This window comes from Aegilops tauschii, chromosome 7, assembly GCF_002575655.3.
Source record: "Aegilops tauschii subsp. strangulata cultivar AL8/78 chromosome 7, Aet v6.0, whole genome shotgun sequence".
Classification (NCBI taxonomy): domain Eukaryota; kingdom Viridiplantae; phylum Streptophyta; class Magnoliopsida; order Poales; family Poaceae; genus Aegilops; species Aegilops tauschii.
Window position 1 is genome coordinate 300,408,625 of NC_053041.3, and position 72,089 is coordinate 300,480,713.

A 72,089-nucleotide genomic window follows, 5' to 3' on the forward strand; every position below is an offset into this window, starting at 1 on the left:
CTCAAGAAGGTAGTGGGGTTATTGCAGCAAGCCAGCTTTGACTGTTGGCTAAGCTATCCTACGATACACCACTTGTGAAATAGTTTTCGCACACGAGTCCACTAATCACCAATTCAATACTCCACCGTGGATCCTCCCTCGTCATCCGCGAGAGGGCCATCCGCGGTACTCACACTTATCTTGAGGCTTTTAGTAGTATCCATTTACTTGTTTATGAACTGCATAAGCGACCAAGTAGTACTTTACCGCGGACGCGGCTATTCGAATAGTTTCATACCCTGCAGGGGTGTACTTCGTCACACACGCTCTCACCACTTATCGTCGCTACACGACGTGTACTCGGCAACCTTCAAGCGGAAGCCCAACGTGGGTGTCGGCCACAGCCTACCTAAACACTCGAGTCTCTAGTCCAGGTTTATCGCCTATTCAGGTTCCATCCGCAGGGAGTCCGGCCGAGGTTTCCACATAGGGCCCCGAACGATGTGTGCAGGGTTCCCGGTCACCAAACAGGCGACTCGGTACACCGGGCCACGAGCCTACCGCATCACAGCCCACCCCTTGGTCAGCGCTGTCCACGGCCTCCAGCTTACTACAAACACCAGAAACTACGTGCAACTCCTGGACAGAGGACAAGGGTGAATAAGAAGCCGAGGGGGTCCATTGGTTTCGGGCCCAATGTGTGGTAGTAGCTGAATCTTAAATCACGCATACAGATCTCAGTTCTTAGGGACGGTCTCAATGAAACAACCCACCATGTACTCCTACATGGCCTCCCATCGATACCTTTACCAAATCGTATTCAACACTTTACTCCCTTTACCGACACACACACTTTCACTCTAGTTCATCACCCTGATGAGCCAGACCTGACACAACTCTAAGCATAGCAAGCATAGCATTGTAGGAACACACAACATGGCTCAATCAACTCCTACACATGCTAGTGGGTTTCATCTAGTTACTGTGGCAATGACAGGTCATGCAAAGGAAAGTGGGTTCAACTACCGCAACACACAGCAGTTTGAATCGCGTTGTCTTAATGCAGTAAACGAGAGCAGAAGCGAGAAGATGGGTTTGTATCGAAATGATCAATGGGTTGCTTGCCTGACGGAGTGGTGGTGGGATACTGCCCTTCAGTTGGATACTCGTGAATATCCTCGGAGGCAGGACCTACCACGATGAGCATACCGAAGCACAATCAACACCAAGCAAGTGCAACAATATGATGCATGCATGAGACATGGCAAGATGGATGTGTTGGGCTAATGCAACTAAGACCAGATGGGTTTGGACTAATTTGAATCAAAGATTCAAATTCCAAGTTCATAAATGGCCCATATTAATGCTTTATCTTGTTCTGTATAAAACAGTAGGTTAACTTGCTTAATCATGCATGAAACCAGTACAGATGGATAGAATGGATTTTTCTGATCATTTTTCATATATAAATCTTTTCATTCTGAGCTATAGATTATTTTCTATGATTTTTTGAAGTTTGTGATAATTTCTGGAATTTCCAATATAAGAATAATTCCAGTAAATGCTTTACTGCGTCAGCCTGACGTCAGTGTGACGTTAGCAGGTCAACGGGGTCGTCCAGGTCAAACCTGACGTATGGGTCCCCTGTGTCAGTGTCACTGTTAGATAATTAGTTATTTAGGATTAGTTTTAATCTCTAACTTAGGTTAATCAGCAGGCGGGCCCCACTTGTCAGTGACCCTGGGGGGTCAAACCGTGGTCTAACCACGTTGACTCGCCGGCGTTTAGCCGCCGGCGACGTCCAGACGCGGCGGTGGTGTGCGGGATTGCTCCCCCGGCGACCAAAAGGACGGCGGACAGTACCTACGTGTAGCTGGGGGCGAACCGCGTCGACTGGTGGTGGTAGTGGAGCTCGGGGTCGCCGGAATCGACGCCGGCGACGAGCCGGGCGGCTGCCGGGGTACGGGCGTGGTTGAAACCGTAGCTAGAGAGCACAGCGAGGAACGTGTGAGGGTGCTACGGGTTCCTGGCGTTGCGGTGAAGCTAATGGCTACGGTGATGCGGCCGTTGGATGGCCGGAGCCTCGTCGGCGACGAGCTCGTGCGGCGGCGCGTACAGGTGAGCTTCTTGCGGTGGCTACAGAGCTCGAGAGAGAGAGGAGAGGATGGGAAGGTGGCCATGCTCACGGCGGTTGCGACGGAGCAGGCGGCGAGGTCGGAGACGAGCTGTAGCAGTGGCGACGGCGGAGGGGATCTCCGACGGTGAGCGGCGAAGGCGAGGTCGGTGGCGAAGCTTCGGGGCAACCGAGCGCTCGGGGCTCGGCTTGCTCGAAGGAGTGGGCGACGGCGGTGCTGTAGGACACGGTGGAGTGGCGCGAGGTCGACGGTGGGCGCGGTTACTCCGGTGAGGTGTCTGCGGCGGCGTCGGCCATGGTGGGGAGAAGGCAAGGGAGAGGCAACGGGGGAGAATGACGGTGTCCAGAGGCTCGGGGCGCGTCGAGGGAGGTCGGCCAGCGCATCCGCGGCGAGGGCGGCAAGCAGCTGGCGCCGTGGCGAGCTCACGCTCGCCGGCGTCACCTCTCTCCTGCTCTAGCGAGAGCAGGCAGCTGACTGGCGCGGGCCAGCACAGTGCTGGGCCGCCAGGTGGGCTGCCAGGTGAGTTTCTTTGCCTTCTATTTTTTTCTCTTTTTATTTATTTCTGTACTGTGTTTTGAAATAGTAAAAATACTATTTCATTTGGAAAAATCCTGAAAATATTCTGGGGCACCTTTGAGATTATTCCCAACAGCCTAAAAATACCTTCAAGATTATTTGGGCATTTGAAAATATTTATAGCATTTAAAATGCCCAATGCAAATACTTATGGCTTGTGCAAAAATCCAAGATGGCCTCCAAAAATATGAAACCATTTTTGGCAGAGGTTTTAGCCAAGACCAAAAGGTGGTGAACATTTATGGAGGGCATTTCAGGTTCATTGAAAGGAATTTTAGTAAACCCTAGTTGTTCCAGGGGGGTGTTGGGGGTTTCTGGCATCCCCATTTCAGGTTTCTGTGAAATATAGACATGATGCAACACTCCAATGCATGAACTAACTAGGATGTGACACCAACACCATATAAAATTGCTGTAAACATGGCATGAATACTTCACACTACAAAAAAAAGACACATCTGTGACATTTCGGGCCGAACGAAAAAATTTCATGTCATACTTATGACACGTCTATGACGATAATTGTGACAAAACCCGGTATCATCATATATGTGGTGGGGTCCTACCTCTATGACATAAAATCATGACAGAAAATGGGCTTTTCGTCCTGGGCGGGCCGGAGACGCAGCTGCATGACATTCTTTGGGCCGTCCATGACGGAAAAAACCGTGGTAGAAGCGAGCGCGAGGAAAATATCGGGGAGTTCCCGGTTACGGTGGGTGGTCGGGGGCCGAGCGATGCACATTTCTCTCGTACGTATGCGTGTGTGTGCGGGGCGTTAGGCTCTAACTGAATCTGAGCGAGGCATTGGGCTCTAATTGAACCCGAGATATTGCACTGCAGGCTACGCGTTACTGAACCCGAGCGATCGATCGATCCCTTGCTGTTAACTGAACCCGAGTGATTCCTTCGCTACTGCTGCTAACTGAAGCCGATCGATGCTGCCTCTGGATGAAGAGTTAGCGTTGTTGGGGGGGTTCGGATGAACAGTTCCCGGTGGGGGTTGGATGAACAGGACCCCGTGGTAGTAGAGGCCGTTGCCGCTGGATGAACAGTACCATGATCGATCGAGCCGGTGGATGAACAGGACCCGATGGAGGGCTGGATGAACAGGACCCCGTGGAGGGCTGGATGAACAGGACCCCGTGGAGGGCTGGATGAACAGGACGACCCCGTGGAGGGCTGGATGAACAGTAGCCGGTGGAGGGCTGGATGTATAGTAGTTCGTGGAGGGGTGGTTGAACAGGACCCTGTAGAAAGGGTTGGTTGAACAGTAGCCTGTGGAGGAGCGCGCGGTGGAGGCTGGATGAACAGGAGCCCGTGGATGAACAGTCGCAGGTGGAGGCTGGAGGAGGTCGACGGTGGATGAACAGTAGCCCGTGGAGGCTGGAGGAGGTCGACGGTGGAGATGAACAGTATCCCGTGGAGTCCCATTTGCGGTACGCCACACCCCTCCCGATGAACAGGACCCCCGTTTCGACCGTAGCGCTCCGACACAAGTCCGTTTCCTCCGTTTTGCGGTACGCCACACCCCTCCCAATGAACAGGATCCCGTTTCGACCATGGCCGGTCGAACACAAGGCTGTTTCCTCCGTTCTGCGGTACGCCAGGCCTCGTTTCCACCGCCTGTTCCGTCCAAGCCAGCTGGCACCCGATGAACACGACGATGCATTCCGTTCCGACTCAGCCGGTTGCCTCCCCATGATCACGACAATTGCGCAACTTCTCTGTTCTGACCCAGCTATGTACACGAGCCCTGGCCGTACGTATGCGCGAGTAGGCGTTCGAGACCCCGCCCGTATGTACATACATGGCCGTATTTTCTTTCTTGCACCCTGGCCGCCGTACGTACATGTACATGCTACGTGCGCACCTCTACTACGACATGTGCCCTTCCTTACTCGGCGACGGTTCATCGCTGCAGCCTGCAGACAGACCGATCGACCAGTATGTACATACACGTTCGCCACCAGATTGACAACGCTACGTACGCTTTGACAAGGTGGGTCCCGACTGTCAGGCACTTCCTTGCGTGCGAAGATATAGCTGGTGGATCCCAGCAGTCAGGGGGAAACTTTTTTTTCACGAAATACGGTGGCCCGTCCGGTGGGTCCCTGCTGTCAGGTGGAGGAATAATTATTTTGCACGTAATAAGGAGGCACTTCCTTGCTGCGGCCGTGGACCCAGCTGTCAGCCTCTCCACGTACAGTACTCTTCCGATGGAAGTCGGTCGTTGATCACATTGATCACGCCGCGCCGAGAGCACCAGGGCGGTGGACAACGGCGAGGCCTAGGAAGGGGACGATGCGGAGCCGGGGAAGACGCGGCACTACATGCCCATGTGGAGGGGAGTACATGGGTTGACTGCTTCGGCTGCGGTCTGAGGCTGCCGTCGTAGCAGGGCCTGGCCAGCGGTGGGAGTAGTAGGGGGCGGTGAGGCCTCCGCGGCAGCACAGCCGGCCACGGGAGGCAGGAGCAGGCGGCATGACCGGCGCTGCTTTGGGCAGCTGGAGCAAGAAGACCAGAGGTTGAAGAAGCACTATGGCCGTTGGATGGACATCGTACGGTCACTGGAGCTAGAATCGTTCATGGTGACTAAGTTGACAAAGCCCTCCGTCCCCGTCAACTTAGTAGGCCCACATGTCAGCCTCCCACTATGCTGGGTCCCAGCTAGCAGGGGGAGTATTCATTTTTTTATGCGTAATAAGGAGGCACTTCCTTGCGTGCGAAGATATAGCTGGTGGGTCCGACCTGTCAGCGGGGGGAACGTTTTTTTCATGAAATACAGAGGCCTTTCCGGTGGGTCCCAGATGTCAGGTGAAGGAATCATTATTTTGCGCGTAATAAGGAGGCATTTCCTTGTGTGCGGCCATGGACCCAGCTGTCAGCCTCTCCACGTACAATCCACGTCCGATGGATGTCGTTCTTTGACCATGTTGACCACGGCGCGCTGAGAGCACCAAGGCGGTGGACGACGGCGAGGCCTAGAAAGGGAATGACATGGAGCCGGGGAAGACTCGACAGTGGTTGCCCACGCGGTGGGGAGTACGAGGGTTTACTGGTCCGGCTGCCATCGCCGGAAAATAACAGGAGGTGTGGGTGAGTAGAGGAATGGCCTGGCCAGCAATTGAGTTGGGTGGGGCGGTGCGGCCTATGTGGCAGCACAGCCGGCCACGGGAGGCGGGAGCAGGCAGTCCCACCGGCGTTGGTTTGGGCGGCTGGAGCAAGAAGATCAGATATTGAAGAAGCAGCACGGCCGTTGGATGAACATCCAACGGTCACTGTTGCTAGAATCGTTTGTGGACTAAGTTGACAAAGCCTTTCGTACACGTCAACCTAGTAGACCCACAAGTCAGCCTCCAAATCTGTCCCAAACAGCATACAGCACAAAATTTCTAGCCAGATTCAAATTAATTTAAAAACTAAACATACCTTAATTTAAATCCAATGAAATTTTACCCGCACAAAAACAATGAAATTTGAAATATCAAAATCTGAAAGAAAAAAGTATTTTGGAACTAATTACTTGTTTGCTGTATTTTTCATTTTACAGCCCATTTAATATTACTTATACCCATTTCTTATTACTTATAGCCCATTTTCTGGGCAAAATTCATCCCTCCTCGTCTTGAAAGATTTCCGGCCCAGCGGGGCATAGAAAAACATGTAGGCCTATGTTGGTTATTCTGCAAAAAACAAAATAGCTGGGCTAGCCATTTTCAGAAAGGAAACAAACAAACTGGGCTGGTCAGGTGCTAGACGGGCCACAGGTCCCGAACAACCAAGTTGATACCCTTCTCCGTCCCAAAATAAATTACTGCGTGCGCTGCTGGGTCCCTACTCTTATCCTCACCATGTACAGTCATCCCCTTATTCCTCTCGGTTGTTGACCATGTTGACAACACCGAAGGGCGGCGCCGCAGCAAGCGAACCAAGATGGAGGACGATGGTGAGGCCTCGGACGGGAACGAACAGGAGCCGGGGAAGATGCGCAGAGTTTTAGGGTACGATGTGGCCACGATGCGTGCGTGGCAGCACAACCAGCCGTGGGAGGCGGGAGCAGGCGGTCCCGCCGACGCTGGTTTGGTTTTGGCGGCTAGAGGAAGAAGAGACTGAAGAAACACGACAGACGTTGAATGTCAATCCAACGGTCAAGGTTGGCACAATCGTTTGTTGACTAAGCTGAAACCAAGTAGCATACTTGTATATATAGGAAGAAAAGAAAAATTGGGCTCGTCCGCCTGATAAAATTCCCGAAACTGCGACCACTCGATCTTGCGTCGCAACTAAAACTGCGAGGAAAATGCTTTCGTCTGCCGTCCTCCCAGGGAACGTTCGCCACATAAGTGACTAGCACCCTTGGTTTTCAACCGAGAGGTCTTGGGTTCGAGTCCCAGGAACTCTCAATTTTGTCCTCCTTCCTTCCTCGCAAAAAAAGAAAGAAAATCAAAGACTTGAGAAGGCGTACAGAACAAGCTAGTGTACCAGTAAAGAGACGTTGCTGAGTTTTAGAAAAAAGAGAGACATGCTCCTGTAGCTGGTTCGAATCCAAACCTAGACTATGACTATATATGGTGCTATGCTACTCTGCAAGTAATGAAACTGACATATCCAACGTTCGCTTATGCTCTTCTCTACTTACTCTGCCTAGCATCAGAAGCTCTGGACGCAGCAACCATGTCCGCTAGCTGCTCGTCCACCTGCTCTTCAGCAGGCAACAACCAGATATGCGCCAAGTCGCCACCCGTACCATCGCCTGTGGGTCTCATCACACCCCCGCCAGCACACGCACCGTAGCCGGTTGCTCATCGCAACCCGCTGCCATTGGTGTGGTGTCACTGCTGCAAATCACGCAGAGTCATCCGTCGCATCTCAACCACAATCCTCAACCCTGGCCGAGTCTTCTACAAATGCCCGAATCATGGGGTAATAATATGTTTAAGTGTTGTTCTTCTGCTTTCAGTTGCTGATTTTTTTAATAGTTTGGTTGATGATCTTCCAATTTGATTCGTGCAAAAAAGGGAAGATTCGTGTGATTTGTATTTCTGGGAAGTTGCTGATGTGGGGGAACGCAACTATGCTGATTATTTGGTTAGCCGAGGAATCACAATACCAGCAGGTTGGGGTGTTGGACAAGTAACTGAAGGAACGGCAGAAGAGGAAGATGTATAGCACAAGGTTAAAGATGCAGTTCCTCTTATCATGGCCAAGAAACAACTGCTGAACGGCCTTGACAGAAATGAGGAGACGAAAGAGCTTGTGAAGATAATGGGCAAAATCAATGTGCTCTGTAGGATGATTGTCTCTTTATTTGTAGTGTATTTAGCACTCGTGATGTATTCAGTGGCTATGACATGAGCACTTTGCTGAAACTAGTAATGAATGAAACCTGTGTAGCAGGCTGGGCGTAGTGTTGTGAACATCTAATGATTTCTATTAACAGAAATCGGGGGGTATCCCCTTTTTCTCATAAATAAATAAATAGCATAGGCCCTTTTGGTAATAAATAAATAAATTAGCAGAGGCCCTGTTGGGTCAGCTTTGTTCCCATTCGAAGACGTCGAGCAAATTGCAGTCCAATAGCAAACTATGTCATCAAATTCAAGTTTCACAGCCAAATATGAGTACAACTAAACAACAATGTCATCATGTTTTAGTCGTCATACAATCACCAAACACAAATGAACATACATAATAAGTGATGTTCTCACAGCAAAATACTAAACAACACGTTCATCAGGTTTCAGTTGTCATAGCAAACAAAATTTCACATAGTAGATAAAAAATGTCTTCTGACAGGAAAATACGACAAAAGCAATCTAATCATCATCCGCAGCAGCAGCGTCAACATCTTTGCCATGTGTATCAGTCTAAATCGTAATTCCCCAGAGTGTCATCTTCTTCTTCATCCTTAATGTCCTCGAACGTTGGCTTCTTCTTGATCAACTCTTGTATGTCCACAACACGACAGGCAATCTTTTCGCCAGCGTCATTGACATGATGGTTCTCAAAGATATTAGGAACATCTGTGGAATCTTGTACATCAGGAGCAGTGTAAGCATCATCTTGTTGTGCAACTTCATTAAACGAATTCCTCTGCTCAAACCTTTGCAATACTATCCAGTCATCGCTACGTGCAAAGTGTCTTCCAAGAAAAATATCTGTGTTGCTTGATTTGCCAAAATAAAAGGCTCGTTGGTCTGGTACGCCGCCTTAACATTGATGGATTTGAAATAATCATCAGCTCTGGGTTTTGCGATCCTGGAAAGCAGGTTATACCAACGACAGCACAACAGAACCACACCGGTGATCCTCGAAACTGGAGATATACTGCAACTGAACAATGTCTGTTATGTTAGAATACATTTCAGTTGTCTCTCCGTCGTACGTATCCGTGCTCATGATGGCACTGTTTTGTGTCTTCCTGCCTTTGTCGCGTGCAAGGGTGTTGTAGCGCACATCTCCAACAACGCAAGATTCATAATGTCCTACCCGAGTATCAGGACCCATTGCTAGTGCGTAAAGGGCATCATCAATTGTCTGCCCATCCTCCCACATCTTCTTAACCTACGGTTAGAAAATAGACAAGCTGATCATCTTATGTACTCAATATATTAAAAAAACTGACAGTGCAATTCAAAAGCTTACATGGCTCTTGAACCATTCCGCAAATCCTGCCATAACCAGTTTGTCAATGTTTCTTGGATTTTGCGGCAGTAACTCCTTTTTGTAGATGCTGCACAACATAGTGATCGCGTCAAACATCTAAATATATAAGAATGTGCTGCAAGTTTAGTAGATTACGATGTATAAGCTGTAGTACTTAGCACTTACTTGATATAAGGTAGTATCTTAGGATAGTTATTCAACACATACCAAACCATTTTGTCCAAATCTTTAGGTTTGTCCTCTTGTCGACTCTTCCTTGTAACTCGAACAGAATAATCGAAAACATTAAGCCCGGGATTGTCTTCACCCACCTCTTTGCTACGCTGATCAGCCGTTTCAATGTATTTTGAGCAGAATGTCAACGCTTCTGTAGCAATGTAGGCCTCTGCAATGGAACCCTCGGGTCTAGCTCTATTCCTAACATAGCCCTTGAAAGTGCCTAGCCGCCTTTCAATAGGGTACATCCAGCCATACTATACTGGACCTCTAAGTAGTGCCTCATCAGGTAGATGAATAGCCAAATGCACCATGACATCAAAGAAGGCTGGAGGATATATCTTCTCAAGGTCGCATAGGATAGTTGGTATCTTGTCTCTAAGATGCTCCAAAGCATCTACCCTGATATTTCTACTGCAGAGTTCCCTGAAGAATTGTCCCAACTCTGCAACTGCTCTATATAAGTTAGGGCGGCCCAATCCTCTAAGGATCACAGGTAAAATCCTTTGAAGTAGGACGTGGCAGTCATGAGTTTTCAACCCTTGTACCTTGTTTCCATCTGCACTGACTCTCCTTTCAGGATTGGAAGCAAATCCATGTGGGAATCTCACACGTGACAGGACCTCGCAGAATTCTTTTCTTTTTACCTTGTCCAAGACATACACAGCTGGTGCCATATCCCGTGGTTTACCTTCATCTTCCACCTGCAAATCCTTTCTGATACGCAGCTGTGTCAAATCAATCCTAGATTTTAAGGTATCTTTCGTCTTGCCTTCAATATTAAGAAGTGTGCCGATAATGCGGTCACATATATTTTTCTTGATGTGCATCACATCAAGATTATGCCGCAGATCCAAATCTTTGCAATACTCCAAGTCCCACAAAGTGGACCTGCGGGTAAACAATAATCTTTCTTCTACCTTGCCACGCTTCCTTTTCCCGCTACCATTAAAAGGATGGTTTCCTCGTGTAATATGCCTGACCTTCTCTAATTCCACTTGCAACTCATCGGCGGTGAGCCTCTTTGGTGCATCGCGGTTTTCATGCTTTGCATTGAACACATGTCTTCGGTATTTTGTAGGACGCGGCTTGTCCTTGGCAAGGAAACGGCGGTGTCCAATGTAACAGATCTTGCTAAGTATTGCGTATGACAACGGATTCCTATCACAGTGAACACATGCATTGTAACCATGTGTCGTTCGCCCTGACATAGTGCCCAAAGCCGGATAATCATGGATACACCAAATTATAACAGCACGTAGAAAGAAATCAGCTGGTGGTTTGCTATATAGGTCTCGAGTGAGAACACCCCTCCATAGCTGTTGAAGTTCCTCCACAAGAGGCTCCATGAATAAATAAAATCCTTTCCCGGACTTTTTGGACCTGGGATGAGCAAGGCCATCATGTAGTTTGATTCTTTGGTGCAGACATTTGGAGGCATGTTGTAAGGGATAACAAGCACTGGCCACATGTTAATATGGCGCTCTGGTGGCCAAATGGGTTAAATCCATCTAAAGCTAAGCCAAGTCAAATGTTTCTCGGGTCAGCAGCAAACTTTTTGTGTTTCTAATTGAAGATTTTCCACTCACTACCATGTGATGGATGGCTCATTACATTCTGATCTCTGTACTCCTGGTTCCTAGAATGCCACAGTACATCCTCTCTTGTTTCAGCATCATGAAACAACCTCTGCAATCTTGGTGTAATTGGGAAATATCTCAGAACATTATGAGGAATCCTGTTCACAGCATCACCATCTTTCCATCTTGATGATTTGCATTTCGGGCATTCACTTAAGTGATGAGGACATCAATACCATCGTTACACCCACAGCCCCTACTACTACATATACTGGACCAAGTACTAGAGATCGCGCACGCCAATTAAATTATCAGGTACTTTCGCTTCTTGGTAATGATTCTAATGTTCATGAGAATATGATGCTGCCTAAATTGGATACATTTGTTTTGCTTACAAATGAAGGGCCTGGCATGGATAAGAGGGATGAACATTGGAGCAAGAACAAGCATGGAGTTGATGGCATGCGCAAGGGGAACAAGAACGGAGCTACAAGTGATGATTTCAGGACTTTGAAGCCACCATAATGAGTGCATGAAGCCTTGGACGAAATATACACGATGCCACTTCATAAACTTCGTCCAAAGGCTATTCTAGGTGCTGCGTCACCTTATTATTGGGCCACGCCCATGTAATTTCGAAATACATAAGTATAGGCTGTTTTTAGAGTCCGTATGTGTGGGGAAACAAGAGATAGGGTTGGTTTCGGACCCCTTCCCCAAGGGCCACGAAATCTCACCCCCCCTCTTCCTCCATATATACAGCCCTTAGGGCACCGTTTAGACTTTGGGTTTAGTTTAGATTAAAATTTTGCCATAGCTGCAACTTCGCGTACTTCGTTTGTGTTCAACGACCAGACCAAGGCGTCTCAGAACCCCACTTTCATTAATAAAGCTTTCCTCTTATATTCGCAATATCCAGATTGCAATCTTAGTTTCTTGCTTGTTCTTCATTTGCTCGCAGGAAACAGGCCCTCGTGGTCAGGTTGATCGTGCTCCGGCATGGTCAATAACCCTCGGATGTTGGTTTAGCGATTGCTAAGGCGCGACGTCTCACGCGTTCGTAGTCGGATCGTCAAGGTCGACTCCCACAGAAAACGATAGCCACCATCTCATCGAAACATCAGGACACCTTTGCCTCTATCAAGTGGTATCAGATTTCAAGGTTGCTCGGTGAGATTTTACAGTTTTTCGTAGTTTAGATCGAGTCTGTTCTTCATACCTATAGTCCACGAAAAAGCCAAAAAAATTAGGGTTAGTTCATCTTATCCTAACCAATCTGAGCCTTTCCATAATCTTTTCTGTATTTGCTTTGTTGAATTTGCGGTTGCATCGTCGTGTCAAGTTGTTGGTCCTAGCGTCTAGTACTTTAGAGTTTCGAGTTCTGTTCACAAGTTGTCACGCTGCCGCCGCACCATCGTCATCACCGCTGCCATATACCACCATCGTCATCGCCGCTACCATATACCACATATCCACCACCATCACGCTAATCCGAGTCCACCTCCATCACAAATTCGCCACCAGTTCGTGTTCCATCGCCCTGCAAATATCCGCCACCAGTCCGAGTTTCCACCAGATTCATCTCCGCCACCTGTCCTAGTCCGAGTCCAGTAATTGTTGCTTTGTTCTCGATTTCTAGATCACGCGATACTCCTAGTCGTGACAGAGTAGGACTCCCCAACTTCCGAGCCATCCGCAGAAGAAAAATAGTTCCTGTTTCCAAAAAAAAATCTAAAGGACTTGGCAGTTTTTAGGAAATTTGTAGACTTTTTCGAAAAAATGTGTTGCGGAGCAAAAAAAAGAGGAAAAATAAAAGTGCAAAAAAAAGTGAAAAAAGAAAAAAAATTCAGAGTGTGCTCCTCCCTTGTTTACGTGCAGCGCCGTGATTTTGTTAGTGTTCTAGGCTCGCGTCTCTAGTACGGTCTAGCCTAGGACCAGAACAGTACCGTCGTTGAGCGTTTACTCAACTTTGCATATCTGAATTGATTATTGCTGACCCTTTTTGCTACCATATTATAAGCCTTCCCAGCTCCACGTACATCTACATCGTGCGTTTGACTCTCCCTGGTAATTGCTCTATCAAAGTTTTGAGAGTTTTGACTACATCGGTTGCCGATCACCGCCTGCTGCTGGGTAAGAACTGGTAAGAATTTGAGATTTGCTTGACGGATTTGTGACACCCACCACCACCACTTGTTAGTATTCTGTAGGATCATATTCTTGTGTGTTTCTATTGTTGCTAACCATGCCAGGATCACAAGCCGATGAGATTGATTGGGAGAACTTAATGAACAAGGAGCTTCATGATAAGTTTCAGCAAATGATGACTGAACAGGTGCAAGATGTGCTGAACAATTTTGAAGAGGCCATGGAGAAGATAACTGGCCTTGAGAAGACGTTCAAAAAAAGCTCGATAACAGATTTAATGAAATGCTTGCGCGTCTTCCACCACCGGCTGCACTTGCCGCACCTCTGCAACAACAACTACTACTACTACTACTACCTCCACGTCGTGAAACAGCCCTCCGCCGAGCGAGCCGTGTCCTTCTTCAGCCTGGCCAAACTGTTGGTGCTGCTGTTGATACTTCTATGGCTCCTGCTGCTGATGCGGAGGATGATTATGCGGGAGATTACGAGGATGAGGTTGATCAAAATCAGAACTACGTGCAACCACCAGCACCACAACCACCAGGTCGTCCACATGCAAATAACGGCAATGTTAGAGCTCCCCCTCAGGTACGAGATCATGACCATCTCCCTAAACTGAAATTGAATATTCCACCATTTGAGGGTAGATATGTTCCTTATATATATCTTACTTGGGAGTTAGAAACTGAACAAATTTACATGTTTACAATATCCTGAGGAGAGACGTGTTCCTGCTGCTGTTTGTGCTTTCACTAGCTTTGCATGTGTTTGGTGGTCTGAACATTGTAGATTATATCATATTCCAGCTACTTGGGCTGCTTTGAAAACTGCTATGCGTACTCGTTGGGTTCCACCATATTATCAACGTGAATTACTTCAAATATTGCAGCGCTTAAGACAAGGAAAAAATTCTGTAGAAGAATATTATCAGGAATTACAAACTGGCTTGATTAGATGTGGTATTGTTGAGGACAATGAAGCTATGCTTGCACGTTTTATGGGTGGATTAAATAGAGAGATTCAGACCATTCTAGAGTATAAGGATTATAATAATATCACTCGTTTATTCCATCTTGCTTGTAAAGCTGAACGTGAGGTGCAGGATCGACAGGCATTGGTGCGAACTAACTTTTCTGTAGGTCGACCTTCATCATGGACACCACGTGCATCCTCTACTTCCACTGCACCATCACCTCCTTCAGGTGCCACCTCCAACCGTGATACAAGAAAGCAGGCACAACCACCACTATCTGCCAAGAGCACACCTGCCGGGCCTGCACAGAGCTCTTCTTCTTCCATGGCGTCAACAGGGCACACAAGTGGTATTATTTGTCGTCATTGTAAGGGAAGAGGACATTTTGCGAGAGAAAGCAAATCTCAGCGTGTGATGATTGCTACTGAGGATGGTGGGTATGAGTCCGCTAGTGACTATGATGCGGAGACTTTGGCTCTTATTACACATGAAGAACACGGTGGAGATGATTCTGATCATGAGACGCAATACATGGCTGCTGAAGATGCTGACAGGTATGAATGTTTAGTTGCTCAACGCGTTTTGAGTGTGCAGGTTACACAAGCTGAGCAAAATCAGAGGCATAATTTGTTCCATCCAAAGGGAGTTGTGAAGGAACGTTCTATTCGCGTCATCATAGATGGAGGGAGCTGCAACAACTTGGCTAGCATGGAGATGGTTGTAACGCCCCGAGACCGACGCTCTAGAAGACTTCCATGTTTTTTCGAGTTCGTCGTGTGTTTTATTAGTTTGTTGCATTCATCATCGCTTTGCATCCGCATGTTTTCATAAAACTTGCATCCGCTCGTAGTTGCCGCTTCTTCATCGCCTCTGTTGACCTTTCTCAGTCCAGCCGTTCTTTTGTGGTCCGGCCGTTTGGCCCTTTTTGCACAGTGCACTGACCCCCTCGCCCGTGTCCGAAAACTTCCCCGAACCCGAACCGGACTATCGTTACCGTTGGGTCCGGATCATCCCCTAACATCTATAAAACATCTCCGTTTTATTATTCAGGCTACCTAACCTATTTATTTATGACCGCCCGATTATAATCGGACGGACCGGATTAATCCCTACCCTAATCCCCTACCTATTTAAATAGACCAACCCTAAATTCTAGGGGATTTGTCCCCCGTACCGCCGCCACCCACTCACCAAATCCCCCTCGGGATCCATCCCTCCCCAACCATCGCTCGCCACCTACAACCTCAAGGTCCCCTCGCCCTCCACCTCGCTCGATCCAGCGCCTCCCTGTCCTATCCATCGCCTCCTCCCCTCGTCCAGCCGTTGAGCCCATCCGGATGCCGCCGCTGCTCCTGTTCCTGAGCCACTGGAGCACCGCCCCGCTTCTACCTCCTTGTTCGAGCGCCGCTGGAGTTGCTCCGTTCGTCATGCCTCGCGTGCATGGTAAGAACCCCGATGAGCTGCGCATGCCCGTTCCCCTCTTCTCTTCTCTATCTCCCGACTTATTTTGGTTCCGTAGTCGGACCTATGTGTGTACTCTGATTGATGTATGATTTATTTATGTATTGTGTGAAGTAGCGCTTGTAAGCCAACTCTTTATCCCAGTCTTGTTCATTACATGGTATTGTGTGAAGATGACCCTTCTTGCGACAAACCACAATGCGGTTATGCCTCTAAGTCGTGCCTCGACACTTGGGAGATATAGCCGCATCGTGGGCGTTACAAGTTGGTAATCAGAGCCATCCCCGACTCAGGAGCCCCTGCTTGATCGAATCGCTGGCGTTGTTGAGTCTAGAACAAAAATGTTTTGAGTCCTAGGATTATATATACTGGAGAGTAGGATTCTTTTTACTCCTCTGTCCCTTCGTCGCTCTGGTGAGGCCTCCTGACGTAGAAATTTTGACTCTTATCTCCTCAAATTTCACTAAAAAAAATTTAGGATCACGCGGGTATCTTGGAATCGTTCCGATGGTTTTGTGACGAGAACATTGTTCTTGGTGCCTCCTGACATTTAGGGGTTGTGGCAGTGTCCCGGGGAGTTGAGCCCCGAGGTGTTGTCATCACAATTTTATCGTTGCAGTTCTGGAATACCTGAGTTTCGCCGATCGAAAATCTCTTTTATGCAGTTGTTGGTGAGATCACCTCGATGCCACCCAGTACTGGGGCGGGAGTTCGGGAGTATTGCCACAACTTGTATAACGGATGCTTTTCGAAGGTTGAGGTACACGATTTCCGAAGGTTTCTTGGTTATGTGTTGAAGGATGGATACAGCTGGATCTAGGTATTGTTAGTTTGGGTGATATATATTGTGTCCCCTGTATCCCCAACACCTGATTGCATAACAAAAAGTTTCGGGAGTTTATAAGTGGGAATTCAAGTAGCTCCTAGGATATCTTTCTGACAGATGCATGATATGAGATTGGGGTTCGACGTCTAGTGGTCCGCCTTTCCACGGTTGGTTTTACAGTGGTCTCGTAGTGTCTTAAAGAGTCCTTGGCTATGCCGACTCGGGGACGCTTCGTATGTCATGTGCACTGCCTTGTACATGATGGTGCTGTACGATCGAGCCCATGTGGGCCCCACCACGAAAACTTCGGACGAAATCTCTATCATATGTTTGTTCCGGCTTATTTTGCAAGCCAAATCCTTTGTTTTTTGTTTTGTTTTGTGGTATTCGAGTTGCTTCAATGCGAGGTGTTGATTCCATACCTTCCCTAAACGGTGTTCTCATATTTCTATGTGAATACTAATCCTTCTTGATCATCGAGGTTGCCATGTTAATTCCTTTCCAACCGACGTGCTCTTTTTCAAGTGGATCCGATCATTCCAACATTCGCAAGATCAATTCTAAGCTTTTTCTCAATGGTGTTTATTCCATCTGCCCAAGTTGCCTTTGTTTTCCTGCCCTCCCACCCTTTTCTTCAAGAACTCAGATTTCTCAATCATGTATCCTTTTATTGATGGGAAGCCTCTCCATCCTTTTCCGTCAATGTTCTTATCCGGTGATTTCCCATGAAGATACTAATGGAGCTTCAAGTTCATCATTCTCTTTTCTTCTCCAGTGGATTAAATTCAAGCTTTGTCGATCATATCTTTTCCTCGTTTCAAATGTTTTTCTCGTACCGGTGCACCTCTTAATCATCCACTTCTCGCTATTCAATTGTTCCGGAGTGCTGAAGATGCCTCAGGAGATTCATGTTTTCATTCCTAATCCGTTCTAACTATTTCGAGGTTGTTACCTCATTCAAGCCATTTAATTCAACCGGCACAATTTTTCTTTTAATCATTCAACAGTATCTTTTGAGTGGGCCCTAACCCACAGGACTTTTCCCAGGATCTTACCTGACTCTTCTAATTTTCCCGGAGCTATTCCAAATTCATTTCAAAGTTTGACGTAAGAATAAATTATCATCAGTCATATGTCTTTCTCCAAGATCTTTCAAATTCTTTTCATTGTTGGTTCAATCTTTCTATTTGTCATTCCGGAGTACCTCAACAGCTCATGGTGGTGTTTCTCATCGTCATTCTCAACATTTCAAGATCAAGGTAGAAGGATTTCTCCTAAATCTTGGTCCGCTCTCTTAAAAATTCATAGTTCTAGCTTATGCCATCCTCTCATAATTGTTTCCAATCGCGCAATTCTTTTCTTACCCATCCGGAGCATTTCATGAGTTGTTTCATTTCTTGATCATCCAAAGGCCATCATTTCAGAAGATTTCTTTGTTCTAAGTTTTAAGCTTCGTTCTCCAATTATTCTAAATTGATGTCTCTTCGTTCATCTCCATATTCTTCCGGTGCATCGTTCAAATATCCTCTAATCAGTTCATGATCTTTTCGTTCTCATGTGTCTAAATTCTGTCAAGTATCTTTATTCGTTTTCTAATTCTTCCCGATGAATTGCGCCTTTGCTACTTTCATTTCCAATTCTTACGGTGGTTCGTTCAAGAGTTCTCTTCCTTGGTTATCATATAATTTTTTTCGTTGTTTCAATCCTACCGGTGATTCGTTGAAGACCTTCCCAAGTTTGCGCCATATCTATCTTAATCCTTTCTACGAGAAGAAGTAGTATGCCAAATCCGTTGCTTGTCATCATTCTAAATTGGTGAAGGTTAAGCATAATGCAATTCTTATTCTTGTTTCATCCAAGTGATTAATTCCTTATTCCGGAGATTCATCAAAATTCTTGATCTCATTTGTTCATTTTTCTTTCCGGAGCTCCAAGTTATTTCAATTATATCATTTCAAAGCTTCATCTAAATCATTGCAAGGATCACCTTGTTCTTTCAACTTCTCTTCCTTTCTATCATTCTTTTATTACGGGAGTTCTTCATGGAGGCTCTACATGGTGGTTCATCAAAGATTCTTTTCATTCTTCAATGGTTCTTCAAGTTTTCTCTTGAAGTTATGATCCGCCAAGCCATACTTCAAAATACACATGGTGCTCAACACATGTTTTGTTTTGAGGAGTTCAAGCACTCTTCATCTTGCATTCTAAAGTGCAATTCGTTCTACCTTATTATTTGAGGTGGTGTTATGTCATTCTTGAAAATTAGAGTTCGTGTTCCATGTTTCACATGTTGTCAAGAATGAGGTATTTTAAATCCTTTAATCTCTTTGTTGGAGTTATCTTGTGTCATATTTCGCCTAAAGCCTTCCCTAAGGAATGTTGCTATTATGGTGCTTATCAATGATCCAAGTTTTCTCCTATCCTCTTGGTGAAAGAAGTTTTCATCTCGTTGGTGTTATCAATTATTTTAATTGTTTCCGTTAGTGGCAGAATTTCACCTCATGTTTTGAGATGTTTTCCATAAGCCCACAACAAGCTTGTTCTTTTCGTTGTTGATTTTTCCAACAACTCCGTTCAATCCTACTTCGTAAGGATGCTCTTTAAAATTCATTTATGGTAGGAGATGTTGGTTTCATTCTTCGTTCTATTCATTCCAACTATCTAACTATCATGCATTGTTTCCGGAGGCTTTGTGATGTTGCTCTCTTCGACCAATCATCTTGTTTTGTCAAGATCATGTAATTTTTCCTTTCTTATCCGTTTAGCCGGAGTGTCGTGTTTTCATTCGAGTTCTCTCATCTTATCAAGTTTTGTCTCCTTCCTCAACCGTAGGGCTGTCTGAAATCTTTCTTACCCCTTGTGCCATTCTTTCATTAGTTCCGGAGGCAATGTGTTGTTAATTTCATCGAGTATCCTCTCATCTTGTCAAGATCATGTTCAATTCCTTCCATTTACAGTCGGAGTGCTGTCCAAATTATATCACTCTTATTCCTTCTCTATCTTGTTTTAACCGGAGTGTTGTCGTAATTGATCTTTATCGTTCCTTGTACATCTCGTTTCAACCGGAGTGCTCGCATGTACTTCTCGTCCATTGTTCTCGTCATTCATAGCTTTGTAAACTCCAAGGTTCACATGGAGTTCCTTGTCTCTCTTTTCTACCAGTGTGCTTTCATATTCCTTTTGATCCGTTAAGCTCTTGTTTCATATTCTTCAACCTACAAAGGTTCTCGCAATGTTCCTTGTTCCTCTTTGATAACTGAGTGTTTTCAATCTCGTTCATCTCCCTTGTATTCTCTCTTTTCGTTCGTTCAATCTCTCAAGGTTCGTGGTTTCACTCGTTTGTCAAGAAGCAATTAGTTTTACCTCTTCCTCTCCCGCTTCTCTCCGGTACCATCCTAGATCTCGGGACGAGATCCTTTTGTAGTGCTGGATATTGTAACGCCCCGAGACCGACGCTCCAGAAGACTTCCATGTTTTTTCGAGTTCGTCGTGTGTTTTATTTGTTTGTTGCATTCATCATCGCTTTGCATCCGCATGTTTTCATAAAACTTGCATCCGCTCGTAGTTGCCGCTTCTTCATCGCCTCCGTTGACCTTTCTCAGTCCAGTCGTCCTTTTGTGGTCCGGCCGTTTGGCCCTTTCTGCACAGTGCACTGACCCCCTCGCCCGTGTCCGAAAACTTCCCCGAACCCGAACCGGACTATCGTTACCGTTGGGTCCGGATCATCCCCTAACATCTATAAAACATCTCCGTTTTATTATTCGGGCTACCTAACCTATTTATTTATGACCGCCCGATTATAATCGGACGGACTGGATTAATCCCTACCCTAATCCCCTACCTATTTAAATAGACCAACCCTAAATTCTAGGGGATTTGTCCCCCCTACCGCCGCCACCCACTCACCAAATCCCCCTCGGGATCCATCCCTCCCCAACCATCGCTCGCCACCTACAGCCTCCAGGTCCCCTCGCCCTCCACCTCGCTCGATCCAGCGCCTCCCTTTCCTCTCCATCGCCTCCTCCCCTCGTCCAGCCGTTGAGCCCATCCGGATGCCGCCGCTGCTCCTGTTCCTGAGCCACTGGAGCACCGCCCCGCTTCTGCCTCCTTGTTCGAGCGCCGCTGGAGTTGCTCCGTTCGTCATGCCTCGCGTGCATGGTAAGAACCCCGGTGAGCTGCGCATGCCCGTTCCCCTCTTCTCTTCTCTATCTCCCGACTTATCTCTCTCACGCATCTCACTTTCTCTCTGTACCGCTGCAACAGGGAGCCGCCATGGCCATGGATGTCGTCTGCCGCCTCCAGCTCGAAGCTCCGTTGCGCCCAAGCCTCGGAGGCGACCGGATCCGGCCCGGATCGACCTCCCCAAGCCCCCAACACCAGACTCTCCGGCTCACCCGCTGCTTCCTGTTGCGACGACCCGAGACCAGGCGCCCCCAGCAGGACCAGCCCCGTCGCCCCTCTCCTTCCTTCCTCCACTTCTTCTCTCTCGCTCTCTCTGATGGTGTCGCGACGCCGCCGTTTTTGCAGGACCCTGCCGCCCATGGATCTCCTGGAGGTTCCCGTCACCCCCGCCTCGTTCCAGGGAGGGACGCCCTCGCGCCCGCTCCTCCTGTCTGCCCGAGCGCCACCGCCTCGCGACCCTGCATCCCTCGTCGCCGGGAGCTCGTCCCCAAGTCCCGCCAGCGCCGCCTCGCCAAGTCGTCGCCGTCCCAACCTTCGGTGCCCCAAGTACCCGCTGCCGCCGTCGAGCCCTGCTTCTGCCTCGCCCGCTCGTCTCTGTACGCGAGGGAAACGAGCACCCCGCCCCGCGTGACCAGTCCAGCGCCAGCCTGGACGAGCGCCACTCGCCGCGCGAGGCCTCCTCTGCTTCGCTCGCAGCCCAGTCGATCCAGATTCGGCCTCAACGCCCGATGTGAGCAGCCCCCGTCCTCTGTTTGCTCCTGTTGGGCCAGCCAGTTTCGGCCCGATAGTATTTTTTTTCCTGACTTGCGAATTTCCTTTTATCCAGTGAATTACAGTTTTACAGAAAAGTACCTCTAAATCATGCATTTAATAACTCACAAGCCGTGCATCGGATTAAAATGTTATATATATATATAATGCGTAGAATTTCACATAGTTTCACAATATGTCACTTTCATCCATGTTTAAAATGTTTAAATGTGCTGTTTGATTTAATTTGCTTAAATGCCATGCTAAAATGATTTATTCCATAACTAAATAACCGTAACTCGGAATTTAATAAACTTTATATGTAAATGGGGTAGAAAAATGCCTAGTTTAACATGGTGCACTTTATTTTGCTGTTTAACAACTTTAAAATTGTGTTTAGGGCAGATCAGTACCAAATCAAAAATATGCTTATGGGGATTTTCCGGATTTGTTGTTTGTTGTTCCGGCCTCATTTAAACTTGCCTAAATAGATAGTTCATTTATGCTTCACCCTCTTGCCATGTTAATCAACATTTAATATTGTTGGGTACATAAACGGGAGAGAACTAAATAATTGATGTGGTGTTTGTCAATATGCAACTCGTTGCATATTGTGCTCCACTTAACTTGTAGTAGTGTTTGTGCACTTTGCCATGCCATGCCTCATTAAATCGGACATGCATCATACTTGTTTGCGCATCTTGACATGTGTATGTGGTGGTTGTTTACTATGTTGGTTGTTTCTTTCTGGTTGGCTTCTCTCGTTCGCTTCGGTTTCATTCCGGAGTTGTGAGGATTCGTTCGACTACGTCCGTTTGTCTTCTTCATGGACTCGTTCTTCTTCCTTGCGGGATTTCAGGCAAGATGACCATACCCTCGAAATCACTTCTATCTTTGCTTTGCTAGTTTTTCGCTCTATCGCTATGCCTGCGCTACCTACCACTTGCCATATTCATGCCTCCCATATTGCCATGTCAAGTCTCTAACCCACCTTTCCTAGCAAACCGTTGTTTGGCTATTTTACCGCTTTTGCTCAGCCCCTCTTATAGCGTTGCTAGTTGCAGGTGAAGATGAAGTTTGTTCCATGTTGGAACATGGATATGTTGGGATATCACAATATCTCTTATCTTAATTAATGCATCTATATACTTGGTAAAGGGTGGAAGGCTCGGCCTTATGCCTGATGTTTTGTTCCACTCTTGCTGCCCTAGTTTCCGTCATACCGGTGTTATGTTCCTTGATTTTGCGTTCCTTACGCGGTTGGGTGATTTATGGGACCCCCTTGACAGTTCGCTTTGAATAAAACTCCTCCAGCAAGGCCCAACCTTGGTTTTAACATTTGCCACCTAAGCCTTTTTCCCTTGGGTTCTGCAGACTCAAGGGTCATCTTATTTTAACCCCCGGGCCAGTGCTCCTCTGAGTGTTGGTCCAACCCGTCAGTCGCCGGTGGCCACCAGGGGCAACTTTGGGCTCACCTATCGGAAGCTTGGACAATCCAGTGTGCCCTGAGAACGAGATATGTGCAGCTCCTATCAGGATTTGTCGGCACATTCGGGCGGCTTTGCTGGTCTTGTTTTACCATTGTCGAAATGTCTTGTAAACCGGGATTCCGAGACTGATCGGGTCTTCCCGGGAGAAGGAATATCCTTCGTTGACCGTGAGAGCTTATAATGGGCTAAGTTGGGACACCCCTACAGGGTATTATCTTTCGAAAGCCGTGCCCGCGGTTATGTGGCAGATGGGAATTTGTTAATGTCCGATTGTAGAGAACTTGACACTTGACTTAATTAAAATACATCAACCGCGTGTGTAGCCATGATGGTCTATTTTCGGCGGAGTCCGGGAAGTGAACACGGTTCTTCTGTTATGCTTGAACGTAAGTAGGAGTTCAGGATCACTTCTTGATCATTACTAGTTGACGACCGTTCCGTTGCTCCTCTTCTCGCTCTTATTTGCGTATGTTAGCCACCATATATGCTAGTGCTTGCTGCAGCTCCACCTCACTACCCTTTCCTACCCATAAGCTTAAATAGTCTTGATCTCGCGGGTGTGAGATTGCTGAGTCCTCGTGACTCACAGATACTTCCAAAACAGTTGCAGGTGCCGATGATACCAGTGCAGGCGATGCTACCCAGCTCAAGTGAGAGCTCGATGAAGAACTTGGTCGTTACTATGTTTCATTTCCTGTTGATAAGTAGTGGAGCCCAGTTGGGACAATCAGGGATCTAGCATTTGGGGTTGTCTTCTTTTATTTTGGTTCCGTAGTCGGACCTATGTGTGTACTCTGATTTATGTATGATTTATTTATGTATTGTGTGAAGTGGCGATTGTAAGCCAACTCTTTATCCCATTCTTGTTCATTACATGGGATTGTGTGAAGATGACCCTTCTTGCGACAAACCACAATGCGGTTATGCCTCTAAGTCGTGCCTCGACACGTGGGAGATATAGGCGCATCATGGGCGTTACAATGGTGCAGAAGCTATCTCTCACCACAAGACCACATCCACATCCTTACTACATCCAATGGTTCAACAACAGCGGCAAGGTTAAGGTAACACGTACTGTTCGTGTGCATTTTAGTATCTCTACATATGCTGATTATGTTGATTGTGATGTGGTACCTATGCAAGCATGTTCCTTATTACTTGGTAGACCATGGAAATTTGATAAAAATTCTGTACACCATGGTAGAAACAATCAGTATACTCTTGTTCATAAGGATACAAATATTACTTTGCTTCCTATGACTCCTAATTCCATTTTGAAAGATGATATTCATAGAGCTAATAAAGCAAAACAGGTGAAAAATAAGAGTGAAAATTAGATTGTGGCAAAAGAATTTGAGCAACCAATGAACCCTAATAATAAACCATCTAGTGTTGCTTCTGAAATTAAATTGAAAAGTGCATGTTTACTTGCCACCAAATTTGATATTGATGAGCTAGTTTTTAGCAAATCTGTTTGCTATGCTCTTGTGTGCAAAGAGGCATTATTTTCATTTGAGGATGTGCCTTCCTCTTTGCCCTTGCAGTCACTAACATTTTGTAGGAGTTCGCTGACGTCTTCCCACAAGACGTGCCACCGGGATTACCACCTATTCGAGGGATTGAGCATCAAATTGACTTACTTCCTGGTGCATTGCTACCCAACCGTGCACCATACCGTACCAATCCAGAGGAGACGAAGGAGATTATGCGTCAAGTACAGGAGCTGCTCGACAAAGGTTATATTCGCGAATCCCTTAGTCCTTCTGTTGTTCCTATTATTCTAGTGCCAAAAAAGGATGGTACGTCGCGTATGTGTGTTGATTGTAGAGGCATTAATAATATTACTATTCAATATCGTCATCCTATTCCTAGGCTAGATGATATGCTTGATGAATTGAGTGGCTCGACAATATTATCCAAAGTTGATTTGCGTAGTGGATACCATCAAATTTGTATGAAATTGGGAGATGAATGGAAAACAGCTTTTAAAACTAAGTTTGGTTTATATGAGTGGTTAGTCATGCCTTTTGGGTTAACTAATGCACCTAGTACTTTCATGAGACTAATGAACGAAGTTTTACGTGCTTTCATTGGACGATTTGTGGTAGTTTATTTTGATGATATACTGATTTATAGCAAATCGTTGGAAGAACATTTGGAACATTTACGTGCTGTTTTTATTGCTCTACGTGATGCACGTTTGTTTGGTAACCTTGGGAAGTGCACCTTTTGCACCGACCGACTATCTTTTCTTGGCTATGTTGTTACTCCACAGGGAATTGAAGTTGATAAAGCCAAGATTGAAGCTATTGAGAGTTGGCCGCAGCCCAAAACGGTCACACAAGTGAGGAGTTTTCTTGGACTCGCTGGTTTCTATAGGCGTTTTGTGAGAGATTTTAGCACCATTGCTGCACCTCTCAATGAGCTTACAAAAAAGGATGTGCCTTTTGTTTGGGGTACCGCACAGGAAGAAGCCTTCATGATATTGAAAGATAAGTTGACACATGCTCCTTTACTCCAACTTCCTGATTTTAATAAGACTTTTGAGCTTGAATGTGATGCTAGTGGGATTGGATTAGGAGGTGTGTTATTACAAGATGGCAAACCTGTTGCATACTTTTCTGAAAAATTGAGTGGGCCTAGTCTGAACTATTCTACTTATGATAAAGAATTATATGCTCTTGTCCGGACCTTAGAAACATGGCAACATTATTTATGGCCCAAAGAATTTGTTATACATTCTGATCATGAATCTTTGAATTCATTGAGACTTTCCCTTATGTCATTAAACACAAGAAGGGTAAAGAAAATGTTATTGCCGATGCATTGTCTCATCGTTATACTATGCTTTCACAACTTGACTTTAAAATATTTGGTTTGGAGACCATCAAAGATCAATATGTGCATGATGCTGAATTTGAAGATGTATTGCAGAATTGTAAAGAAGGTAGAACATGGAACAAGTTCGTCGTTAACGATGGATTTGTGTTTCGTGCTAACAAGCTATGCATTCCAGCTAGCTTCGTTCGTCTTTTGTTGTTGCAGGGGACGCATGGAGGAGGACTAATGGGACACTTTGGCATGAAGAAGACGGAGGATAAACTTGCTACACATTTCTTTTGGCCAAAGATGAGACGGGATGTTGAGCGTTTTGTTGCTAGCTGCACTTCATGTCAAAAAGCAAGTCACGACTCAATCCTAATGGTTTATATATGCCTTTGCCTGTACCTAGTGTTCCTTGGGAGGATATATCTATGGACTTTGTTTTAGGTTTACCACGAACAAAGAAGGGGAGGGATAGCATATTTGTTGTCGTGGATAGATTCTCGAAAATGGCACACTTTATACCATGTCATAAAAGCGATGATGCTGTTAATGTTGCTGATTTGTTCTTTCGTGAAATTATTCGCTTGCATAGTGTGCCAAATACTATTATTTCAGATCGTGATACTAAATTTCTTAGCCACTTTTGAAGATGTTTATGGGCTAAGTTGGGGACTAAACTGCTTTTTAGTACTATTTGTCACCCCCAAACTGATGGTCAAACTGAAGTAGTCAATAGAACATTGTCTACTATGCTTAGGGCTGTTTTGAAGAATAATAAGAAAATGTGGGAAGAATGCTTGCCTCATATTGAATTTGCTTATAATCGTTCATTGCATTCTACTACTAAGATGTGCCCTTTTGAAATTGTGTATGGTTTCCTACCTCGTGCACCCATTGATTTGTTGCCTCTTCCATCTTCGGAGAAGGTTAATTTTGATGCTAAACAACGTGCTGAACTGATCTTAAAAATGCATGAGTTAACTAAGGACAACATTGAGCGTATGAATGCTAAATATAAACTTGCTGGAGATAAGGGCAGAAAACATGTTGTCTTTGCACCTGGAGATCTTGTTTGGTTACATTTGCGTAAGGATAGATTTCCTAATTTGTGCAAATCAAAGCTAATGCCATGTGCTGATGGTCCTTTTAAGGTGTTAGAGAAAATAAATGATAATGCATATAAACTTGAGCTACCTGTAGATTTTGGGGTTAGTCCCACTTTTAACATTGCAGATTTGAAGCCTTATTTGGGTGAGGAAGATGAGCTTCTGTCGAGGACGACTTCATTTCAAGTTGGTGAGGATGATGAGGGCATCAATACCATTGTTACACCCATAGCCCCTACTGCTACATATACTGGACCAATTACTAGAGATCGCGCACGCCAATTAAATTATCAGGTACTTTCGCTTCTTGGTAATGATTCTAATGTTCATGAGAATATGATGTTGCCTAAATTGGATAGATTTGTTTTGCTTACAAATGAAGGGCCTGGCATGGATAAGAGGGATGAACATTGGAGCAAGAACAAGCATGGAGTTGATGGCATGCGCAAGGGGAACAAGAACGGAGTTACAAGTGATGATTTCAGGACTTTGAAGCCACCATAATGAGTGCATGAAGCCTTGGACGAAATATACAAGATGGCACTTCATAAACTTCGTCCAGAGGCTATTCTAGGTGCTGCGTCACCTTATTATTGGGCCAGGCCCATGTAATTTCGAAATACATAAGTATAGGCTGTTTTTAGAGTCCGTATGTGTGGGGAAACAAGAGATAGGGTTGGTTTCGGACCCCTTCCCCAAGGGCCGCGAAATTCCCCCCTCTTCCTCCATATACACAACCCTTAGGGCACCATTTAGACTTTGGGTTTTGTTTAGATTAAATGTTTGCCATAGCTGCAACTTCACGTACTTCGTTTGTGTTCAGCGACCAGACCAAGGCGTCTTAGAACCCCACTTTCATTAATGAAGCTTTCCTCTTATATTCGCAATATCGAGATTGCAATCTTAGTTTCTTGCTTGTTCTTCGTTTGCTCGCAGGAAATAGGCCCTCGTGGCAGGTTGATCGTGCTCCGGCGTGGTCAATAACCCTCGGATGTTGGTTTAGCGATTGCTAAGGTGCGACGTCTCGCACGTTCGTAGTCGGATCGTCAAGGTCGACTCCCACAGAAAACGATAGCCACCATCTCATCGAAACATCGGGACACCTTTGCCTCTATCATTAAGTTGGCATATTCCTTTCAGAACAGAACGCAATTATTCCTACAAACATGGATCATATCATATCCAATTCCAGCTGCATGAAGGAAATTCTTCATTTTACTGTGCGTGTGTGCCAGCTCAGACGCATCTGGGAAAGCTTTGCGGAAAGCAGCCAACATCGCATCGAATGATTTATTGGTCATCCGCTCGGATGTATTCACCTGAAGAAAGGTGACCATAGCTGAGAATACTGACAGCTTATTTCCTGGGGTGACAGCCACGTTGCATTGTTCCAACATGCGGGCCAACCGTTTTTCTTCTACAGGTGAAAGTTCACGAAATGCACGAGCATTTCGTAGCATTGTATCAGTGTTGGTCAAACTCACTGGCTCCGCGACCACCACCTCCTCCTCCTCTTCCACCTGAGCATCAGGAAGATCAAGATGGTGATCTGCTGCTTTCACGTAGTCAGTAACATTGACGTTCACAACTTCACCATGATGAACCCACCTAGTATATTTGACCGACATCCCATACAAGTGTAGATGATTTTGCACAGTTGACTGGGGTCTTGTAACTGAATTCATACAAATGCTACACGGGAAGAGCACATCTGATTTCGGACCACCGTACTCAGCTCTGATAAAGTTCATGAAGTTTTCAACCCCCTCGACATATGCAGCGGAGAATCTTCGAGCAGAAGTTATCCAAGTCTTGTCCATCTGTTAGACATACAAATTAGTTCTTCTACTAGATATTACAGGAAAAACATATATGTTTTTTTATGAAGTCCAGAAAAAATACCTAGGTCGATGTCTAAAGCTATGGCAAGATATTTGGACGAGCAGATCTAAGTAACGAAATATATTTAAAGCTAATTCAGCAAACATATTTGAGTGCTAAATTATGGCCGGCTGTTTCAGCAGTCAATGAGGCCGAGCACACAGCTATCGAACTATCGAAGGCCATCGCAGCAACAAAGATCAAGTATAAAACGGTGTAGAGCTATTTCACCTAACAGATTGGCTACTAGACCATGGCAATCTACTCACAATAAATATATGGCAGGATATTTTAGCAACTAATCGGGCTTGACATGCCATCTCAGCTAAGCAGATTGAGTGCAGAACAGGGCAAGGAAGCTTCTTAAGCAGAGCATATTGACTGTAAACTACTTTGGCAAATAGTGTGATTAACAGCGTCTATCAGCTAACATTCAGCGCTACACCGACATGCACGGGGCCTCAGTCTAGAATGCGTGTACCGTGGGAGAAGCTGACCGTTGTGCATCTCCACAGGAACGTCGCCAGCCGTGGCGGCACTGACCGTTGTGCGCCTCCACAAGAACGTCGCCACCGATGGCGGCGCGGCTCGAGGACAACAGTCTACGAGAGCGTACTGTGGGAGCAAGAGGATCGCCGTGCGTCCCCTCGACGAACCGCGGCGCTGACGTATCGGCGCGGCGGGGAGGGCGGCTTTGGCGGAGCGAATGGAGTGGAGGGGGACGGGGGGGGGGGGGGGGTTGGGGAATATTATTGACTAGTTGGCCGAAGGGCGGTTGAATTTGGGATTTGGGGGGAATTTGGGGGGGGGGGATTTTCGCGTGGTGGGCGGGGGGAGTTTGGCGCATGGTCGGTTTCTCCAAGTGCAGTCCCACGTGTCAGTGAAGAGGCAAGCCGAAGCGCGTTTCGTTTGCGTGAGCCGTGTGCAGGACCGAATGTGGGCGGGGGGAGGGAGGGGCCCACCACCATGAAAATCAGGGAGGAGAGAGAGAGGCAATTTACGTTAACCCTTTCGTAGGTTCCCGTAGATGTAGAAAGATGTTAAATGCGTGAATGTGTAGTGGACGTACTATTGGAGTGCCTAAGAAAAATTGTGTATGTAGACCCTATGTATTTATTTACTTCGCATGTTAGCTTTGTCTCGGTTCAATAAAAAGCAGAGTTGGTGATGCTGATGTGCCTGCCATCTTGCAATATAGGCTGTCCGATCTATATCTAACGGATAGGAATCAAACTATGACAATTTACCCGCACTCCTCTCCACATTTGCAGATAAGGCCTTCCCTCGTTCATCCTTTTCTCCCACAAGATCTTGATGTTCCGTGCAATGCATAGGCATCTTGCTAGTACTCCTACAATATACTATATTATTGTGAAAGTTCATATACACCGGCCGGGATTAATGCAAACACGGCAGATTTTCATTACATTTCGAACTTTTATAGGACAGAAAAATAAAAGAAACCCGACCCTAAACCTATTCTACAGCGGCGACCGACGCCCTCCATCTGCGATCTCCATGTACGGGGGCGGGGTTCAAGACGAAGGTGCGGTCTCCGGCGAGGAAGAGTAGAACACGGGAGACGGACCGGCCAGTTGGCACACCATGCCCTGCCGCCTACCATGCCCTACTCACCCTCGGAGGAGTCCCCGACCTCGGCGGTGCCGGACGTTGGACGGCGGCAAGTAGGATGCGTGGGTGACGATGCTCCCGTCGTCGGCCCCCATCGTGGCCACCGCTTGTGCGGTCGCGTCCGCGCCCGGCTATGCCGCTATTGTGTCGCGAGCGGTGACTTGAGCGAGGGTGGCAACCTCTAGCTTCATCCCCGAAGACAAAGCTCTCCCGCAGAGCATTCGCGCTCGTGGTCATGCGAATGTGGTGCCAAGTAGCAGGACGATGCACTATGGTGTGGAGGTTAGCTGGACATTGCCACTTTAAGTAGCGCATTCTGGTGTGGCCAAAGCGTCCGGGCGCGTCATTAAGTCGCCAGAGTTTGTTCCTCAGGCACCGAGCCTCTTAACGACGGCATACGGATGGGCGACATGAATGCGGGTAGCTGGCGCCGGCTGGGAACGCACCGCGCGATGGTGCGAGGGACGAGGGTTTTTGGTGTGCGAGGGTAGTCAGCTGCGGTCGTGGCAACGTTGGATATGCCCTTTGCTCACATTTGACCCCACATGTCATTGAAAAAGCAAGACGACCCGGCATGGTCCCAGGTCCTGGGGATGCAGTTGGTCGCGCTGCACCACTCCGCGGACGTGTCGCGGCGCGCATGCACTTCGGCGCCCCGTGCATCCTTGACGAGCCGTGTGTTGATCTGCTGGACGTGCCATAGCGCTAATGGCACCCTCGGCACACCGAAACCGACCGTGTACAACGACGCTGAGCGTGTCGCTCACCGTGGTCGCCCTGTCCAGAGGCGGTGCTGGAGCTGCACCACGTTGTTGGCCCCCACAACCCACATGAACAGTTGCCGGTTGCGAGGAGGTCGTGGGCCAGCTCCTCCATTGGACTAGTCTGCGCCACGTCGTCCCGACAGGTGTGCCCCACATGTCGGTTTCCCTGTTTTCCCGGCCATATTCCAGCGTCAGTGCTCTGCGTTGCGCATTAGGCGCAGAACAGGTGGTTTTTGTGCCCTGGTTCAAATGTGGTACAGTACCAAGTTGTTACCCTAGCCCCAAGTGTGGTGGTTTTGGGTACGGTACCACCCTTTTCCTTTTCAAGTAGTGAAGCGTAACACTTGATTAAGTAGCCGGATGGTGTGCTAAACATAGGTGTCTGACTGTTTGAAAGAATAATTGAGGTGTGCCCGGTCCGTGCACGCATTTAGGGGTCCAACTTACCTTGTTCCGGCAGTAGTAACTATAAGTCCATGCGTACTCCCTCTGGTTTTATTTACTCCGCATTTTAGCTTTGCTCAAAGTCAAACTTTGACAAAGTTCATAGACAGAAATAATAACATATACAATAACAAATCAATACCATTACATTCATTATTGAATATACTTTCACATCATATATATTTGCTATTGTAAATTTCTACTCTTACTAGCAAGATGCCCGTGCGTTGCACATAACATCAAGATGCATTTGTATGACTAGTTTATCTTGTGAGAGAAAAGGATGAAAGAGGGAAGGCCTTATTTGCAATTGTGGAGAGGTGTGTGGGTACCTTTTTGCAAAATTGCCATAGCTTCCTTCCTATCCGTCAGATATAAATCGGACGGCCTATATTGCAGGATGGCATGCACACCATCATCACCAACTCTGTTTTTTATAAGATTCCGTCCAATTTATATCTGACGGATAGGAAGGAAACTATGGCAATTTTGCAAAAAGATACCCACACCCCTCTCCACATTTACAAATAAGGCCTTCCCTCATTCATCCTTTTCTCCCACAAGATAAACTACTCATACAAATGCATCTTGATGTTCCGTGCAATGCACAGGCATCTTGCTAGTGTACATAAAAAGCAGAGTTGGTGATGATTGTGTGCCTGCCATCCTGCAATATAGGCTGCCCGATCTATATCTAATGGATAGGAAGGAAACTATGACAATTTACCCGCACTCCTCTCCACATTTGTAGATAAGGCCTTCCATCTTCATCCTTTTCTCCCACGAGATATTGATGTTCCGTGCAAGGCATGGGCATGTTGCTAGTTTTCTATAAACTTGGTCAAATTTTATGAAGTTTGACTTCAGTCAAACCTAATATGCAGAGTAAATAAAAACAGAGGGAGTATCTTACTCCGTGACCAAGACGGAAGGGAAAACGAGACAACTTATTGTTTATTTGAGCCGTTCAAGTATAATCATGCGGCGTTGCTTATTTCTCATTCCTCTCCAACCCTCTTCTCCATCGATCATGCCGCCCTCCGGTCGAGTCCATCCTCCCGCATGCGTCATTTGAACATTCCGCCGAGTATCATTCACATGTGGGCCTAGACCATGCTTGTATTTCCAATGTTGTAATTTGTCCGACATGCATACAAACAAACGGTTCATTTAAAGTTTCACTTTGGCTCCACTACGTGTCGCTTCCCGTCTTAGTTTTGACATCCCATTCGGTTCATGCCCCGACACATCTTGACATGATCGATTGATGTTTAGAGATCAATTGTGTGTCATGCAAGGAGATAAAGGTTTGGTCTGTTTCAATGATAGAAATGACCCGTGGGGGGGTGGGGGTCTGTGGGGATCAGAGGGAGTATATTGTACATTCATAAGCGAAACGCATGTATTGTACCCACCCTAGTCCTCTTTCAATCGATCTCCAGACCCCTAGATGAAATCGAGAGAAAACGAGTGGGTGCATGTGTGATACCTAAGGCGGATTCAAAATTTTGAACCAGTGATCATAGCATCCGCAAATCATATATAAAGGGTATTCAATGTTTGTTTCGCTTTTGAACGTACAATATACTCCCTCCGATCCTTTCTAGTTTACATATAAGTTTTATGTGTAGTCAAAGTATCCCTACTTTGATCAAACTTACAGAAAGAAGTATCAACATTCAACAACGCCCAATCAATATTGTCAGATTCGTACGTACTCCTAGATTTGTATTCAAACAGAGATGGTTTCCAATTTGTTTTCAACCACGTGAATGTGCTTGTTCTCGCGCATGCTCTTCCTACTAGGATTTCTCCATGTATAGCCAGTCCAATAGTAACTTTTTTAAGCTCCCTATCCAATTGTACTAGTGGAGTACTGACAACATCTGTAGTAGAGTATGCAGTGCTCATAGTACTCCCTCCTTCCATTTATATAGGGCCTAAGAGCAAGTCTAATAAGGCCTAGTCAGCAGGCTATAAGACTTGTCATGTCATTAAAATCCTACTTGGAGGAGTGAGAAGAGAGGAGAGAGAGTGAAGCGGGCTCTTATATTCTACAGCCCAGCCATAACACATAGATCAAGAAAAAATAGTATGCATGCAACTCTCTTCCAATCATATACCTTGCTCATGCAAATATTAAATGCTTAGAGCCAACCTAATAGCCATTCTAAGAGCCAACTTACATGGCACTTTTGCCTATGTGAAGGAGAGAGATGTGAAAAAGTAAGGGGAGTGAGCTCTCAGGCTGGTTGTAATGGAAAGTATCATATACTAGTATCATACATATGATACTAGTGTATGATACTACATTCGTAATGCAAAGTACCATATGTTGGTATCATAGAGTATTACATTTATTGCCATGCATGACACAAAGTAGCACATCATTTAATATGATACGGTATCATGATATGATACCCAAGCATCTCTTTCTTCATTTAATTCTATGCCATCTCATCAAAATTTCTTAGTTGGCATGCATGATACTACCTATGATACTACCATTACGAGTAGCCTCATGCAAGAGCATAGCTATATACGCATTCCTAGGTAAATACAATAAATATGAATAAAGAGATAGAGAGGAGATGGGAAAAAGTACTATACAATAGCCAACCTTTTATATTATTTTTTTGCGGGAAATAGCCAACCTTATAGCCCACACTATTGTATGAGTGGATATAGATGATGGCTATAGATGACATGGCAGTTCCTTATAGCCATCGGCTGGCTATATTATTAACCATGCACTAGTGCGTTTTTCTAAACCGCCTTTGACTATTGACAAGATTAATAGTACATGAGATGTATAATGTGAAAATTATATCATTGGAAGCTCCTTTCACGTACGAATTTGACCGTATGCTTTTGTGCAAGTTGCATGTCATATATTATTACTCTAACATTTGGTCAAAGTTAGCCTCGAAAAACGCATTAGGCCCTGCAGATGGAAGGAGGGAGTAGTAGTGGAAGTGGATCCTCTGACGTAGGTATCCCTACCTTACCCTCTCTTTCAGTCACTTACTGGTGGACCCCATGCTTGCTAGGCCCCACATGTTAGTTACTCAATGGGTTCGGCCACGCACTACAAAAAAATACACTTCTGTGATGATACGTGTTTGTCACATTAGGTCGCGTTTTCTGTCATGCATGTACATCCATGACAAATTTATGACAGAATCAAGATAGTCATACCTGTGCTGTCGTAGAAGTGTTCCATGACATTGCCAAAATTATCATCACGGAAGTGTCCACTTCCATGACGATAAATCGCGCGTCATAGAAGTGCTTTCGTCAAGGGTGACCGACACGTGGCATCCACCATAACGGAACGCCGTTAAGCTATCGGGTCGGATTTTGGATCCGATAACCCGTTAACAGCCACGACCAATGCCGATTTTCCACGTGTAAAATTCTCATTGGCCGACGGATCCACGCGTCAGCTCCGCGTTGGCACAGGTGTCACTCATCCAACGGTCGAGATGGGCCTATGATATGTTGACACGTGGACCGGCCCAAAAGTGGCCCACAAAGTTTAAATGGGCCGGCCCAACCGAAGGCCCATAAGATTTAGCGGACCATAATGGGCCGGCCCAGCTAAAGGCCCACAAAATTTAGCAGACCATAATGGGCCGGCCCAGCTAAAGGCCCACGCGATTTTGCAGACCATAACGGGCTGGCCCAGCTAAAGGCCCACAAGATTTTGCGGACCACAATGGGCCGGCCCAGCTAAAGGCCCATAAGATTCTGCAGACCATAATGGGCCGGCCCAGCTAAAGGCCCAACATTCTCTGTCAAATCGGCCCGTCAACGGCCTATCCTAAACTTGTCATCAACGCGGCCCATGGTCACTTCTGGCCCGTTAACAGTCCGCTACGTAATTGGGCCGAATTACGGCCCGGTGTATTTACGGCCTGTTAAAGGTCCGGCTTCATTTGGGCCCATTTACAGGCCATCAAAACTTTCGGCCCATAAACAACCATGAAGGATTTGGGTCATATTCGGCCATGTCTGACATTCGGCCTGTTAGAGGCCCACTATAGCTTTGGGCCACTTTCGGCCTGTTGTCATTTTCGGCCTGTTAACGCCGGACGTAAACCATGGGCCATATGTGGCCCAACGTCATATCGGGCCCATTAACGGCCCATATAAAAATAACGATAATCTAGCCCGACCGAAGTTCCGGCCTGTTAAAGGCCCGTGTATTAGGTCGGGTGCATTTACAACCCGTCCAAATTTTGGCCTGTCAAAGATCCGCATCGTAAATGGGCCACCATTTCGGCCTGCTGAGTCCAGTGGGTTATTTGGCACAATCAGGGCCCAATCTCACTTTCGGTCTATTAAAGGCCCATGTTTTTATGGGCTCGAGATATTTACACCTGTAAACGGCCTATTTTTACTGAGGGCCCAAATTATGTTTAGGCCTGTTAAAAGCCCACTATGGGCACAGGCCTACCAGAAATATATGAAAGCTTATGCTGATTTAGGCCCAGATATTTTTAGTGGGCTACATGCTAATTTCGGCCCGTAATCGTTTTTAGCCCAATTGGAATGGGCCCGACGAATGTTGGCATGTTGGGCTCCTATGAAGCTTTCGGCCGAATACATTACTAAGATGAACCTACACTATACAAAAATAGCGTCGTAATTACTGCAGCCTGAGGCAGCATCATAAATGTTGTATCACAACAAAATAAATTCCAACCATACAACAAAAGGCCTGTTGGCATAAAGTTTACAGTCCTTCTAGATAAAAGCACCATCAGATGTATAGAAGCACAGATCATTTGACCTGAGTGCTTATGTTTCAGGCTGTAGAATCTGATGGAGCAGCACGATCTCCACCTTTTTCCGCCATTGCTCTTGAACAACGAAGCGAATGTCCGATAGTCTAGTTTCAAAACCATTCATATCTTGACGACATTTCTCAACCACTATTCTTGTTTCCGAAACAACATCCATTAGGGATTGGACTTGTGTCTGGAGCACAGATATATCACTCTGTCTAGCAGGAAGATTTTGTTCAGTAGGCGATTTGGACGAGGTTACCTTGACAACCAACCCAGAATTACGCAGGAAGGTGCTTTTTGCACTGTTAGTGGAGAGATACTGACGCACTGCAGCAAGAGGTGACATTGTGCCTGTAGTAGCCTCGTCACCTTCAGGTGGTTGTGGCTGTTCAATCATTTATTCCATAGCTTCCTGAAAGTTTGAACTTGTAGATTAGTGTACCAGATAAGTTACTAATGAGACAAAAACAAACAAAGTAGGTTAAACGTTTATACATAACTTATTTTGGTGAACTACTGTAATACATTAGCATGTATTGTAGTGCCAACTACATAATAAAATCACTTTCGGAACATATGTCCATGTAGCATGCCTATTGTATTGTCTATTTCCTCACATTCGTTGACATCTAAGGATAAAGAGACATGGTTTAAAGTAGGATGAACATAGTATGACATCATTCATATCATGGGCAAACAGATATAAAACAAACAGGCTATTTTATCATTGTGTGCGCACGTGAACATAACAACTAGATTACAGATCAAGACCAAAAGAATATCCTTCATCTCTTTTAAACCATGTAAGGTGAAATGATACGTTAAGACAACTATGAATAAAAGTGAACAGAGTAACTGACATTGGCTGCAAACCAAGTAGTTAAATGAACACATCACAGTACCAATCAGTTCAAGGCAGGAGGAGTAAGGACTTACAACAGTGGCTTGAACTGGTGTGCTCATTCCCTTCATCTTGCTGGTGTGGCAATCCTTGAAGATTTTCACTGCATTCGGTTCAGGTTCTTTTTGGTCCACACGGGCTTTCCTCTGTATTTGGAACAAGTCAATATAGATACGATAATATGGCACACAAAAAAAGAAGGAAGTAGCAGCTATTTACAAGAGCCTCGCAGTGTGCAATATAGCTACGAGATCCTGTTGTCTATTGGAATTTCACTTTAGAACAGTTGGTTTTGTTCTTCAAACAGTTAGCCTTGAAGAAGATACACTTGTAAGGCACATACATAAATACAAGTTCAATATGTGGTCTGGTCAAATACATATAGCCTACCTGATACTTTGGATCAGACCAGTGTTTAACGAGGGCTGTCCAGTCTTCATCTGTAATATATTCCACTGGAGATGTTTGGGCGATTTCATTGTTAGCCTTGCCTTCAAAGTGAGATTTTCTAAGGTGGTACCGGTACTGTCGCAGAGCAGACTGAAAAACATGAGTGCATGCTTGTTTAGTTGCATCATCTTTCGGATCCAACTTGAACCTCATCTATTGAAAAAAGAATGTGAGTCTTATTAGGAGGAAGCTAGAAAGTATGGGACAGAGCAAGACAATATTACTAATGGCGATGAATAACATTACTTACAGATAAATGGTCAAGGAAGGTGTTAAACTGGGTATTGTCTTTCTCATTCCTGTACTGGATCCACGTTGGGAGGATACGTGCATGACACCTAACGGCAATGGCTGCCTCTGATACTAACTTGGCTGACTCTGTAGCATCACGTGGCCTTTTTAAACCTGCCTCAAAATGGATCTCCATTCTTCCTCCTTTAGATTTTGTTAATCTGTCAAGCATTATCCCTGATGTCTGTTTCCGCTTGTGCCGTGGTGCTAGTTCAACAACGAATATGGAAAGTGTTAGTGTGGTGTACATCAAACTGTGAGAGTACATATAAAGGAGCATGCAACTGTAACTTGACTCGGTCAGGTACCGTCTTGGTGTTGATGCTCATGAGGTTCATCTGATCTTGCCAAGTCCTGTTGTGTCAGCAGTGCTTCGGAAGTAGTGTTAGGTGTGAAGGCAGCTTGGGAATTGGCCAGTTCCGGAGCAAACGAACGAGTAACTGGTTGAGATGCTGGTATAGTTGAAGCGGATGCTGCAGCTGGTGGAGCAGATGATACTGTGTTTGTAGATTTAGCCGGTGGGCTTGGACCTTCTACTGCACTATAAGTACCAGCAGAATCTCAACGGCAGACCCTTTTCCGTTTCACCCGACGAGTAACAGCACTCCCTAATATATTATTTTCCTTGCTCTTTTTTGACTTTGCCATATCAAGTTGTACCCACAACACAAAAGAATAAAATCACTCTTCAGAACTCATTGATGCATGATACAGACAAGCAATACTTTGATGTAAGACAACCGTATTAGGATGGAATATGTAAGAAAAAAAGGACGGCATGACATATTCACAGCTACGATGTGCAAACTAAGCAGAAGGATTTTCAAGAAAATAGAAGTAATGCAAGCTAGACACCATATGAAAGATGCAACCAATATTACTCTGCCAAGTTAAAAGTGTCTTGTCATAAGTGGCAATTCGAAAAATTAGAAGAAAGTACAATGTAGAAATCAATGCAAGATGCAACCACTATCAAACTACCATGTTAAAAGCGTCCAATCATGAGTGACTGATGCAGGATACACAACAGCAGTACTTTGATGTAAGAACATGGTATGATAGATAGATGCAGTGTATTCCAGACACAGAAAGCCATTTCATATGCACATGTATAACGTATGAACTCAGCACGTGCAACTTAATCAAAATAGAAGAAATACAGGCTAGACAACATATGCAACATGAAACCAATTATCACACTGTCAACTTAGAGTAAGCACCTGCGATGGTGGAGTATGGGAGATGAACTCATCATGTAGACTTGGGACTTCAACTTCATTAGCAGTAGCAGTGGCAAATCTAGAGAGTCTCTGTTTGCGTCGGTCCGGAGGACAACCAACATCCCCTAACTTACTCTTTTCCTTCCTATTTCTGATATTGCCTTATGAAGTCAAAACCACAAGAAGATGAATAAAATTAGCTCTGCATAACTGGTTGATGCATGATACAGACGAACCCTACTGTAACACCCACGATGCGGCTATATCTCCCACGTGTCGAGGCACGACTTAGAGGCATAACCGCATTGTGGATTTGTCGCAAGAAGGGTCATCTTCACACAATCCCATGTAATGAGTAAGAATGGGGTAACGAGAGTTGGCTTACAATTGCCACTTCACACAATACATAAATGTAATTCATACATCATCCAAAATCCACACATAGACCGACTACGGTCAAATCCAAATGAAAATAAGATAACCCCAAATGCTAGATCCCCAATCATCCCAACTGGGCTCCACTACTGATCATCAGGAAAAGACACATAGTAACGACCACGTTCCTCGTCAAACTCCCACTTGAGGTCGATTTCGTCATCTGCACTGGCATCGTCGGCACCTGCAACTGTTTTGGTAGAATCTGTGAGTCACGAGGACTCAGCAATCTCACACCCGCGAGATCAAGACTATTTAAGCTTATAGAAAAAGTTGGTGTAATGAGGTGGAGCTGCAGTAGGCACTAAGCATATATGGTGGCTAACATACGCAAAAGAGAGTGAGAAGAGAAGCAACGGAACGGTCGTCATCTAATAATGACCAAGAAGTGATCCTGAACTCCTACTTATGTCATTCATAACTCAAACCGTGTTCACTTCCCGGACTCCGCCGAGAAGAGTCCATCACGGTTACACACACGGTTGATGTATTTTAATTAAGTCAAGTGACAAGTTCTCTACAACCGGACATTAACAAATTCCCATCTGCCTCATAACCGCGGGCACGGCTTTCGAAAGATAATACCCTGCAGGGGTGTCCCAACTTAGCCCATTACAAGCTCTCACGGTCAACGAAGGATAAACCTTCTCCCGGAAAGACCCGATCAGTCTCGGAATCCCGGTTTACAAGACATTTCGACAATGGTAAAACAAGACCAGCAAAGCCGCCCGATGTGCCGACAAATCCCGATAGGAGCTGCACATATCTCGTTCTCAGGGCAACACCGGATGAGACATCCTACGAGTAAAACCAGACCTCGAGTTTCCACGAGGGGGCCCCGCAGTCTACTCAGTTCGGACCAACACTCGAAGGAGCACTGGCCCGGGGGGGTTAAAATAAGATGACCCTCGGGCTCGCGAAAACCCAAGGGAAAAGGCTTAGGTGGCAAATGGTAAAACCAAGGTTGGGCCTTGCTGGAGGAGTTTTATTCACGGCGAACTGTCAAGGGGGTCCCATAAATCACCCAACCGCGTAAGGAACGCAAACTCAAGGAACATAATACCGGTATGACGGAAACTAGGGCGGCAAGAGTGGAACAAAACACCAGGCATAAGGCCGAGCCTTCCACCCTTTACCATAATATATAGATGCATTAATATAATAAGAGATATTGTGATATCCCAACATATCCATGTTCCAACATGGAACAAACTCCAACTTCACCTGCAACTAGCAACGCTATAAGAAGGGCTGAGCAAAAGCGGTAACTTAGCCAAACAACGGTTTGCTAGCAAAAGATGGTTAGGGGCTGACATGGAAATATGGGAGGCATGATATAGCAAGTGGTAGGTAGCGCAACATGGCAATAGAGCGAACAACTAGCAAAGCAAAGATAGAAGTGATTTCGAGGGTATGGTCATCTTGCTTGCAAGGTTCTCAGAGTTGTTGAAAGCTTGATCCTCGTAAGCGTACTCAACAGGTTCCTCGTTCACGAACTCGTCTCCCGGCTCTACCCAAGACAAGAACACAAGCAACGGAACCACAATCAATCACGAGAAATGCACAAGCAACATGATGCAAAACATGTATGATATGCGAGATATGATATGCGATGCATATGCGTGCTCCGGACGAAAAATGATGAACAAGGCAGTAACTTAGCAAACCAAGCATGCCACTGGAAAGATGAGATGATTTCGGTCGAAATCGATATAAAGATCACCGGAAACGGATGCACGGTTTGCAAATGGCAAGCAAAACAAGAACGACACGAATCTGCGATTAACAGCATGATAGCACTTAGAATACATCAAGAAACTATGCTACAGCACTCCAACGTAGCAACAAAGCCTACGGCAGTAATCTACAGGAGATGTTTGACAAAAGATGAACACTGAGCTATGGCTAGATCACAACATAACAAGCTCAAACAAGCATGGAAATAGTGCAAAAGATAAAAGGTTCACAGACTTGGTGAAATTACTGGACATGCCTGAAACAGCAACAGGTAGCAATGTTCAGAGCACGAAATTAACATGCTACAGGGACTTAACATGGCAAAACAAGGCATGGCAGTATTCGACTAAATGCATATGTCAAAAGTCCCTTACTGACCATAATCCAAAAAGGATCAGAAGATATGATGGCAACCATGTAAACATAGCAAGTTTCGTTAACAGGTTTCAGACAGCAGAAAACAGAGCATGACAGAAACAATAATAAGAAGGCATCTTTGTGAGCTTGAAGCACTCATCACAAGGAAATGCATGAAAAAACAAGCATACCTACAGCAAGATGGCATGTTTATGAAGCTATCCGTGGCAAGAGCAAGTACATAGCATGTATGAAACAACTACAACAAGCTTGGCAAAATTGAATATCATGTTAACAATCTGCCAGAAATATTTTATAGCAAAAGTAGAGCAAGATTGAGTCATGCTATGGCACTCCATAATTGCAAACAAGGGCATGAATGGATCAATTACAACAATATCTACCAAACATCCTTACTGAACATCACCAAAATAAGCATGGCTCTCCGGGCCGGCGACGCGGTGAGGGCGGCGGCGACACATGGCAGCCTGCGGTTGGCTGCGAGCGGCGGCGCGATTTGTCCGGCGCCGGGCGGACACGTCCGGCGCGCGGAGGGAGAGGCTAGGGTTTCGGGGATCCGGAAATTTCGGGGAGTCTCACATATATATAGGTAGAGGGAGCTAGGAGACTCCAAATGGAACACGGTTTTCGCCCACACGATCGTGATCGAACGACCGAGAGCATGGAAGAGACTTAGAGGGGTTTTGGGCTGTTTGGAGGGGGATTTTGCTGCAACACACAAACGGACTTTGCGGTTACCCGGTTAACCGTTGGAGTACCAAACGACCTCCAAATGGAACGAAACTTGACCGGTGGTCTACCAGTGGTATACCAAGCCCACTTGACAAGACTTGGTCCATTCCGAGAACGTTCAACACCCGCTCACGAAAAGAAACAAGAGGGGTTTCGCCGGAGGAGATGGGAGTGCCGGATTGCAAAACAGACAACGGGGAAAATACTCGGATGCAAAAGACGAACACGTATGCAAAAGCAATGCACATGATGACATGATATGAGATGCATGACATGAACAAAATGCAAAACGAAAAAAAAACCCGACCACAAAGGGAATATCATAACACATAGCCGAAAATGGCAAGAGTTGGAGTTACAAATATGGAAAGTTACATCCGGGGTGTTACAACACTCCACCACTACGAGAGGATCTCGTCCCGACATCTAGGACTGAAAGAACTCCGGAAATTCGGAACGGAGGTGGTCCTCGCATTCCCAGGTGGCTTCTCGGTTGGAATGATGAGACCACTTCACTTTCAGAAATTTGATTGACTTGTTGCGAGTCTTGCGCTCAGTTTCTTCAAGAATAGCAACAGGATGCTCATGATAAGACATATCTTCTTGGAGGTCAATCTCTTCGAAGTTGATGGTGCGCTCAGGCGTCTTGAAGCACTTGCGGAGCTGTGACACGTGGAACACATCGTGCACGTTCGCGAAGTTGGAAGGAAGCTCAAGTTGATAGGCGAGGTCGCCTCTTTTGCCAATGATCTTGAAAGGACCCACGTATCTAGGGGCAAGCTTCCCTTTGATACCGAAGCGACGAGTGCCTTTCATTGGAGAGACGCGGAGGTAGACATGGTCTCCGATCTCAAAAGCCACATCACGGTGCTTACTATCATAGTAACTCTTCTGGCGCGATTGCGCGGCTTTGAGATTTTCACGGATGACTTTACACATTTCTTCAGCCTCTGTGATTAAGTCATTGCCAAGAAGTTGGCGTTCACCAGTCTCTGACCAATTGAGAGGAGTACGACACTTTCTGCCATAGAGAATCTCGAATGGGGCCTTGCCCGAACTCGCTTGGAAACTGTTGTTGTAGGAGAATTCGGCATATGGAAGATAATCTTCCCATTTCATGCCAAAGGAAATGACACAAGCCCTGAGCATATCTTCAAGAATTTGATTGACTCGCTTGACTTGGCCACTAGTTTGAGGATGGAAAGCTGTGCTGAAACGAATGTTGGTGCCCATGGCCTTCTGGAAGGAGTCCCAGAACTTAGAAGTGAAGATGCTTCCACGATCTAAAGAAATCAATTGTGGAATGCCGTGCAAGGAGACAATCCTAGAGGTGTATAGCTCTGCCAACTGAGCTGCTGTGATAGATTCTTTGATTGGAAGGAAATGAGCCACTTTAGAAAGCTTGTCTATGACAACGAAGATAGCATCATATCCACGCTTGGACTTGGGAAAACCAGTCACGAAGTCCATTTCGATATGATCCAACTTCCATTCTGGGATAGCAAGAGGTTGGAGGAGACCAGCTGGTTGTTGGTGTTCTGCTTTCACTCTTCGACAGACATCACATTCATTCACGAATTGAGCGATTTCCTGCTTCATTCGAGTCCACCAATACGACTGCTTGAGGTCATGATACATCTTCGTACTTCCAGGATGAATGGAAAGAAGAGAATTGTGCGCTTCGTTCATAATGAATTTCCTTATATCACCTTTAGGAACCACAATCCGGTCCTCGAAGAATAAAGTGTCTCTGTCATCAATGCGGTAGCACTTGTATTTGGAAAGACCCTTGTCGATACCACGTTTCACCTTCTTCACCATGGCATCAAGAAGTTGTGCCTCACGAATTTGATCTTCCAAATTAGGAGAGACTATGAGGTTGGCAAGAAAGCCTTGAGGAACAACTTGGAGATTCAGCTTGCGGAAAGCTTCACAAAGATCCGGTTGAAATGGCTTGAGAATTAAGCTGTTGCAATAAGCCTTCCTGCTCAAAGCATCTGCAATGACATTGGCTTTGCCTGGAGTATATTCAATACTCAGATTGTACTCTTGAATCATTTCGACCCATTGAGTTTGCCTGAGGTTGAGGTTGGGCTGAGTGAAGATGTACTTGAGACTCTTGTGATCCGTGAATATGTCCACTTGTCTTCCCAACAAGAGATGTCTCCATGTTATTAATGCATGGACAACTGCTGCCAACTCAAGATCGTGAGTGGGGTAGTTCCTTTCGTTGGGCTTCAACTGACGAGAGGTATAGGCCACAACTTTCTTCTCTTGCATTAACACAGCACCGAGACCTTGGAGAGAAGCATCACAGAAAACTTCAAATGGCTTGGATTCGTTAGTAGGAGTTAAGACAGGAGCTGTGACGAGTTTCTCTTTGAGAGTGTTGAAAGCAACGTCACACTCAGGAGACTAGACATACTTCACATGCTTCTGGAGGAGGTTGGAAAGAGGCTTTGCAATCTTAGAGAAATTCTCAACGAATCTTCGGCAATAGCTTGCAAGACCAAGAAAACTGTGGAGCTGCTTGACATTCTGAGGAGGTTCCCAATTCACAATTGCAGACACCTTCTCGGGATTAACAGCGATGCCCTTGGCAGAGATGATGTGACCACGGTAAAAAACTTCATCAAGCCAAAACTCACATTTGGAAAACTTTGCATAAAATTGATACTCTCTGAGCTTGTCGAGCACCAATCGCAAATGTTTGGCATGATCCTTCTTATTCTTGGAGAAGACCAAGATATCATCGAGATACACCAGGACGAATTCATTGGTATAGGGGTTGAAAATGAAATTCATCATTCGAGAGAATGTTGGAGGAGCATTGACAAGACCGAAAGACATGACAGTATATTCATAAGAACGAAAGCTTGTTCTGAATGCTGTCTTGGGAATATCTTCTTCACGAATGCGAATCTGATGATAACCCATACGAAGATCAAGCTTGGAGAATACTTTAGCACCTTTAAGTTGCTCGAATAGCTCATTGATTTTGGGAAGTGGATACTTGTTCTTGATTGTCTTCTTGTTTAATGGACGGTAGTCGACACAAAGTCGGTCCGTGCCATCCTTCTTCTGGACAAAAAGAACACCACAACCCCATGCAGATGAACTTGGTCTGATCAAACCCAGACGCTCTTGTTCATCGAGCTGTTTCGTCAATTCCTTCAGCTCCTTGGGTCCAAGCTTGTATGGACGCTTGCAAACGGGTTCAGTGCCCGGCTCAAGATCGATAACGAACTCAACTGGCCGGTGAGGAGGCATACCCAGAAGCTCTTCTGGAAAGACATCTTGGTACTCACAAACGACTGGAATTTGAGAGATGGCATTCAACTCGCCCTTCTCATTGAGAGAAAACAACCGAATGGTTTCATCACGAGCGGCATAAATGATAACATCCTCAGAAGAGTGTGTCAATTGAATCTCCCTGGCAGCACAATCAAGTTGAGCCTTGTGCTTAGAAAGCCAGTCCATCCCGAGAATTAAATCAATATCCGAGTCACCAAGAACAATTGGAGAAGACAGAAGTTTATAGTTTCCCATCTTGATGGAAACATCGGGAGCAACCAAACTAGAAGTCATAAACTTTCCCGGAGAAACAACTTGCATAACTTTGGATAAAATCTCTGTGTCAACATTGTGCATCGATGCAAATGGGTAAGACATGAAAGAATGCGATGCACCAGTATCAAATAAAACTTTTGCAGGAATATCATTAACTGAGAGATTACCCATTATCACATCAGTAGACTCCTCTGCTTGAGCTGCATTCATCATGTTCACCTTTGCAGACTTTGGATTATGCTTGACCACTGCATTGCTGGAAGATCTGACAGGAGGAGGAGGCGGAAGGCGCCTTTGGTTGAAGCACTTGTTAGAATAGTGACCTTTCTGCTGACACTTGTTGCAAGTCACCTCTGAGAGTGGACGATGATAAGGAGCATTGGACTTTGGAGCTTGATTCTGAGACTTGTTCTGATAGCTAGAGTTGGAAGAGTGGGAAGATCCATGGCCACCTTTGTTCTTCTGTTGGAAAGGCTGACGAAACAGAGGAGGAGGAGGCAACCAGAACTTCTGTTGCTTAGCAGCCACTAGTGAGGAAGAAGAAGACTGAACTGCGTCCCAGACTCTCTTCTTAGAAGCCTCACACTTGAGCTGAGCAGCCTCTTGCTTCAGTGCCATATTATAGAATTGATCAAACTGAGTAGGCTCAACAAGAACGAGAGCTAACTGCAGATCCTCTCTAAGGCCACCTCTGAAGTGATAGATCATGCTCTTTTCATCAGGAACGTCTTGTTTAGCGAAGCGAGCAAGTTTCTGAAACTAGATGTTGAATTGATACACAGACATGTTGCCTTGCTTGAGATTGCGGAACTCCTCACGCTTGCTCTCAACAACACTTTGTGGAATGTGGTGCGCTTTGAAGTCCCGACAGAAGTCACTCCAAGTGATCACACGACCTCCTCTGGAATCTTTATATTGTTGATACCAATCAGCAGCTTGGTCCTTGAGCTGAAAAGAAGCTAACTTGACATAGTCCTTAGGCATGACATTGCTACATTCAAAATGCTTGTTGATGTCCACGAGCCAATCATCGGCATCCGTGGCCTCGGCACAGTAGCTGAAAGACTTGGGCTGATTTGCGAGAAACTGGTTGAGAGTAGTAAAGTGAGGCTGATTGTTGCCTTGACCTTGATTGCCTTGCCCTTGGGTGCGTTCTTGCAAGAGTTGCAGAATCATCTGAGCATTGGCGTTGGTGGCTGCCATGATAGCTTGCCATGCCTCCGGAGGCGGAGGTGGAGGTGGAGGGTTCGCCTGACTCCCTTCATTGCGATCCAGATTCTGACGCGTTGGCGGAGCCATCCTGAAGAGGGTGACATCCATTAGCATCTTGATAGACAAATAGACAAGTAGAATCAACGGATAGAAATTGCAACATATAGTCTTCACAATAAACATTCGAACGAAGATGAACGAATGAATTCCATAGTAAATCATCACACTTCCATTAGTTGAGAAGCCACTTAGAAAAAGATATGGAATCAACATTTAACTTCGAAGCAACTCGAATACCACAATTCAAAACAAAACAAAGTATTGGCTTGCAGAATAAGCCGGAACAAACATATGATAGAGATTTTGTCCGAAGTTTTCGTGGTGGGGCCCACACAGGCTCGATCGTACAACACCATCATGTACAAGGCAGTGCACATGACATACGAAGCGTCCCCGAGTCGGCATAGCCAAGGACTCTTTAAGACACTACGAGACCACTGTAAAACCAACCGTGGAAAGGCGGACCACTAGACGTCGAACCCCAATCTCATATCATGCGTCTTTCGGAAAGATATACTAGGAGCTACTTGAATTCCCACTTATAAACTCCCGAAACTTTCTGGTTATGCAATCTGGTGTTGGGGATACAGGGGACACAAAATATATCACCCAAACTAGCAATCCCTAGATCCAGCTGTATCCATCCGTCAACACATAACCAAGAAACCGTCGAAAATCGTGTACCTCGACCTTCGAAAAGCATCCGTTATATGAGTTATGGCGATACTCCCGAACTCCCGCCCCAGTACTGGGTGGCGTCGAGGTGATCTCACCAACAACTGCATAAAAGAGATTTCGATGTCGGCGCAACTCAGGTATTCCAGAACTGCAACGATAAAATTGTGACGACAACACCTCGGAGCTCAACTCCCCGGGACACTGCCACAACCCCTAAATGGCAGGAGGCACCAAGAACAATGTTCTCGTCACAAAACCATTGGCACGATTCTAAGATACCCGCGTGATCCTAAATTTTTTTAGTGAAATTTGAGGAGAGAAGAGTCAAAACTTCTACGTCAGGAGGCCTCACCAAAGCGACGAAGGGACTGAGGAGTAAAAAGAATCCTACTCTCCGATATATATAATCCTAAGACTCAAAACATTTTTGTTCTAGACTCAACAACGCCAGCGATTCGATCAAGTAGGGGGCTCCTAAGTCGGGGATGGCTCTGATTACCAACTTGTAACGCCCACAATGCGGCTATATCTCCCACGTGTCGAGGCAGGACTTAGAGGCATAACCGCATTGTGGATTTGTCGCAAGAAGGGTCATCTTCACACAATCCCATGTAATGAACAAGAATGGGGTAACGAGAGTTGGCTTACAATCGCTACTTCACACAATACATAAGTGTAATTCATACATCATCCAAAATCCACACATAGACCGACTACGGTCAAATCCAAATGAAAATAAGATAACCCAAATGCTAGATCCCCGATCATCCCAACTGGGCTCCACTACTGATCATCGGGAAAAGACACATAGTAACGACCACGTTCCTCGTCGAACTCCCACTTGAGGTCGATTTCGTCATCTGCACTGGCATCGTCGGCACCTGCAACTGTTTTAGTAGAATCTGTGAGTCATGAGGACTCAGCAATCTCACACCCGCGAGATCAAGACTATTTAAGCTTATAGGAAAAGATGGTGTAATGAGGTGGAGCTGCAGCAGGCACTAAGCATATATGGTGGCTAACATACGCAAAAGAGAGAGAGAGAAGAGAAGCAACGGAACGGTTGTCATCTAGTAATGACCAAGAAGTGATCCTGAACTCCTACTTACGTCATTCATAACTCAAACCATGTTCACTTCCCGGACTCTGCCGAGAAGAGACCATCACGGCTACACACACGGTTGATGTATTTTAATTAAGTCAAGTGACAAGTTCTCTACAACCGGACATTAACAAATTCCCATCTGCCTCATAACCGCGGGCACGGCTTTCGAAAGATAATACCCTGCAGGGGTGTCCCAACTTAGCCCATTACAAGCTCTCACGGTCAACGAAGGATAAACCTTCTCCCGGAAAGACCCGATCAGTCTCGGAATCCCGGTTTTACAAGATATTTCGACAATGGTAAAACAAGACCATCAAAGCCGCCCGATGTGCCGACAAATCCCGATAGGAGCTGCACATATCTCGTTCTCAGGGCAACACCGGATGAGACATCCTACGAGTAAAACCAGACCTCGAGTTTCCACGAGGGGGCCCCGCAGTCTACTCAGTTCGGACCAACACTCGAAGGAGCACTGGCCCGGGGGGGTTAAAATAAGATGACCCTCGGGCTCGCGAAAACCCAAGGGAAAAGGCTTAGGTGGCAAATGGTAAAACCAAGGTTGGGCCTTGCTGGAGGAGTTTTATTCAAGGCGAACTGTCAAGGGGATCCCATAAATCACCCAACCGCGTAAGGAACGCAAACTCAAGGAACATAATACCCGTATGACAGAAACTAGGGCGGCAAGAGTGGAACAAAACACCAGGCATAAGGCCGAGCCTTCCACCCTTTACCATAATATATAGATGCATTAATATAATAAGAGATATTGTGATATCCCAACATATCCAGATTCCAACATGGAACAAACTCCAACTTCACCTGCAACTAGCAACGCTATAAGAAGGGCTGAGCAAAAGCGGTAACTTAGCCAAACAACGGTTTGCTAGGAAAAGATGGTTAGGGGCTGACATGGCAATATGGGAGGCATGATATAGCAAGTGGTAGGTAGCGCAACATGGAAATAGAGCGAACAACTAGCAAAGCAAAGATAGAAGTGATTTCGAGGGTATGGTCATCTTGCCTGCAAGGTTCTTAGAGTTGTCGAAAGCTTGATCCTCGTAAGCGTACTCAACAGGTTCCTCGTTCACGAACTCATCTCTCGGCTCTACCCAAGACAAGAACACAAGCAACGGAACCACAATCAATCATGGGGAATGCACAAGCAACATGAGGCAATACATGAATGATATGCAAGAAATGATATGCGATGCATATGCGTGCTCCGGACGAAAAATGATGAACAAGGCAGTAACTTGGCAAACCAAGCATGCCACTGGAAAGATGAGATGATTTCGGTTGAAATCGATATAAAGATCACCGGAAACGGATGCACGGTTTGCAAATGGCAAGCAAAACAAGAATGACACGAATCTGCGATTAACAGCATGATAGCACTTAGAATACATCAACAAACTATGCTACATCACTCCAATGTAGCAACAAAGCCTATGGCAGTAATTTACAGGAGATGCTTGACAAAAGATGAACACTGAGCTATAGCTAGATCACAACATAACAAGCTCAAACAAGCATGGCAAAAGTGCAAAAGATAAAAGGTTCACAGACTTGGTGAAATTACTGGACATGCCTGAAACAGCAACAGGTAGCAATGTTCAGAGCACGAAATTAACATGCTACAGGAACTTAACATGGCAAAACAAGACATGGAAGTATTCTACTAAATGCATATGACAAAAGTCCGTTACTGACCATAAGCCAAAAAGGACCATAAGATATGATGGAAACCATGTAAACATAGCAAGTTTCGTTAACAGGTTTCAGACAGCAGAAAACAGAGCATGGCAGAAACAATAATATGAAGGCATCTTTGTGAGCTTGAAGTACTCATCACAAGGCAACGCATGACAAAACAAGCATACCTACAGGAAGATGGAATATTTATGAAGCTATCCATGGCAAGAGCAAGTACATAGCCTGTATGAAACAACTACAACAAGCTTGGCAAAATTGAATATCATGTTAACAATCTGCCAGAAATATTTTATAGCAAAAGTAGCGCAAGATTAAGTCATGCTATGGCACTCCATAATTGCAAACAAGGGCATGAATGGATCAATTACAACAATATTTACCAAACATCCTTACGGAACATCACCAAAATAAGCATGGCTCTCTCTGTAGACACATAGATACATAGCAACAAAATAACAGCAGTCACAGACTTGGAGAAATCACTAAGTCCCTGAAATCAGAAACATTACGGAGCCTAGTTTGCATGCTGGTGCTAGTCACCACAGAGATCACAAAAATACATGGCATACACCTCTGTAAAGATGGCATGGCATACATCCAAACACATGTAGAGCTCCTACTCATAAGGTGCACAGATTAAATGCAACAAAAATAACAAATCACCAAGTTCTGATAAGTAACAGCAGATAACAGCAACTAGCACTCTGGCACCAGAGATTTGGGCATCAATATGGACTCAAATGAACATGGTTGAATGGAACAAAATGAAGAGCATCTCGAGAAGAACATTTCGATATATTACACGCGCGAAACAAAGCTATATACAGAGAGTTACGATGCGATGAACAGGTGCACATATTGTAAAAATATTAGGACGGAATATTCGGGAGAGGGAGAAGAGTCAACCCGAGGGCTTTGTTCAGATCGGATCGGCCGAAGCTCGCCGGCGATGGAGCTGGCCGGAGCAGGGAGACGACGGCGAGGGGAAGGACGACGCGGCGCGGCTCCGGCGTCCGTAGCTCGGAGAGGGGCACGGGAAGGCGCGGCAGAGGAGATGCGAGGCGGCGGCGGGGAAGCCGCGGCGACGGGCGGCGGTCGGCGCGGGCCCGCGGGAACGGCGGCGATGGCGGCGGGGCGGCGCCGGCGGAGTCCGGCAGGCGGCGGGGGCGTGGGCTGGCGGCGGCGCGGGTGGGGCGCGCGCGGGCGGAACGGGCCGGGAGGGCCCCGCACGGGCTCTCCGGGCCGGCGGCGCGGTGAGGGCGGGCGGCGGCGCGATTCGTCCGGCGCCAGGCGGACACGTCCGGCGCGCGGAGGGAGAGGCTACGGTTTCGGGGATCCGGAAATTTCGGGTTGTCTCACATATATATAGCTAGAGGGAGCTAGGAGACTCCAAATGGAGCACGGTTTTCGCCCACACGATCGTGATCGAACGACCGAGAGCATGGAAGAGACTTAGAGGGGTTTTGGGCTGTTTGAAGGGGGGTTTTTCTGCAACACACAAACGGACTTTGCGGTTACTCGGTTAACCGTTGGAGTACCAAACGACCTCCAAATGGAACGAAACTTGACCGGTGGTCTACAGGTGGTATACCAAGGCCACTTGACAAGACTCGGTCCATTCCGAGAACGTTCAACACCCGCTCACGAAAAGAAACAAGAGGGGTGTGCCGGAGGAGATGGGAGTGCCGGATTGCAAAATGGACAACGGGGAAAATACTCGGATGCAAAAGACGAACACGTATGCAAAAGCAATGCACATGATGACATGATATGAGATGCATGACATGAACAAAATGCAAAACGAAAAACAAAACCCGACCATGAAGGGAATATCATATCACATAGCCGAAAATGGCAAGAGTTGGAGTTACAAATATGAAAAGTTACATCCGGGGTGTTACAACTACTTTGATGTAAGACAAGCGCAGGATAGGAGGATGGAATATATACAAAAAAAGTCAGTGTTTCATATTCACATGTACAATAGGAGGATGGAATATGTATAAAAAACAATAAGCGGAAGGCATTTCAACAAAATTAGAAGAAATGAAAGCTAGGCACCATATGAACATGCAACCAATATCACTCTATCAGGTAAAAATTGTCTCGTCGTATGTGTCATTTCAAGAAATTAGAAGCAGTACAAGCTAGAAGACAATGCAAGATGCAACCTACATCACAGTCCCAAGTTAAATGTGCCTTATGGGTAAGTGATCATTGCAGGTATAAGTTGTAAGCTACGCAGATGCAATTCAACATAATCAGAAGCAATACAAACTAGAAATCATACAGAAAACGCAACCACGTATAACAGTTCCAAGTAAGAGCAAGCACCTGTGATGGTGGAGTAGGGGAGATGTGCTCATCATGTACATGTATGTTCTAGAAACAGGAACACGTGTCATATTCACAGGCATTATGTGTAAAGTAAGCAGATGCAATTCAAGTTAGAAGCAATACAAGCTAGACATCATACGCAACATGCAACCACATATAATAGTGTCAAGTTAGAGCAAGCACCTGTGATGGTGTAGTAGGGGTGATGTGCTCATCATCTACACAGCTACGTTGACTGTCCAGCCTTGTGTTGTCTTGCGAATCTTGTTCGGAGGATGGCGGAGTAGAATCTGTAGAGACCCCCTATTTGAGTTGCTCCGAAGGACCACCATCATCCACTGTCGGACTAATTTCCTTCAGCTGTAATGATTTTGCATTGTGAAGTCAAACCGATAAGAAAAAGGAATAAAATTCGCTCTTCAAAACTCATTCATGCATGATACTGACGAACACTACTCGGATCAAAGGCAAACACATGATGCGAGGATGGAATATGTATGAAAAACTGGATGGTGTGACATATTCACACCTATGATCTGGTAACTAAGCAGAAGGCATTTCAACAAATTAGAAGCACTGCAAGCTAGACACCATATGAAAGATGCAACCAATATCACTCTGCCAAGTTCAAACTGTATGGCGTTTCAACAAATTAGAAGCAGTACATGCTAGAAATCATATGCAAGACACAACCAATATCACAGTGGCGACTTAAAGGTGACTTATCATAAGTGACTGATGCGGGATATGCAAGAATAATAGTCTGATGTAGAATAAGGAACACATGTCATATTCACAGGCATTATGTGTAAAGTAAGCAGATGCAATTCAACAAAGTTAGAAGCAATACAAGCTACACATCATACGCAACATGCAACCACATATAATAGTGCCAAGTTAGAGCAAGCACCTGTGATGGTGGAGTAGGGGAGATGTGCTCATCATCTACACAGCTACGTTGACTGTCTAGCCTTGCGTTGTCTTGCGAATCTTGTTGGGAAGATGGCGGAGTAGAATCTCTAGAGAACCTCCGTTTCAGTTGCTCGGAAGGACCACCATCATCCAATGCCTTGCCAATTTCCTTCAGCTTTATTGATTTTGCATTGTGAGGTCATACCGACAAGAAAAAGGAATATCATTCGCTCTTCATAACTCATTCATGCATGATACTGACGAACACTACTTTGATGAAAGGCAAAGTCATGATACGAGGATGGAATATGTACGAAAAAAATGGACGGCTTGACATATTCACACCTATGATGTGGTAACTAAGCAGAAGGCACTTCAACAAATTAGAAACACTGCAAGACACCATATGGAAGGTGCAATCAATATCACTCTGCCAAGTTAAAACTGTCTCGTCATAGGTGGCGTTCATCAAACTAGAAGCAATACATGCTAGAAATCATATTCAAGACGCAAACCAATATCACACTGCCAACTTAAAGGTGTCCCATCATAAGTGACTGATGTAGGATACACAAGAAGAGTAGTTTCATGTAAGAACATGGTGTGATAGACAGATATAGTATGTACCAAAAACAGGAAAGCGTGTCATATTCACATGTATCATGTGTAAGCTAAGCAGATGCAGTTTACACTAATTAGGAGCAATACGAGCTAGACACCATATGCAACATGCAACCAGATATCACACTGCCAAGTTAGAGCAAGCACCTTGGATGGTGGAGTAGGGGAGCGGAGACTTGGACCTTGTAATGCACTATCAGTACAAGGAGAATCGGTACAGATGCTCTGTTACGTTGCTGCAGCGGACCACCATCATCGCCTTCCTTACTCTTTTCCTTCCTCTTTCTTGATTTTGCCTTGTCAAGTCAAACCCACAAGAAAAAGGAATAAAATTTGCTCTTCAGAACTCATTGATGCATGATACTGACAAACACTACTTTCATGTAAGGCAGCCGCATGATTGGAGGATGGAATATGTATGAAAAACAGGACGGCGTGACATATTGACATGTATGATGTATAAAGTGTAAACTAAGCACAAGGTGCTTGAACTTGTTAGAATCGATGCAAGCTAGAAACCATATGAAAGATGACACCAATATCACTCTGCCAAATTAAAAGGGTGCCCTAACAAATGTATTTGACCAAATTAGAAGCAATACATGGCAACAGGCTAGAAATAATATGCAATATGCAATGAATAAAGGTGACTCATCGTAAGTGATTGATGCAGGATACAGAAGAGAGGTAGTTTCATGTAAGAACAAGGTTAACACATAGATGTAGTGTGTACCAAAAATAGGAAGGCATGTCATATTCACAGGTATAGTGTGTAAACTAAGCGGATGCAATTTACCCTAATTAGAAGCATTACAAGCTAGACACCGTATGCAACATGCAACCACATATCACACTGCGAAGTTAGAGCAAGCACCTGTGATGGTGGTGTAGGGGAAGTGCGGTCTTCAGGTACAGAGCTATGTTCAATATCTTCATTTAGGCTTGCTGTTTCTTGAGAATCATGTAGAGAGGATCAAATTGCATTCTTTATAAGAGTATTGCGTCTCATATTAACCCACGCGCATGACTGTCTCATCATAAGCGATAGACGCAGGATACACAAGAACAGTAGTTTGATGTAAGAACATGGTGTGATAGGCAGATGTAGTATGTACCACAAACAGGAAGGCGTGTCATATTCACATGTATAATGTGTAAGCTAAGGAGATGTAATTTAACAAATTAGGAGCATTGATGAGGGATACACAAGAAAAGTAGTTTGATGTAAGAACATGGTTAATAGAAAGACGTAGTATGTAACAAAAACAGGAAGGCATGTTATATTCACAGGTATAATGTGTTAACTAAGCAGATGCAATTTACCCTAATTATAAGCATTACAAGGTACACACCATATGCAACATGCAACCACATATCACACTGCCAAGTAAGAGCAAGCACCTGCGATGGTGGTGTGGGGGAATTGTGGTGATCAACTAGAGAGCTACGTTGACTATCTTCATTTAGCCTTGCTGTTTCTTGAGAATCATGTGGGGAGGATGACACTGCACTCTTTAAACGAGTAGGGCGTCTCACAGTAACCCACTCGGGTGACTGTCTCATCATAAGTGATTGACGAGGGATACAAAAGAGCATTAGTTTGATGTACGAACATGGTTAATAGACATATGTAGTATGTATCAAAAACAGGAAGGCATGTCATTATCAAAGGTATAATGTGTAAAGTAAGAAGATGCAATTTAACCAAATTGGAAGCAATACAAACTAGACACCATATGCAACATGCAACCACATTTGACAGCGCGAAGTTAAAGCAAGCACCTGGGATGGTTGTGTGTGGCAATTGAGATCATCAACTGCAGAGCTACGTTTACTGTCTCCAACTGCTGACACTGCACCCATTAGAGCGCTGAAATGCTTAGTGCTTATCTTCGAATTACACTGGAGCGACTTCTGTCTTTTCTTTTCTGCATTCATCAACACTGCGTCAGAGTCTGAAATACCCATGCATAAAAAAACAATAGTGCGAGTATGGGTGAAGTGTGTGCATAATTAGTACAGTGTAAAGGTAGCAGATAGCAGGTCGGTGAGAAATAAATGACGGGAGACATATGATAGCTCTACAACATGCATGGCACACTAAATTACTACATGATTCTATGAAAATAACAGTTGACTGAAAGCAAATGGGTCAGTCCACTTTTTCTGCACCGTCCGATGTACAAAGAACGGGCAGATCGCCTTCATCTACCTCCAGCCAGTCAGTGTTGACGATCTTCCTCGAAACGCCAGCGACCACCGGCCCAGTATTCCTCCCCTGCCTGCGCCCTCCCCTCGACCTCACCGCACCGCCGTGCTTGGCACCGCCCCCCCCCCTCGGCCATCCATTCAAGCCCCGCCGACCTCCAGATCGGGCGCAAGTAGCTCCTGCGCCCCACACCCATATGATAGACACCGATGCGCCGCTTCCCCGGGGAACAGGCGGACTAGGTGCTCCGCGCGCCTAAGCGGGTGCTGCTTCTTTTAATTGCGGTTCGATTGACCCTGAATTGAAATCCAGGCGGGCTATTGACCTCTAGCAAAGGTGAAATAGTAAAAGGGAGGAAACCTTGTGCATTTAGTATCACGAAGAAGATGCAGTAAGAAGCGCTCAACTAGTTTCTTTCGTGGGATGAATACGGTGTGAGCGGAGACGTAGGATTTGCATGAATAAGGGAAGAGGAGTACCTCTTTCTGCTGGCAGTGCTGTGTCCTCCTTCTGTTTTTCCGACGATCTTCTTGTTGTTGGCCGGAAACCAGAAGTTCTGGAGGACAGTGCAGCCTTGGACGAACCCATGGCCAAGTTGTTGAGTGTGGTGCGGTGGCCGTCTGTCGGCGGCGGGGAAGCAGATCCGAGGCGGCGAACGACGGCGTAGCGGGAACAGCTCCGGTGCGGTGGACGGTTGCGATAGTGGAGCCGTAGCAGTGAGGCATAGGACGGCGTGGTCAGAGTGGTTCTGGTACGGCGCACGTCGGCGTCGGCGTCGTGGAGGCAGCTCTGCCTCGGCTTCAGCTGCTAAGTCCTTGAGGGCGTTGCGGTTGCGTTGGACGGCAACGTCGGGGTACCGGCTCCGGCGTGATGGAGGAGGGCGGCGGTGGATTGGCCGCTATGGGGTGGAGGACGGAGGACGCTGGGGTTTCGCGGCTGGTGGAGAGGGCGTTTTCGCGCCCACGGAGTATGAATGGGGAAACGGAGGGAGGCGGGGAACTAAGGGGGAACAATGTTTCGGTTTGAGACGCGCTTGTTTGAAATTTGGGGAAAGCTACAAACTTTGCCCCCATCTAAAATTTCGGACATATTGCAGGTTGCGGGTAGGACAATCATGTCAGGTGTCCCAAATGTGGGCGGGATAGATTTCGGCCGAGTGCATGGGTAGGCGCCCACGGCGTATGAATGCTTCTCGGAGGCGGTTGAGACTGGCGTCTTGGTGAATTTACAAACCTACCCCGGTTTAGACCTTTGGACATCGGGCCGATAGGCTACACGGGCCAAAGTCAGGACAGTAATTTCCTACCACCAAAACATTAGTCTCGCGCGGTTTCGGGTGACCAGAGGCCTATTTGTCGCTTCGTTCAATATTTGGGAGCAGAAGCATTAACGTTTTCGGTTCTCTTGAATTGAACTTTCAGGATTTGTCAAACTTCACAAATCTTTACTCTTGAAAATCCTAAAGCTACGATTATTTTGGAATGGAGGGGGTACATTTGAATATACATTGTACACGAGTATATATTAAAAAATATGCAACTTACCTCAGTTCATGCATGGTTCCAGATATAATCTCCTTGGTTGCAAAAAAAAGTTAGATATGCGTATGAATATATATAGCATGTTCAAACTCACAACAAAGATTGATGCCCCTTTTACATCTGATTTACAAATGCCATTATCTCGGGTTCAAATAGATGAATGCACTTCCTATGAATTCGAATCTTCGAAACCCCCTTTATGTTGAATTCGACATGTATTCTATTTCGTAGCTAGCAATTTGGAATGTATCCATGCAAGTGACAAATGTATAAAGTGCTTCACACTAACAACATGGAGTGCACTAATTAATGTTTATATATGAATTGCAAAAGCATCCATTGCCTGTATTTCAAACCGCTCTCACTCTATGGATCGATAATATGAAATAAACACATGCACATGCTAGAATTCAATAGAGTATGGGTGTCTGATAGACCAATTTTTGTCCATACGCAATTTGCAAAATTCATGATCTCATCCAAAAATAATAATGCCATTTATATTTTAATTTAATGCGTAGAACCGCCTTTTACACGTAGATGCACTATGCCTCGCCCCGTTCTCACAAACGCGTTATATATCTCTCTATCTAACGCATAAGTGCACACACTTTATATGCATCGGCATTTCTCTTTCACACATGCTCACAATCTCTCTCAGGGTGTCGGGGTGTCTCACGCACATGCTCTCTCTGTTTCTCTCTCTCTCTTTCTGACTACTATGTACCACTCTTTTCACTAATCTCAGTTGGAAAACACTATTTCTCTCACATGCATATATACACAGCACGGTCTCTACTAGCCCTCTATACGCACATATATGTGCCTACGTGTCTCCCGCATGCACATTATCTTTAGGCCTCTCTCGCACACATTGCCCCCCCCGACACACCTCTCTCTTAGTAGTTGGCAGATATGATTTCATCATATCATTCAGTAGGATACCCCTGGTTGTTAGGCTGGATGGTAATACGAGGCAAAGTTTTACCCTAGTTCGGATCAGACCCTTGCAATTGAAGAAAGAGCCTACTCCTGGTACTGTATATTAGTGATAGGGGTGTGTACAAAGTACACGTGAATACCAGGCATTGTGCGTGTGTGTATACTATCGACAAACTAGCCCCCAAGCTTGTATAACATACTAAGGACCTAGGGTTACAAATCATATATAGTCGGCTTATCACCAGTGGGGATAGAGTCCTCCGCGACTCTGGTAGCTTCGTGTTGTACGCCGAGTCCTCCACATGGGTCTTCGTATAACACGTCTCGGTCCAACCTATATGTGGCGCAGGATGGAACCGACCCATGAGTCTTCATGTTGACCCACCACAACTAGAAATGATGTGCCCACCACACAACACATGCAATCGGCCACTAAGAAAATAAGCATATACAATAGTACAACGGTATCTAGCTCACGATACACCTCCATATTTTGTTGATGACACTGACGGACTTTGCATTTGATGCGTGCTCCGTATTTTGTTGACAACACTTACGGTCATTGTATTTGAAGCGAAAGCACGATATGGTCACTGGACTTCAGAATAAGATCATCATGGTCACCACATACATTTTGTCATGCTAACCAACATGTGGTTGGATGGTTAGAGGACAGTGGTTTCTCGAGCCCACCAAGGTTAAAGTCCCGGTGCTCGCATTTATCTTGTGTTAATTTCAGTATTTTCCGGTGATGTAAGTTCAGTGGGAGGAGACGTTCCACTCGACTACGAGGCACCTATGGTGACTTCGTAAAATCTCAAGATCATATATGCTGGCCCACTCTCTCGAAGGTGCTCATAGGGGTAGGGTTCGCATGTGTGCGCTTATAGCGGTGAGTGCTTGCGCGTATATATGAGCCCTTGCGTCTGTACCGTGTTAAACAAATACATATCATGATTATACGGTCACTGGCTCACCCGTACAACTCCGTATTTTGTTGATGACACAATCAATTGACCAGTCAAACGTTCCACGCGGCGCAACTAGTGTTGCACCATCGGGGCGCGTAAGGGGCCCACCTGTTAGCCCGTATATGAAAGAAAGAAATGGTAGTTTGAGTCTGTACTGTGTTAATAAAATAGAAGTACATTTTAGGGTGATCATACGGTCACAGGCTCACCATACAGCTCCGTAATTTGTTGATAACAAGATCAATTGACCAGTCAAACGGTCCACATTCAGCAGCGCACATTACCATAGGGCCCACCCATCAGCGCGTATATGAAGGACAGAAATGGTAATAAATTAGTGGTTAGTGGGTATTCGAAGTCGTGAGACCTCTGGTTGGCAGTCACCGACGGTTGGGGGGCGTTCATTAGGCGGTGGGGTGGGGATCCCCGGAGAAAAAGCTCGGTGGGGGGGGTGGCTAGAGGGATGGCTGGTGCGGCGGCGGACTGGCAGTGGGGAGTGGTTTCGGGGAGGGTGGGCCGGCCACGGGCGGTGGGGGCTGGTGGTTCGGCCGGTGGTGGCTGGCGGCCCGGGGGGGTGGAGTTTGATGATAAACTGGAGGCCCTTGATTTCGTATCCAACGGCTGGAAAATCTAATGACCAGAGATGAAAAAGTCAGTCGACTGACGTGTAGCCTCACCCCGCACATACACATGCACACACGAAAGACACGCACGCATGTAGGCGTGCAACACTGACACATACACACGCACGCATGCTGGCGTGCAACACTGACATGTACACATGCACTCACGAACACACGCACGTACGCACCCATGCATGCAACACTAAAACGTACCCTTGCACGCACGCAACACTCGCACGCCTGCATGCACACAGCACACGACGCAAGACACACGCTCAACCTATACGTGCATGCACCCTTTGTTAAGGACATGGATTGTTATGGGTATTAATCAATCTTATCTGCAATAAGCAGAACATTGATGTTTGCAGCGGTCTTTATGAATCACAATGTATCGAACGGGCTATCAGCATAGTAGGCTTATCTACATGAAAAAGATGACGTCACATTGAATGAACAATCATCGGTTTATGAAATGCCCGCTTCTGACCGCCCTGGCCCACCAAAGGTTCCTCTACTGTGCGCTGCCTGTGTTGGGTCACTGACATGCAGGCCATGCACCCAAAGAGCCCACACGTCAGTGGAAGAATGGTGCGGTGTCCTAGTTCAGAGTCGAGGGCGCCACTCGCGGCACGCCCGGCTGAACACGCCTCCGTGCCGCATTCAAACGCCTCCATGAAACCCGCCCATGTGGAAGCCGAGAAACCCACTCTGGACACACGTCCGTTCATGACCGAGCCTGCGTTAAACGCAACGCCGGCCGAGCTCTTCCCGTCCGCTGTCTATTTAATCTCCTATTTAAACGAGGCCAAACGCCGGCCAAGAATTGCACACCTCCGCCGCTCCCCTATCTCCTCCACCATTTTGTCAACTCTTACAATGGCTTATGAAGAGTAGTTATTCCGCATCCAAGCCGGCTGGGTAGCCCGCCGGATACGAGCTATGCAGCTCTTTGATCCACCTCCCTCCCCTCGCCCGACGGAGCCAGTTGCCGCCCCAAGCCAGCGCGCGGTTCAGCAACTCGCCGCTCCACGCCAGCTCGACGAGGAGCGGCGCACGGGCGTCGTTGCTGCCTTCCACACCGCCGCCTCGTACCGCGTCTCCCGTTTCTGTGGCCGAGACTCCCATGCCGGTGGCCACGCCATGCAAGCAGCGACAGAAGTCGGGTGCGCGGAGAGCGACGAGTCGGTGGCCATCGCTTCCGCGTCCGCCGCCATCATCGAGGAGAAGTAGAACACGGGAGGCCGCCGCCGCTTGGGTGCCATGAAGGCCACCGCGGAGGCGACGCCGGCGTACACAGCAGGTGTCTTGCTGGATTCTTTTATTGCGAGGACCTTCGTCGACCCCGCATAGGCTCCACGAAAGAGGGGAATGTTAGGATGAACTCGAGCCGGTGCCGGCCATGGCGAAGTAGTGGCCGGTGATGAACTCGAACGAGTGCCGGCCACCGTCATCTTCGGCACCAGCCAATGATATCAGTTGGGCAGTGGGGAAGCGAGTCGTCCTTTGCGCTGAAGCATATACCTCCGGGGCTCCCGGCAGTCCGGTGATCGTGCTGCCGGACATGAGGAACACAAATCGATCGGCGGGCGACCATTTAGTCCAGGTATTATATACGTGTGCTGTCCAGAACTAGCACCGCGTAGTTCATCTGAATGTAATGAAATCCGTCATGTTTGTATGAAAATCCGGTATTTTATATGATTTCCATCGTTGTTTATATGAAATATTAGTTTGTCTACGTGTTTGCGTGAATTTCGTCCGGTTGGTTGAGTTGTTGTCATAATGTGTGCGGCTACGGTTGGATGGCGTAATTTGCGGGTCGCCGATCGGTTTGCGGGCGGCTCGGGCGGCGTTGTGGGACAAAAAAACGCAGCTCGTGCGAGCTCGTCTCCAACGTGCGCGCTGGAGGATGCATGACAGCATCAGCACCCGAGCCATTCCTCGTTCATCGGTGGCAAAGGCACCGGTGGACAAAAGGGTCGCCAATATTTTGGCTACCCCGGGCAAGATCCAAACAGCCCCTCCCAACAGATTCAAATCCCTTGTTCGCTATGGAAATTTGCCATGTGTTGTTTTCATGGACTAGCAAGATGCCCGTGCATTGCACGGAACATCAAGATGCATTTTTTTACAAACTCCCTCATGCATGCAAGGGATAATTAATGTCCTCCTTTGCTAGTACCACGAGGAAAACACCATTAATATTGCATCGATTAGTGTTAGTGGCCTTGTATATCTGCAAATTGTAATTTTGATAGTGGCCCCTTGTATTTAAAAATGGAGGGAGAAAGATGAGAGATAAGGTGAGGAGGAGTGGGGCGTGGTGGTGACTGGTGGTCGGACTGGGCGGAGGCATGGGGATGGACGGCGCATTATGTCTAGGTTTGTATCTCTCTCACACACACCCACGTAGGTGGGGGACGTGCACGAAGAGAAGAGGTGCACGCACGACGCACGTACTCCCGTCTCTTTCCCAACCACACCCGCGCGGGTACACGGTGGAGCTCATTTCTGTACGAAAAAGGCAGCCCACATGGTAATTTGGCACGTGTACTAATTGTCCACTTGGTGGAGGGAGGATCGTCTACCATGGGTGAACAAACAAATTGCGACTTGACGCATTATGTTAAATTTAAAAAAGAGGCAAACCATGTGGGGCCTACCTTAGAGGCAAGGCTCTATACACCGGAGTACTTTTGATGTGTCCCGTCAACTCGCAGAACGAGGAGAAGCTTGCTTAGTACGCCGTCTCCCCCGCCCATGGGCGCGGTGGCTCGCGGGATGGGGTGAAGCTTGCTTACGAGTAGTACTACTACTACTACTACTGTACGCCTTTACGCCCGCTCCCTCGCCCACGCACGCGGTGGCTCGCAGCACGAGGAGAAAATTTTACTACTCCCTCCATTTACTCCTCGTCCCTACTACGTACTTTGGTTAGTACTCCCTCAATTTACTTATACAAGGCCACTATAAAAAATACATTTTGCATCTATACAAGGCCACAAATAGTAATCGAGACGAAAGTTACTACTCCCTCCTTTCCAGTTTATGGCTCAATTTCAAAATCTCTCCAACCAAGGTAGACAGTGAGTGGTTGAATTAATTTCGTAGTTTGCACAAGTAATTAGTACGCTCGTTTTTCTCAAGAAGTTATGTTTACCGAGGCATTAATTAGAACGAATGCATGAATGACCACTAAATTTCCATGAACTTGTACATGCATTGGTTAGTTTCCTCTTGACACTGCTTGTGTCGGGTGATCTAACACACCTCGAAATCCAACATGTAATGCTACTACTACTAGTATAGTAGAATTGAGACTTATCAAACGGAAAAACTAATGTTTTTTAGATGAGCCCTATAAACCCTAGTGGGTACGTACTCCGTAAAAACAGATTTTTCCAAAACTAAGTCGCTCCCTTTCATGAATTCTGTAGTATACTCCTCCGTCGACGCTCCCTTTCATGAATTCTATACTTCCTGTCGCCGACATGTGGGACATATAGCAACCGGGTCGACGTGTCAAGCACCAAATAACAGTGCAGAATAGTAGGGGGACGCACCCCACTCATATCGGCCCAGTAGTAGTAATGAGCAATGAGACGTCAAATCACAATGCCGCACCTTCCCAGACGGACGAAGCAACCATTATTTCACACTTCGGTTCGCCATCATCTCAAACCATGTAGTATTGCTTCTGCCTCAAGAGGGACACGCGCATCGCCTTGGTACATCATGACACGTGGAACTGCATGACAGGCATTTGCTCCCCCGCCGATCGCTCGGTAAAATCACCTCATTTTTACTATACTTCCTCCGTATCGGTTTACTACATGGCATGCACGTCGTTCTAGGTTGAGAATTTAACTGGCTATATATGTGATGAACAGTACTCTAGCCTTTTAAAAAATGTATACTTTTGTACAGTAGTACTACCGATAGATTGCGCCACGGAGCAAAAATTGAAATTAAAAAAAAGGTGGTACATATAGAGAGCGCTCGTCGCCAAATTATGCATATAGTACTATTAAAAAAGCTAGTACGTGCTTAATTGGGGTGCTAAATTCTATTAAAGAAATACTAGTAGTATGTACATACTGAAGAGTTAAAGTAACGAGAAGAAACATAACATAGTTCTGCTGGGGGCTCAGCACAACACACCCCTCAAATTAAACTAAGCATACCTGAAATTAAACTATGCAACTAATCCGGTAGACATTGCATTAGAAGTTTAGAACCACCATGAGCAACGACACTGCCACCTTACTCGGAGTCCTCGTCCACGTCCTCGATTTCGTCCTTGTCCCTCTTCCTCTTGGCCGATACTTCTTTGCTTGAACCGCACACTTGGCTGTTGCTCTTCATCCAACCCTTGTAGATATTGAAACAAAGGTAGCCATCCATTGCAGCGTAGTGGATGTGGTCTATATCTAGTACATTCCGCTGCCATGCATGATGATGAAACGTGTAATGAGGTTTCTCTAGTTTACGGTATGAAGGATGAACCATGGCTCCTGCCAGGGTCAGCATTGAAGGCTGACGAGAGGGCACCAGCCGATTGTTCTGGAGGTCGAAGGGGTTGCCTACAATGAGGCCTATCCGACCCAGGACATCTTTGTCGTTCTTAAAGTCTACAGTAACGAATTTCATTGTTTTGTCCTTGAGGAGGTTCTTAAAATCCTGGCACTCAACGTCGGCATGGCATATGTGGTAGACCAAGCAAACGTTATGTACGCAAACCTGGATCATGGCGGGCTTCTTCCTCTCTTCGTCCTTTCGATCCTTCTCTCGTCCCAGGACTGTGGTGTACTCAACATCTAGCCCAGTGACCCACTCATCATCTGAGTTTTCGAACATGCATCTGAAGCGAGAAAGGCATCCTTTCACCGTCGCGGAAGAACGGGTGTAGATGACGTCGAACTCATCGCCGGTGATGGTTCTAACCTTGTACTCACCGCCGATCGTGGAGATTTGGGACGCCATGGATTTGGGAGGAGGGTTAGGATTAGTGGAACTGTCGTAATGTGAATGGACGGGACGACTAGGAGCGAACCGCCGTAGTATTGAAGGACGTGCGGGGACGAGTAGGAGCGAACTGCCAGCGTGCGAACGGCAGGGTAGTGGCTTTCCATTCTCCCATGAAACGGGCTTCCGAGAGCCCTTGGATCTGAGATCGAACGGTTGCATGGCGTGATTCTAGACCTATGGGTGAATATCCTATCCTGGAGGGTTATTCTGCAAATTTTCAGCAACTTAGCATGCGACCGTTTGATCTCAGATCCAAGGGCTGCCAGCAGCCCGTATCATGGTCGCGCCTACCATGACCATCGCGTCGCTCGCGCGGTCGCGCCCTTGGAGATTTAACACGGTGCGTTAGGCTATCTGATGTTGGCATGTCATACATAGTCATCACTTAGTCACTCATACTACAACAAGGTTGGCTATAAGTGTAATTTTTTTTACTCCTCTCTATCTCTTTCTTCGTACTCCCTCCGTCCCATAATATAAGAACGTTTTTGACACTAGTGTAGTGCCAAAAACGTTCTTATATTATGGGACACAGGGAGTACTAGTATTTATTGCATTTGCCAAGGAGTGACCTCTTCCCATGAAATGGTGTTGCTAAGTTTGCTTCATTTAATTAGCTATAGACTCAAAATTGTCTTTTCACCTAGGTACACACGCTTAGCACTGTTTCTTCCTTGGGTCACCAAACTAGTCTCTCTCTTCTTGATTAACTTGCCACATCAGACTTTATGCCTATGTGGCAAGCTTAAGCACCTGTAGGAGCAAGTAAAAGTAAGTACAATAGTGCGCTTTACATGGCATTTTTGCATATGTGGAGGAAAGAGAGGCAAGGAAAAAATGGAGAAGTGGGCTCTCATGCAAGAGCCAGCCTCTACTACATGGTGGAGCATTGGGAGAGGCGCCTGTATGGAGGTGGTCAGGAATCGGGAGACTCACGCCGGTCGTAGCGCCACAGTTAAAATGATAATGGCAAGTCAAATCACGGGGCCCCACCTGTCCAGCAGTAACTCGCTGTCAAATCACACAGCCCTACGTTTGCAGCAGCCTACTCCCTCGTCTTCTCGCATCTCTGTCGAACCGACTAGGCGGAACTGCCCCACCTACCGCGCAGGAAAAGCCCCGCCCTCGACTTTTAAATACAACTACATCCGCTTAAGAATCCAATGATATACTTTTTGTGACATAGTAACTCATATTTAGTTAGTCAAATGGATGACCTAGAACTACGTGCAGGCCCTATAAACCGAGACGCCTAAAAATAAAAAAACCGAGACGAAGAGGGTAGTTCAGCACGTATCTTTTTAGATCAATATAGTAGGAGCAAAACCAAGTGGTAGGCTGCTCCTATCGTGTTGGCGTAGCAACTCAAGTAGGGTCAGTCCGCACATGAAATGGCGACACACTTAACAGGACCCCTTTGGCCGACATGTGGCTCATCCACCATCTTGATCCACGTGCGACGCACCAAATTATAGTTCGGAGCAGCGGTTGGAATTGGAGGCACCCCGGTCGTAGCGCCGTAGTAGTAGAAAATGAGCGATGAGGGGTCAAATCACAAAGCCCCACCTTTCCCGCATTAAGCTGGACGGACGAAGCAACCATCATTTCACTCTAGGGCGCAAGAGCATAAAGAAAAGAGAAAATAATGATGCGTGCGGCAGCTACCTAGGGCACCCTAGGGTAGGGGTCTCCACTACAGATCCTTTTTTTAAAGCGACCCCACTACAAATCGGCTTCTCCCGCGTCCTTTTGAAGAAAACCGATGATGAGTGCGGCGGTAGGGTTTGTAGGAGTACTACGGCGTGCAGGGCCACGTCGTAGTAAACGGGTTCGAGTCGACGCCTTAGATATGTGTGGGCCGCTTGGTTTTACGGGAACGAGGCATCATTTTGGGTTCGGGGACCAGTGGAGATATAGTACGTACAAACAATTGTGGACGTAGGTTCGACCAAAAGGCAATGATGCATGGGCCCTGCATTTTGATATACCCGGGGCCGCGTGAAATTTGCTACTCTACTCAAAACTAGTAAGGTACACATGTACTGAACGCATGAGATTTTGAAACCAAATTACGAATAAATACACACTATAGCATGTAAAGCTTTGAGTCATATATGCATGATGTAGATGTTCGTTTAGTTCTTATAGTTCATCTCATTCAAAATCAATTAGTTTTATAAAAATGTTAAGATTCATGGGGTTGTGCATTGTAAATCATAAAGTAAAAAACAAATAATGGCAATTCATTTAGAAAAAATATTCAATTATGATACAGAAGATTCTAGAACAAAGGAGAAGTGCTTGTGTTTTGAGGTTTGTGCATTATGCTTAAGTTCAACCATGGAGTCTTCTAAATTGTACATGTGGCAGATCTGGTGGAATGTTGATGATATCCAACGGCCAGTAGTGCTCGAATTTGCCTATCTCTGCACTGTCGGGTTAGCTTCCTCCAGCGACCATCTTTCAAAGTTATTGGCACACTATATAGTTCTTGTGCCATAGTTGCATGTTTTGGAAAAAAGCTACTAGTGGGTTGTACTATCTATTTAGCAATAGAAGATGTATACATGGAAGTTGTAGGGAAAGAGATGACATGGAGCATCTCAATTCCTATGAGTAGGGATTGGAAAAGAGATGTCATTTGGTTCACATCGTAGGAACTTTTCTATTGAATCTAGAGATGACATGTATCTCAATTCCTATGAGGAGGGATTAGAAAAGAGATGTAATTTGGTTCATATCATAGGAACTTTTCTATTAAATATACGCTAATGTTTATTTTCCTTTGAAATTAAGGGAGTATAGGAATCCATCCATATGAACCAAGTGGCTCTAAAGCTATAGAAATGATATCATGTTTATTTCCTTTGAAATGTGGAGTATATGAATCTATTCCTATGAACCAATTGTCTCTAAAGGAAAAAATCCTATAAAAATCATATCATATAGAGTTCCTATGATATTACTCGACACTAAAGGATGCTTGAAATTGCTGCGGGTGATACGATGGTCTTTCTTTGTAGACTCCTCACCCATCTTTATAGTTACCTCTCGAAGATGAATGAAATGATATATACATGGTATTCTACATGAGCAATTTGGTACACGAAAACTCGGTAAAAGTTTGCGAGGTTAGAATTTTCAATTAAGCTATATGCACTGGATTTCGAAACAGAGGGAGCATACGGCAGTTGCTAACACTCACGTGGAAGATTTGTGTGTAGAAGGAGTGGTTGTTCTGTTAAATGACATGGCAAAACTGACACTGTCGGATGCCGATCTAACGGTTCTTACGGCGTTCGTCAGGAAAAGGCTTGTGGCGAACGTTTGTCGGATAATGATTTACGGACACATGCATTGCATTGATACGTGCCCCCCTCTCTCTCACGCACACGCACCCTCACGAGTCACGACTCTCCCGAGTCCTCTCGCAGACTCGCACGTCGCACCCACCGTCTATCTGCAGGTAGACGTCACGCACATATGTGCTCTTCACACCCTACCCTCGGAACTTCTAAAAAACAAAAGACGGCACGCACATTTTATTTTAGCTCACACGTCACACACTTATACTGTTACTCTTGTGGCGAACGTTCTTTGGGCATAGTATATTGTACTCTCACGAAGAGAAGCGGTGCACGCACGCACTAGTTAACACACCCACTTGCGGGTACACGTAGGAGCGCATTTTTTTGAAGCTGGTACAACAAAATCACTCCACTATATATAAAAGCAGGAGCCTTAGCGCTTGCTTTACTAGGGTTCCTCTCGTTCACTCTCTCATGCTCTCCAGATCTAAGCAACACATAGGCGGCCACACTCTCTCTCAGCTCACGGCTGGTCACAAATCCGGCCGGACAACCTCGACAGGGGCAGGGGTGTAGGTGCATCGTTCACGCTGTCGTCAGCGGCGAGGTAGGAGACCAACGGCTGCCCGCGCGTCCCGATCGGCGGCCGTGCCGTTCTCTCTGAGAGAGCGCTGGCTCGGGAGGGCCTCCGACCCCTTCTTCCTCCCTGCGGTATTGTGGCCAAGATGCGGCCTCCCGACGCCGTCTTTGCCACATGCCGACGACCCTCATGTATATATTCCTTCGAAACCTGCCTTGCTCTACTGCCCCAGCTCCCTTCGTGTGGATCCTTTTCTACTTCCGTCCGCTGTTCCAAAGCCACCTAGACTTCTACTATTATTAGAAGTAAAGCTAGTTCATACAGTCGACTAAAGCGTTGGTTCAAACAGGGAAGAAAGTGGGAAAGCTGTAGCATGAATCTAGGACTTGGTTCTAAGAGGAAACGGGGGAAAGTAGTAATATCTGTCACTGTTTAAATAACCATATTTCGTATTTGCACAAACAGGGATGTCTGTCTCCGTATCGTTTCTATCCGCACAATCAAAAGCACACACCTCAGTTTTAGTACAACTGCGCAAAATGAGATGGCTATCCCTCGTTGTCGTCGTCTAACCTCCCGTCTCCAAGGTATCCCTACATTGGTACTAGTAACTAAGGTAGAATGACCAACGCAATCTAAAAGAAGCTGATTCGTACGTTTTACTTCCTGATTGCAGTGCAGGGACGAGCGAAAACAACTGCATCCTAGTCCGGAATGCACTTTCTACCAGTTCATCCATGGACCGAGGACTAGCTGGCACGGCTGCACGGCGGTTTTTTGGACAGGTGCGCGGACAAGAGGCATTGTGGTCTGCTTATTTCTGCAAATAGCGGTGCTTAAATTTAGTGGAATGCACAAGCATTTCAGCTGGTCAGTACACTGCATGGTTCAGTTCAGCATTCCAGCTGAGACCACAATTATAATTGGTTATTCTGGAATGAGAGAACCTAACCCTGAATGGTGGCAACAAGAAAAAACCAGAGTGAACTCCAGGAAATTTAAGCCTGCCGGGAGGCCCTTTGCTTAGAGAAGCCTTGCTTGTTTTTTCCTGATTTGTAAACCTTCTCACAACTTTGTCTTTTGCTGTGAACTAGTATATGTTTGTTATGTTCTATGAATCATTGAGATGTATAAGATTCCTTAACTTATGCTTTTCAAGTTTTTTATGAAGACGAGTTTAATGTGAGTGTTCCACATGAGCGCTGGACTAGCGTCTGAACGTTTGGAATTTATTACATTATGGCCTCAATTAACTGCATGAACCACTGTAACAAGATACATAGTAGATTATATGTCAGACAGCAGATTGTTGATTGTTAGCTGGTCGATAGCCTAGTGTTGAAGCGAGATGAGCCAATGTGCCGTGTTTTGCACAACTGCTTACAAGTGGGGTAGCACCAACAGTGTTTACAAGTACTTATGTATACGTCAGCGCATGGTTCTCGAACGAGTGCTCTATTTCATCAAAACACACACTGCTCGTATGATAAACCGTGACAACTTATGTCTTACCATGCCATATTCATGAAAAAACTAGTGAGGACGCATCTGTTTCGGCAACAATTACGATGGTTCTCACATGATTCACGGGCACACAAAAGTAGCAGCAGTTCCCATAGACGGATTCAAACAGAGTACTAGCCCCAGAGGGGTCGATAACAGGCAAGGTTCGGATAATTAGACACAATCCAAACTACTATTAAACACTAGCTGGGGCAACTATTTCATGCCTCGATCTAATTTGGGCTGGACACAAGACGGACCTTGCCATGAACATCATCGAGGACGTCCCGCAGTAGCTCAATCCTGTGAACCTTCATGAAGACAACCTTGTGGCCTTGCCACTGATAAACTTGTTTCTGGAGGCATGCCACGTCATCTTCCTGCGTAAGCTTGACAAGAACAGTATGCCTCACAAACGAAGGAGTAGCTTTGAACTTCTTGTGCTTCAGTACACCCTGGACAACACGCCTGACAACAGTGAGGCTGGAATACAACTCTTCATTGGTATAACCGCAAATGACTTCCAGGATCCAACAGCCTAAGAACTTTGTTTTCCCAGTGCGTATATTCAGGTCGTCCGCCTCATAGTGAGTGACAT